The 70,361-nt window shown below is 48.2% G+C and overlaps 2 protein-coding genes across 11 annotated transcripts; both read left to right on the forward strand.

The window, feature by feature from the left end:
* The first annotated feature begins 2,822 nt into the window (after positions 1-2,822).
* PML (PML nuclear body scaffold) lies at positions 2,823-48,228 on the forward strand. Of its 9 annotated transcripts, XR_013998883.1 has the most exons (10): positions 2,823-3,162; positions 4,784-5,250; positions 22,425-23,005; positions 24,506-24,576; positions 30,161-30,298; positions 30,655-30,913; positions 31,947-31,999; positions 40,036-40,189; positions 41,211-42,452; positions 43,975-48,228. XR_013998883.1 is itself a non-coding variant. In XM_081138444.1 (9 exons), the coding sequence occupies exons 1-9, from the start codon at positions 3,025-3,027 to the stop codon at positions 41,987-41,989; spliced, it is 2,640 nt and encodes an 879-aa protein (XP_080994570.1). In that variant the 5' UTR covers positions 2,823-3,024; the 3' UTR covers positions 41,990-43,211. The 9 variants fall into 9 exon arrangements, 8 of the variants coding, with proteins under 8 accessions (XP_080994570.1, XP_080994571.1, XP_080994575.1 ...); XM_081138444.1 differs by lacking the exon at positions 43,975-48,228 and having other exon boundaries at positions 41,211-43,211; XM_081138445.1 differs by lacking the exon at positions 43,975-48,228 and having other exon boundaries at positions 41,216-43,211.
* A 6,021-nt stretch (positions 48,229-54,249) lies between these two features.
* ISLR2 (immunoglobulin superfamily containing leucine rich repeat 2) lies at positions 54,250-62,300 on the forward strand. 2 transcript variants are annotated; one of them, XM_081124084.1, is made up of 4 exons: positions 54,250-54,322; positions 56,548-56,638; positions 57,180-57,290; positions 58,673-62,294. In XM_081124084.1, the coding sequence occupies exon 4, from the start codon at positions 58,681-58,683 to the stop codon at positions 60,901-60,903; it is 2,223 nt and encodes a 740-aa protein (XP_080980210.1). In that variant the 5' UTR covers positions 54,250-54,322; positions 56,548-56,638; positions 57,180-57,290; positions 58,673-58,680; the 3' UTR covers positions 60,904-62,294. The 2 variants fall into 2 exon arrangements, with proteins under 2 accessions (XP_080980210.1, XP_080980211.1); XM_081124085.1 differs by lacking the exon at positions 54,250-54,322 and having other exon boundaries at positions 56,413-56,638; positions 58,673-62,300.
* The last annotated feature ends 8,061 nt before the right edge of the window (positions 62,301-70,361 follow it).

Genomic DNA, 70,361 nt, shown 5'->3' on the forward strand with positions numbered 1-70,361 from the left:
GAGGGGGTCTGGAAAAAGGAAAATTACTTGGTTTTTACAAAGGCATGTTAATCAGGTATGTTACAGCAGATGCAAAAAGACAGACAGGCTTAGTTAAGGTGAAGATTAACCTTTGTTAGGAAAAAATATTGCTTTAGGGCATGACTACCCCCCACAGACTTCTAGTTTAAAAAGTTTTAATTTCAAACCATCCTTTGTGGTTACTTTAGGTCTCTGAGTTTGCAAGGCCTTCTCTAAGCTTATCAGGTTTAGTATGTGGCCCTGTTTTGTCCACACTTCTGAGAGGCAGAGAGTTCAGGCCTGGGGATGCCACAGAGTCCCCCCGGTTCCCTCCGCTGGGCGGCCACTCACCAGCCCGCCTCCCGCCCGCGGGGCCGCTCTGGGAACAGGAAGCCCCCTGTGCGAAGCCAGGAAGCTGCTGGCCTCGGGAAAGCAAAGTCCCCGAGGGGAGCGCCCTATACACACACCTGCATGACAAGGACGTAAACAGAAAGAGCCCGCGGTGCTCCGCCTGTGCGGGAACTGACCGCCGGCCTCTGCCCCGCCGCCCCCGCCCGCCCCGCCAGCCCGGCTTCCGGTTTCCCCAGAGCGCCCCGCGGCGGCCTGGGCTAGGGGCGGAGGTAGGCGCCGGGGATCCAGCAATCGGACACCGCCACCTGCGCTAGGAGGACTGAACTGCGGCCACGGAGCTGGGAGGGAGTGGGGTCCGCCTTCCTTGGAGTCCACGGGAGTCCTCGCCTCCTCCCGCGTGCTCCCTTTCCGCCTTAGAAAAGAATCAGAAGGGGAAGTTGGCTTTGAGAGGGATTTTTCAGGAACCAAATCTTACCCAGAGGCAAGGAAATTGTACCATTCCCTCTCCAAACTCAAATACTGGGGGTGTGTATGCCGGAAAGGGAGTGGAGGCTTATCTAGAATTACGGTTTCTCCAGGGCATGTTCAGCAAATTATTCCACTTTGTGTGCCCACAGCCCAGCAAGCAGGGCCTGGCACAGAGTGGATACTCCGTATTTATTTGTTGACTAGGTCACTATGGTCAAGGTGGGGCAGGAGGGCCTGAACTTTGGCACAAAACGAGAAAAATTTCATGTGCAGACCTCAGGGAGCACGGCAGAGTGAGGAATGAGGGGTTAGCACAGAGCTATCATGGGCAGACCCTCCAGAGCAGCCAGAGATGATATTCTCAGTCCTTAGGTCCAGAAACAGCACACCTCTTTTTTTTTTTTTTTAATCCTCACCCAAGGATATTTTTTCCATTGCTTTTCAGAAAGTGGAATGGAAGGGAGAGAGAGAAACATCATGTGAGAGAGACACAACTGATTGGTTGCCTCCCCCATGAGCCCCAACCAGGGCCTGGGATTGCGCCTGCAACCAAGGTAGGTGCCCTTGGCCCAAACTGAACCCGGGACCCTTTAGTTTGCAGGCCAGTGCTCTAACCACTGAGCCAAACTGGCTAGGGCCAGAAACAGCACACCTCTTTATCCAGTTACCCAGAGGTAACTTGTCTCTCCACGGCTTGAGAAAACCCAAATGCAAACAGGGAGCTTACTCTGAGAAGTTCCAATAGGGCACTGAGGCAAGCTGTCTTCCAAATGAGCAAAGAGATTAATAAATCTTTCCTTGTCACAGCCACAAGCCAGTCTGCCTTCTCAGGCCCCTCAGCCCCTAGCAATAGCCCTTCTGCAGATGGCTGCTCACCATCTTTGGCTTTTTCTAGTTTGATGGCCTAATTCTAAAGCTGTAGGGGTACTGATCAGGCTGGTAGGTAGAGCAGGCTCCTGAGGCCTCCCCCACTTCCTCTCCATACACACCCTCAGACTAAAAGCCTTTACAAGAGCAAAGCCCTGTAACCACCCCTTCTAGTCAGTTCCAAGCTGGAATAGCACAGAATGGGTACAGAGTGGTCAGCATAGTGGCTGGGATGGTTTGAAGTTTGAAACCAGGGGTGCTGGCACAGTGAAACCACCTGGAACTGTACTTTCTGCCCTCACCAACTAGGGGTCTGGCATGCTTCTCAGCTGGCCAAGAGGTAACTTGCTCTCTCTCCTCACACTTCATACCCTGTCACTAGCTCTCCCCCTTCCTCCTCCATCCCCCATTGCCTAAAATTCACCAGCCTTTCCAACTGTCACCCAAAGCATCATCCTGTTCTCCTCATCTGCACTCAGTCTTGTCCTATTGTCTAACTCGGGTCCTTCTTGCATTTCACAGCCACTGTCCTAGACCAGGCCACCTGCCTCTAGGTTGTCAGAGTGAGCTTCCTAACATTCACAGCAAATCACATTGTTCCTAGGTTCCAAACCGTCTCTATAGTCCACAAAACTGGTCCATCTCCTTAGTTAGGATCTTGCCCCAGTCCACTCATGGGCTGACATTGTTCATGGGTCCCCTCTTAAATCAGAAAATAACCAGAACTAGTTTCTAAACAAGCTCTCTTGTTTCAAACTCCATGCCTTTCTACGGACTATTCTCTCTGTTTAAAGTGTCTTCCCAATCTTTGAATCCCTGGTGAATTCCCACTGTTCCAAATCCTAGCGGAGGGACCTCCTTTCCAGCCAGTCTCAATGCTGTATGAAAATCTCTGTTTGGGGGCCTGTCCTTCCACTAGATCTGGGATTCTTCCAGAGCGAGGGCCATAAGTGGCTCATCTCTGTGCCCCCAGCTCCCAGCTTGGGGCTGGTACAAAGCTGCGCCACTGCGTGCCAATGAACAGCTCACAGCCCTTGGCGAGTGCGCCCTCCTTGGTGTCAGTTCTGACACTTTCCCATTACCCCAGGTCAGATGGGCGTCTACTGTTCTCCCTCCGCCTCCTCCCTGCCCTGGGCGTGTCTTCAAAATCCACAGTCCCCCTCTCCGCCCCTAGAACCGCCCCAGCGCCTGTTTCACTTCCTCTGGGAAGGCTGGCCCTGAGCTGGCACTCCCCTTTCCGACCGAGCTCCGGAAACTCTGCCGTCTGGCGCAGGGTTCCAGTTCAGCTCCTCCCGCCCCGCAAGATAAAAACTGAGAATCGAAACTGCGCTGGGGTCCATGCAGCAGGGGCCTGCACCCGCTCGGTCTTCGGGGGACTCTGCACTGCCCCACGTGCCCACCATGCCTCCCCCGGAGTCTCTCTCCGAAAGCCAGGAGCCCAGCCCGGACCACAGCCCGGACCACAGCCCGACAGAGGTACCACTGAGTTTGGGGAGATGGGGTTTAGGCTTTGTTAATTTGCTGCGATGGGAGGAGAGGTGAGAAAGGAGAGGGAACTTGGCCAAGCACACAAAGGGAAGACCAGACCCTAGGGTCCTGACCCTCTTGGCTCGAGTAGGAGTAGGGGAGAGTAGAAAAGATGAAAAAGATGACCAGGGTGAGTTAGGGGGAGACTTCCTGGGCTGCTGTTTCCCACGCAGCAGTGAACCGGACTCTCCAAACCGCTCCCTGGCGACATGCCTCTTTGCCCCTGCTCTGACGAAGACCCCAGAGTAGTAGCCCAGTTGCCCCTGCCTAGAGCACGACTTGCGGGGAGAGGCTCACGTTGGAAAAAACAAAACCCAAGTACCAGACCCGAATGGGAAACTGGCCCGGACGAGAGAGGTGAATCAGCAGCTCCTGTGGTTTCTTCTCCCGGAAGTCTTCCAGATACTTCTCCTGGGACACCCTGCCCGCCCAACCCCCATTCCCAAGGCGGGTTATTAGGTTTTCCACCGAGAAGCTTTGCCTCGGTCTTCTGAACAAATCCCTAACCTCCCACCCCCAAAAGGAGCTACTTAGATCACTTGCTCTATGTTCCTCGAGGCCCTTTTGAAAGCACAAGTAACACCAGTTGCAGTAATTTGTATTATTTGCATAATTACAACTAGGAATAATATTGCTTAACAGTAGTTAACATTTATGAGCACTTCTCATGTGCCATGTACTGTATTAAGCACTTTTTTGTATTTTTAAAAATTGTGGTAAAATATACACAAGATTTGCCATTATAGCCATTTCTAAGTGTACTATTTAGTGGCATTAAGTACATTCACAATGTTGTGTAACCCTCACCACCATCTAGTTCCAGAATTTTTTCATCACCTCAAAAAGAAACTCTGTACCTTTCAAGCAATAGCTCCTTCTTCCAACCCCTGGTAATCTCTTATCTATTTTGTCCCCGTGCATTTGCCTGCTGTAGATATTTCATATAAGTGGAATCATACATTTGACCTTTTATGTCTGGCTTAGTCCATTTAGCATAATGTCCTTCCACTTAAAGGCTGAACAATATTTCATTGTATATACCACATTTTGTTAATCCTTTAATGGTCACTTGGGCTGGTTCCACCTTTGGCTGTTGTGAATAGTGTACTGCTATGAATGTGGGTATATACTTATCTGTTTGGGTCAGTGGTTTCAGTTCTTTTGGATATTTATCTAGGAGTGGAATTGCCAGATCTTACGGTAGTTCTATGCTTACCTTTTTGAGAAACCACTAAACTTTATATAAGGTTGATACCTAATGTATCTCCTTTCTAAACTGGGTTCAGTGATAGTAGGGATGGATGTATCCTATATATCCTTGTATCTCAGGGCCCAGTACTGTGTCTAATGGGAGGTAGATGCTCAGTAAATTGTGGAGTTACAGTGGGAAGGCCTGAGAAAATGGGAAACTGGAATACTGATAAGCCTGGGTTTGCATCGTCCAGTGACTGCCTGGAATGTCCTATGAAGTTGCATTCCAGCCTCCAGCTATTGGGACAGGTGACCTATGGGGGTGGGCAGGGGTGACTCCTGGAACTTAAGGTCTCACTCCTCTCTTCTGGTCCCCCAGCAAGCCACAGAGGAGGAGTTCCAGTTCCTGCGCTGCCAGGGCTGCCAGGCAGAAGCCAAGTGCCCCAAGCTGCTGCTCTGCCTGCACACGCTGTGCTCAGGATGCCTGGAGGCCCCAGACATGCTGTGCCGCATCTGCCAGGCGCCCCTTTCCCCTGGCGTTAACGCTGGGGCCCTGGATAACATCTTCTTCGAGAGTCTGCAGCGGCGCCTGTCGGTGTACCGGCAGATCGTGGACTCGCAGGCCGCTTGCACCCGCTGCAAAGAGCCGGCAGACTTCTGGTGCTTCGAGTGCGAGCAGCTCCTCTGCGCCAAGTGCTTCGAGGCGCACCAGTGGTTCCTCAAGCACGAGGCCCGGCCCCTGGCAGAGCTCCGTAACCAGTCGATGTGTCAGTTCCTAGAGGGCACGCGCAAGACCAACAACATCTTCTGCTCCAACCCCAACCACCGCAACCCTACACTGACTAGGTGAGCCAGCGGGTGGGGTGGCGCATCCAAGAGCCAGGTAGGGGGTGACTGGGGAGCAGAGTCACAAAGCTGAGAAAGTGGACAGGGAGCTTCTAGGGTCTTGCAGCTCCAGGTGTGATCAGACAAGCAGCATCTGTAGCAGTGACCACAGTTTGTGCTGTGCCATGCTAGTGGACGGTAATAGTTTCCAGTTTCCCCCGTAGTAAATAATACTGCAGAATCGACTTTGCACCCTATAGCTGGTTCTAGGATGAGACAGATGCAGGCAGTTTCTGTATGAAAAGTCAAAACCTAACACTGCTATCTGGGAATGTATGTGTGGAAAAAACAATCAATTCCAGTTATCATTATTTTTATTAAACAGCACAAGATTTTAATTCTTTTTTTCTTCTTTTTATAAATAATACATTTATGATTCAAAAATTACAAACAAAACTTATAGAGAGAGGGCAAAGTCTCTGTTTCTCTTTATAATCTTCCTAATTCCCACCACTTCTTCCTCCCCCATCCAGGTAATCATTGTCACTAGTTTTAAATGTTTCCAGAGTTTCTTTGTGAATATATACATAGATAGGAGTATATAGTCTTTTGAGGTCTTATTTTTATCCCTTTTGGCCGAAAAGGTAGCATACCTGTGTGAATTTTGGGACACCCTCCCCCAGTAGATTGCTTGTGTATTGTGTGCTTGTCTTGGGGACATAATTTTAAAGTGAAGGATAGGGGACCCACTGAGAACTGCATTCCTGCTCAACTGAGTGTGGCTCACTTCCTGCTAGAAGGCTTACCACCTGCACTTCCCACTGCCTCCCTCCCTCACCCTGCTCCCCGGCCCTCAACAGTGGATATTATCATTTGAATTTGGATTTCTTTGCTTATTTTTAAGCAGCTTTTCATATGTTTACCATTTTTTCTTCATTTGTGAACTGCCTATTTGGGTCCTTTGCCTTTTTTTCCCCTTAGAGGAATTAATCTCTTTAATTGTAAGAGCCTGTTACAGTGCAAACACAGGACTTCATACAACATGAGGTATCGGTGTTTAAGTTTTTAGTTTTATGTAATCCAACCCATCAATCTCCCTCTATAGTTTCTGGCTTGACCACCCTAGGAAAGATTTTTTTTCCCATGCCAATGTTAAAAATATTTTCTTATATTCTATTTTAATAATTTCATGGTTTTGTTTATATAATTAAATCTTTAATTCAAATGGCATTTATTTTCGTGTGTGGTATATATAAGGTAGAAACCTTTCACTTTTTTCTCTCCATATGGAAAGCCAGTTCTCTTAACTTTCATTGAATGATTTTAATAGTCTACTCTTGCCCCAATCTGAAATGCCCTTTTTATCATGTACTAAATGCCTATGTAGTTATGGGTATGTTTGTAAATCTCTGTTCTGTGCCATAGATTTCACTATTCCTATGCTAATCCTTACTGCTATAAGCAGCTCTGAAGCTTTATGTTTTATAGGGAAAGTTCCCATATTTCAAAAATAATTTGCTTTCTTTTGCTCTTACACAGTTTCAGAACTTACATATTCATTGGGATTTTGATTGAAATTGCAGTAAATCTGGGGAGAATTGGCCTCCTCATCTCTGGTTATATCTTTTGGGTTTTATAGTTTTATTTACATATGTCTTGAACTTTTCAATTGTAGTTAAATTTAGAATATTTAATAATATTGAGAATGGAACTTTTTCCATTATAATTTCTAATTGGTTATCATTAGCATTCACTAATGCTCTTAATTTATGTGTATTAATTATGTCTAGCCAATTATATCGAACTCTTTTATTCTTATAAGTTTTTAAATTTATTCTTTTGGATTTTCTAGGTTAACAATCATATCTGCAAATAATAAAAACTTTTTTCTTTCAGTATTTACACACATTACTTTATGGCTTTGTTTCATTGGCCAGAACAGTACTGAATAATAGTAGTTAGAAAAAGCAACTCTGCCTTTTTCCTATCATTCATGAAAAGTTTTCTTTTTTAGTATTGACTTCCTTAGGTAGCTTTCCAAAACTCACGATGATAAAGTTGCTTTCCCATTTCTTGTTTACCAAGAATTTTGTTATCTTGTTTTATTTTTAACAAATAAAAATATTTGTTAAACACTCAGGACTGAGTGTTCTTTTGGACTCTATTAAACTTTCCTTTTACCTTTTAGTATGATAAATTATATTAATAGGTTTCTTAATGTTGAACCATTTTTTTAGTTCCCAGGAGGAAATCTCTATTTGGTCATGATATACTATTTTAATTCATAACTAGGTTCCATTTATAACATTTTATTTAGGCTATTACCTATACTTATAGATGTGATCAATTTTTATGAATATGTGTGATTTCTTTGTCAAGTTTTCTTACCTATTTTATATTAATCTCTTTCATTGAATTTGTAAGCTTTCCTCTTTTGAACGTGATAATGTATATAAATTACTTAGCATAATGCTTGGCACATGTTAACAATAAATGTTAAAACCTTACTATTTTTATCCTTTTCTGCTCTATAACAATTTAAAGGATATAAGCAATTGAGGCTTATAGAAGTTTCTTGAAAAACTGAGACTGGTGCCTTTTCTGAAGGGATTATTTCTCTATGATATTGATCTGCTTTGGATCTTGACAGATCTTCTGGAACATTTTCCAGTTCATACTGAGTTATCTTTCACAATTTGAAAATCTCTTCTATACCTTTAACTACATCTCCTTTCTTATTTCTAATATATATTTGTGATTACTTCAGTGATCTTTTCAAAGTACTAGCTTTTGGTCTTATATTCCATATTGATATTAATGTTTTCTTTTCAAGTGACTTGTAATGTTTGCTTTCTATCTTTGATGTTAATTTCTACAGTCCAATCACTTAATATCTGAGACTATAGGAGGTTTTCTTTGGGGCCTAGCATATTCCTTGAACTATTATATTCCTAGTACTTAAAAAATGTGTATCCTTTATACAGCACACACACATCTGTATATATACATATATTATATCTCATGCATATCTTTTTACTCATTTAAATTCTTAGCAAACATATTAGAACATGTTTGTGTGTGTGTCTGTACATTTTTCATGAGTAGATCATCACTATTCTTCCAGATTAAAGATAAAGCTTTTAGCATACTTTTTCTTCTCCCCTCTTTTTTTCTCTATACCCAGATTTAGTTGCAATAACATGAAATTTTAGTTCTAGATTATTACCAAAATTTTAATGCTTCTTTTCTAAGCATCTTTTCTTAACAGTTATTGTCATAATCACATTATACCGTGCTTGTTATCCATATCTTAGATTTCAATTGCTTTCATTGCTCGCAGTAATTTTTTCTACAGCATGTCTTTCCCTTTCTTGAATTACTTAATGTGATTAATTTCCCATTTGGCTGGACTACTTCAAGTAATTTTATGTTTGTTTGTTTTTCAAAAAATTTACTTTCTGAGGCCTTAAGGGTCTTAACTTGCATATTCTTTTGCTGTCACATAAAGGAAAGTTTAGCTGGTGTAAAACTCTGGGGTCACCATCACAGTCCCTTCATCTTGGAATATATAAACATCGCTTTTCTGGCTCCTAGTGTTGCAAATGAGAAATTCAGTTATTGCCTAATTATTTTTTCTTTGTGGTTAATCAATTTTTGTTTGCGAAGGATTTCACATAATTATTTTCTTTCTTAAAATGATTGATCAAGCTATATAAGATAGAGTTTTGTGTGTTTTTTTCAATGCTCCTCTATGACATTGTTCACCTGAAAATTCAAGTCTTTCTTCAGCTCAAAGATGTTGTCTTCTGCTTTTTTATATATTGATTTCCCTTCATTTGCTTATTTTTTTCTTTTTCAACTATGATACTGGAACTCCAAATCCATCTCTTACATCTTTTATCCTTTTTTTTCATTAATTGTGTTACTTTGCTTTTTTTCTTCCAGATTTTCAGAGAGTTCCTTGAATTGATTTTCTAATTTACCAACTGTTGTTGTTTTTTGGTTTTTTTTTAGGAGCCCACTTTCTACTATTTACTACCTATGATGAGTTTTGTTTTGTGTTTTTCTTAACAGTCATATTTTTTTTATTGCCAAAAAGGTTCATGTTCTCAGTATGCTTTTTCTTGTCAGCCTGTTCTATGCAGTATGTTCTTTAATCTCCCTGAAAAACAAACTTAGGCCCTGGCCAGTGTGGCGCAGTGGTTAGAGCGCTGGCCTGCAGACCCAGTGCAGGTTTGATTCCTGGTCAAGGGCATGTACTTGGATTGTCAAGGGCACATATCTGGATTGCAGGTTTGATCCCCTCCCCAATTGGGGCTTGGGCAGGAGGCAACCAATCCATGTGTCTCTCCACATCAATATGTTTCTCACCCTTTCTCCCTCCCCCATTTCCTCTAAAAATCAATGGAAAAAAATAGCCTCAGGGGAGGATTTAAAAAAAAGAAAAACTGTCCAGCCCGACATGGCTCAGCGGTTAACCTAGGATCCAGGAGATCAAGGTTCAATTCCTGGTCAGGGCACATGCCCGGGTTGTGGGCTTCATCCCCAGTCGGGGGTGTGCAGGAGGCAGCCGGTCAATGACTCTCATCATTGATGTTTCTATCTCTCTCTCTCTTCCTCTCTCTGATGTCAATAAAGATATATTTAAAAAAAACAAAAACAAAAAACCAATTTTTAGATGTTTTATGTTTCCTGTATTACCCTTTTTTTAAGTTTGGGCCAAGAATCAATTTGGTCCCCATTTTGGCTGCTGATTCTCTTCATCGGTTCTATGGTTCTGTGTCATCTGCTCACATGTAAATGTTGACATCTAGATTATGTAATTTTAGTAACTGATGTGGGCTGGCAACAGTTGTATAAACCACAGTTTCCACCTCCCACTCCTGCAGTGAGGATGGGGCCTCTCTCCTAAATGGAGGTAGCTTACAAGTGGCTCCAACTCTAGTGTGGGAGGCAGGGGTGGATTTCTCCCCAGGTACAATGGGTTAGGCTGGTTCAGCTAGCAAGAGGGCAGGATTCTGGACCCATGAGTATGACAGATGGCTTAAAAAATTTAACCCTATTGCTTAAAAATCATACATAGTTCAACTGTTTCACAATTTACCAGTGGTTACTGGAAAAACTCAGCTTCTTAACTTGTTTTTTCTGTACAAAGCCTCAGTTCTAGAAATAACCCACAACTTTTTCCAGTAATAAATCACTCTACCTTTGGACACTGAGCTGATTAGGATACACATTAGAGGGCAGCACCAGAGTTGGTCTTAAAGTGGGGCCATTGGCATTGATCACCATGTCTGTGGAATCCATTCTTTCAGCCCACCTTCCTACTGTGTGGCAGGCCCTCTGCTATATAATAGGGTATAAATATGAACAGATACAGCCCTCGTCCTCTGTGAGGTCACAGCCTGGTGAAGGAACCAGATCTGCTCTTAACAGTCAGGGCTGCAGAATGCCATGAGGAAACCGGCTCACTGTCATCAGTCACTTTGTGCTTTGATAGCTTCCCTTATCACACTGCCCTCTAGTTTACCTTATCCCTTGCCAGTATCTCTGTCCAGAGTTGTGCTTAGTCAATTTAGGGGCAAAAGGAAGAAGACAGGCACAAAGGTGAGTGATCTCAGAAAAGGCGACCTGCCCAGCCTGCATCTGCTGGGGAAGGCAGCTTCCAAAAGGGTGTCAGCATAGCCTGACATATAAGGAAGGAGAAGCGCATGGAGGCGGGAGGAGCAGGCAGAGGCAGTGTGGAGCCCACTGCATTTCAGAAACTGTAAGTAAAGGTGTGCACGGCGCAGTGTACAGATGTTTTATTGAGTTGTACGCTTGAAACCTGTATGGTTTTGTGAACCAATGTCACTCCAATAAATTCAATTAAAAAAAAAAAAGAAACAGAAAGTGAGAGGCTGCTGAATTTAGACCTTCATGAGAATCTAATTAACGAACACGTACTGTTACTTCCTTTTGCACATGCTCTTCATCCTTGAGTAAACCAGGTTATGAATTGGTACAGGCAAAGAGAAGTCTCCCATGAACTTTGTTTGAGACTCAAATTTACAAGGAGGAGGATGCAGAATATTAATAAAATACACAATGCTTATAATATAGATATGCAAATACAAAGAATTCTTTAGATAAGGGAAAGAAGGTGTGCATGAAAGCAGGGGTTGGGATCAGACAAGATGAGCTGGAGGAATTAGGGCTCTATCCTACAATTTCCAGGACATAAGAATGTTCTCAGCTTGCTCCTTTCTCGTGCAGTTTACTCTGGTTTTACCAGTGAATGTCCCATAGAACATAGTGTGCCTGGCCCCCTATGGGGCTCTGTTGGGAATCCACTGATGGGGGTGAAGGCAGAGAGTGGAAAGATCAGGTCCTCTCTGCACTGTGCTACTGTGACCGAAGTGGTGAGTTTGGGAGCAGGAAGACCAGTATTTGCTTCTTTGACTGCATGCTTATTTATATTTCACTTCATTCCATAAAGAATTTGAAGAGATTTACCACGATGCTGTTGGGTATGTGTGCCCAACAGAAACTGAAGCAAAAAGTCTGGACCAGGGAAAAGTGAGCCCCATTAGGAGACTGAGGCCATGGTGCAGGTGGGGGTGAGGCCTGCAAGAGTACAGAGATGAAGGGATTGGGAGGAGGCCAGGGCCTGTCTGACCTAGAGGTCAAGGTGACTGCCACCCCTTCCATCATGTGTGATGGGGATCCTGAGGAGTGCCTTCCCACCGAAGAGTAATATGGGTCTCGGATGCAGGTGGAGCTGAGATCCATGTCTGGGTGTCATATCCTGAAGCTTGACTAGATAGGGTGGGGGAATTAATCCAGGTCCTTCAAGCTTGTAGCCAGAAAAAACTTGGATTATAGTTGAGTGGAGAAAACAAAAGACTGATTAATAAAGTTTGGGAGGTGTGATGAGATCATAAACAGAAAAGAGTTCCCAAGACCAGAAGTTGGAATCATTGGCAGCAGGTTGGGGAGAGGCATGCTGGGCAGACCAGGGAAGGGTTCCAGGACAGAGGTGGATATCACGCAGTGGCAAAGCTTATGGCAAGGAAGAGGAGGGCTGCTGGTTGAAGAGGAAATAGAAAAGACAGACCTTGGTGGGCCCACTTAGGGCCGGGGCTTGGGGAGGAAAGCCAGGTGCCAAGGGTACAAACTCTAAGGAGCTCCCTTGCCCTCCTGAAAGACTGCACTCCAGATGTCTGGCTGGCTCCTCATCCCTTCCCTGCCTGGTACCCTCCTGGTGCCCTCTGTGAAGTTATCAGTAAATTTGCATCTTATTGGTGATTGGAGATCTTCCTGGGATTGAATGCTGGTCTACAAGGAGCATCACATGGGCAGAAGAAAGGCTGCTGCCGGGAGTTAGGGCACAAATGACCCACTTTCAAGTTTTCCTGTGAATTCATCCAGGAGACTTGGTTTCAAAGCCAGGAACAACTGCTTTTCCTTTCGTGAATAATATGAGTGAAAGGGATTTTTACCTCCTGGTGTCCTTTTATGTTTTGGAGAAAGAAGCAAGGAATTTACAGTAACTCAAGTCAAGATCAGGGTTAGGGTTAGTGTCCCTGTCTCAATTCTCCTGAAGCCCGATCTCTGCTGTAAAGAGGAGGCTTTGCTGCTCAGGGATGGAGGCCATAGACACTTTAGAGGAATTTTTAACAATAAGACAAAATTAACAGGCTTTTTTCATTGATTCCTAACTCATAAGATTAAACTATCTGGAATCACATCCATCCATCTGTCCAACCAACCACTGAAAAATCTTTTATTGAGCATTAATTTCGTGCCCCGCACTGTGGTAATTGTTCCTGGGAGAATAAGAATCCTTGTCTTTGAAGCCTGGATGTGTGGAGGGTTTCTGTCTCCAGTAAGTTGCAGGTACACACAGCCCTGTGCTCTGTGGCAGGGACCATCATGTATCAGAAGACACGGTCAGGTAAATTATGGACGCAGTTTTGAGGAGGGGAAAGTTGTGTTTAATTGGGAGGATCAGGGAAACCCAGATGAAAGAGTTGACATTTGAGCTGTACCTTGACCTTAGAGGTTTGTGTGTATTAGTTTCAACTAAAACAAATGTATAATTTAATGACAAAGTTTTAGTTAGTGGCTTAAGCGAAAAATGAGTGAATGACTTAAAGGAATAGGTGTGGAGCTGGCCTTTTGCCTAACCTTATTAGATATTAAAACTGTCACCAAGACCTATTTTCTTTGTATTTCTTGTGACCTGGATTTTCTCCAGCTCAGCTCCACTCATAGAAGGACTTCTCCTTCTTGGCTGCCAAGTGATTGCAGCAGCTCCAAAGGTTACACACCCTCATCCTCAAATCCACTGTCAGAGAATGAGAATGTTTTCTCTCCCAGGCTGAGAATGGGGAGTATGGAGCCCCCTAAAGAGGAAGTCCAGTTCTGCATGGTACAAAAAGAAGGAGGAGTGTGTCTTTCATGTGTCTTGGAAAAATGTCCAGCAACTACCACAAATTAAAGCAAAGAGGAAAGATTCCAGGTGTGTGGAATGCAGTGCAGCAGAAACCAAAGTGCAGGAACAGGTCTACCACCAGCCATTAGTGAAGCTCCCTGACCCTTTGGTGCCTGGTCAGCCCCTTTCCAATAGGAAGCTTCCCTTTTCCAGTGTGGTCAGAGAATGAGTTGTCTGGTTAGATTCAACCTCTTGTTAACACAATAGAGCGCTTTCCTGTCTTTTGAGATGTTTTTCCTGTGCTGTTACCTTAAGTTCCACACCCTCCTATAAGATTTTTGAGGAAGAGAGAACTGTTCTTGCAAAAATGAGGCTGTTCCCTTTGTATAAATGAGGGAAGAGGCCAGAGCATTCATGGGAGCTAACCCAAACAGGAGAGCTTGTACAAGTTGGGGCCACACAGAATGCTGAGTCACCTGATTGCAGGTGGTGCTCGTTTCCTGCTACTGCCGGCCTCTGCGTTCAGGTACTCTTCAACTAACACTGGGCTGAGTTGCAATAAAGGATATAAGTTACTTGTTTAGAACTCAGAATGTGCTTCCCTTAGAATTAGGTTGTTAAGAGGAAACATGCTAGTTAAGCAGTATTAAAATTTAATTTTCCTTTACTTTAATGGAAAGAAAAGGAACTGAAGTAAAATTGGACCTGCTAAGCTTCAAAGAAATATTTCTTCATCCTAAAATATTTTCCTAAAAGATCGAAGATTAAGCAAAACAATTACTAAGACACTGAGAAGTGGCAGTCATTATAGTTTGCTTTTAATGAAATGCTTCCATTTCAGACAGTAGTGACTGAGCCTCTGCTGTAAAAGGTCGAGATGATCACCTGCCATGTATCCAGTCTTGGTTCCATGTCACAGTGGCTCCAGTGGACAGCACTGGTGCTTTTACTTTGACATCACTTTTCATGGATTTTTTTATTTTAATTCAGCTCTTGGTTGGATGGATGTTGTCAATCAGCAGGTTTTTTTCCAGAAGGACATCTGTGTTCTGAATTCCTAGAGTCTTTTGGCATTGAGAATGTCTATTGGTTGCTCTTATACTTGAATGACATCTTGGATGAGTATAATGCTATCACTGGGTCATATTTTTTCTTTTAGAACTTTATAGACTTGCCTGCATTGTCTTCCAACATTAAAATGTTCATTAGGAGACGTCTGAGGCCCAATATATTTGCTTTTTCTATCTTGATGCCAAAAGATATTTTTCATTCTTGAAGCTGTCTTGGTGTCGAGCATTCTGTATCAAACTATTCTGGAATCTGGCATGCTCCTTCAATCTAAAAAAGCTGTTTGTTTCAGTGAAATTTTCTTACATTACTCCTCATTCCTCTTCCTCCTAATTTTCCTCTTCTTGCTCTATTACCATTAGTATTACAATTTTTAATTTATTATTTTTAGTTTTTTTCAGATAACTAACCTTAACAGTATTACTACAGTTGGGGGGAAATTATTTAATGACTATTGGATGAGTGATGAAGAGCAGAACCACAGTAAACATTCAAAGTTACATAAAACCATTGTATACACAGTTTTATAAAGGTATAGGAGAATAGCAAAGTTGTTTGTGTTATATAGGATTCACTGCCTGTTTCTGTGTCACCAGATTCCATTAACATTTAATTATTAACTTTAGTCATTTAATTTTCTAACAGATTCCTGCTTTGGCATATTTTATATTTGGATTTATCCTGCCAAAGCTGTTAGAATTGATGGGGTATTTTGAGATTGGCATGACTGAAGAGAACTGCCTGTTTATACCATGTTACTTAACTCATATAGTATGAAATTATTGTTACCTTAATTATCAAATATTTTTCCTATTCATGGCTTTAATTGATTGTTTTAGCTATTTTCTTGCCATTTCATTTCCTGAAATTAATTAGATCAGATTTAAATATCTTGATAATCACTGTACGTATCTATGTGATAAACTTTGTCTTACTGTCTTGTAACATTTACTGGCACATAAATTCATGTCGCATTAATGTTCACTAATATTCAATACTGTATAATTGTAGTGCATTATTATAAAACTCAATAAATTCTCCCAAGTGACCTAACTGTTCCAAAAATTGAATCTCTTTTATGAACATATAACTTACACGGTGCTTTAAAAATGTCTTGCATTTGAAACTCTTCCAACTGTACTTCTGAGGAGCATCATTGCAGTTTCCTCAGCATATGACAGTGATCGTATTTTAGAAATAGCATCTTGGTGGCACTGGGAAGGGTGGAGTGGAGAGACCAGAGACGGGGAGGGCTATTAGGGAACAGTGCCAAAGGAGATAGCCATGGCTGGGGCAACAGCAAAGGCTGTGGCAACGAGAACTGGTTTAGGAACCAGGATTCTTCCTCAGTCATCTTTATATCCTAGCCCCATGCCTGCACACAGTTGGTACTTAGTAATTTTTTTTAAGTAAATGAAGGTAGAATCAACAAGGCAATGATGAGTTATTGTCGAAGCAGCAGAGGACAGGGAGGAATCTGGAATTTCCCTTGATCTCTGGCTTGAGCGGCCTTGGAGTTGTAGATAGTGCCATTCACTGCTATAAAAAGGGCAGGAGGGGCAGGGGTCCCACCCAGCAGTGCACCTGCTACCTACTGAATGAATGATGTGGCCCCACAAAACATTGTAGACCGTGGATATACCAGCCCCACGTCTTGGGAGCAGGGGCCACATAGAAGAGTGGGGAAGAAAAAGCACCAACTTTCTCATTCCCATTCACAGGCGTGAGGCCAGCAGAAGACAAGAGTGTGAAGCAGACAAGGTTTCTTTCACTCACCTTTTCTTGCTGCTTCTCTTAACTAGTATGTTAACTAGTATCTCTAGTATCTTCCTCTCTGAGTCCTCAGGTTCTCCCATCTCAGCCACCTTCTTCTCAACCAATTAATAGCTGGAAGAGGGAGGGCCACAGGAATAATGCTTTCACTCCCTACAAGTATCCCAGGCTCTGTAATTACCCGTCTCTTCTCCTAGCTTCAGAAATCTTGTCTTCCCCACTGTGTCACCCAAGGCATAGCAGGAAACCAGTCTGAATAAATGCATTCCATACTACTGTGCAAATGACTGGTGGGTCCCTTTAAATGCCCTCTAGCTAATTATTTGAGTTTCCAAGGGAGACTGCTCCTTTCGCTACTCCACCAAAGTGAAAGCTACCAGTCCGCTCTTGTGAGGGTGGGGGTAGGGGTGGTGGAGTGGGGAGTTTTTCAGTTGCTGTGCAGGCAAGCCAGGCCCTGCCCTGGATTCCTGCTCTGGGGCTGGCTATCCTCCACTAATCCTGTTTTCATAGGATTTGTGCTTCCTGCATTTGAGACACCCTATTTCCTAGAACAACATTAGTATCATGCTGCTTTGGTCCCAGCAGGAGGTATGGCTGGACTGGGGTGGTTTGTCCATACTGGGAAGGGGACAGCCCAGAAACCACACTTATTGGTGACATTTCCTTACTGTCTGAGGTTGAGAGGTTTACCCACCACAGTGGGGCTACCCATGTGTAGTTAATGACCCCTCTTTTTTAATGGCTTCAGAATGTCCGATGTGTAACTGGCACTGTGCTGGTCATTTCACATACACCAGTCCATCTTTGTCCTCGCAACAGTCTGTGAGAAAGGCATCCTTATCCTCAATTTATAGATGGGCAAAGTAAGGCTCAGAGACAGACAGTAATTTATTCACAGCCTCATAGCTAGGAATCAGAAGAGTTCAGATTCAGGTCCGAGTCTGTCCTCCACCAGAACTCATACTCTTTCTGCTGTCAGGTGGCCTCTGGCATGACAGTTTAGGATGGGAAGATTGAGAACCCAGGAAACATGTTGGGGCTTGAAGTAAAATATTAACAACATAGTCAGTTCACTGTACAGTCATAAAGGGGTAGAGCTTTGTGATAATTCCTAGATTGGATGTTCTTCGAAGGTTCTCCATTGACTCCTATTTAAAATCCAGATTCCTTTGCTTGAAATGGATTATGGAAACTTGGAAAATCTAAATAGGTGAAAAGAGAAAGAGGTAACTCCTATCAACATAAACTTTTTCCTTTCCTTCCTGCTATCTCTATAATCATCTGAAACTAAATAGACAACACTTATGTCCCTTAACTTGCTTTTCTTATTATAGGATGTTGTGAATGTCTTTCCAAAAAATATACAGTTTTGAATAGTTCTTAGGTAGTTGCATCTGTTGATTGTGTGATTTCTTCCATTTCTTTTGTGGTTATAAGGTCTTTACCATTATGAGAGTAGATGGGGGTATTTTCGCATCTAACTCTGTGAGCCATCAGAAATGTATCTTAGAGTGTGTGTGAAGCAAAGCTCTAACTGGACCCCTCCCTCCCACGCCAGCCAGTTTCTCCAGATTCCAATTGTTGAAAATCCCTTTAATGTCCATTAGTTTGGGATGCTTTCTTTATTATATGAAATATACATTCTTGTAGATGCCAGGGCCTACTCCAGGACTGTCTGGTCTGTTCTGCTGATCTTTCTCTTGAGTTTTAGACTAGTTCCACACTTTTAATAATGGGGGTTCTATAATGTGTTATCTGGCAGAGAAAGTTCCCCTTCCTTACACAAGTATTTCAGAAATTTCTTAACCTGTTTGCTCTGTTTATTCCATCATGTGAAATTAAGAATCAGTTGATTAAGTTTCAAAATCTCATTTGTAATTTGAATAATTGCTTTAAACCTTTATATGAACTTGAGGAGAATTAATATTAAAATATTTAGTCTCTCCAATCGGGACCTTTCTGTTTTTTAGACTTTCTTTCTCAGTGGGTGTTTTTGTCCTTTACTCCATATAGTCCTTCATATTTCTTTTTTTAAAATTATTTTTATTTTGTGTAATTTAAATTTTTTCATATTTCTTAGAATTATATCTAGGGGTTTTTTTGTTTGTTGTGGTTTTTTTTTTAACATTTTAAAAATTGCTGTTGTGAATGGGAGCATGGAGTGTTTTTTTCCCCATATTTTCACTTGCTTTGCTGGGATAGAATTTAGCTATTTTCTTCTCTTAATTCTGGGATAATCTAGGCACTTTGCTGAGCAACTGCTTATTAACTCTGTGGTGTTTTAGTTCATTCTTTTGAGTATTTCAGAAACAAATGACTGTCATTGTGCTTTCCAGAGCTACTCTTCTTTGTCTGGTTAAGTCTGGGTTCCTGCCCTGGAGCTCCTTGTGGGCTGGTGTCTGTGTTACCTCTGGCTCCCCCCAAATGCTAAGAACACAGTAGGTGCTCAGTGAGTGTCCCGTGAATGAGGGTGAAGGAATCCTAGGCCAAGGAGGTTATTCCTAGTCCTGGGACAGCACCTCAATGGGTTATTCCTGTGCAGGGTCTACACCTCAGTCTTACCAGAAGGCTGGGGGCTTTTGTCCACTTCCATACAGAGGGGGAGCAGTGACCACTTTCCCCAAGGAAGCCCCATTCCGGGCAGAGGGGGGCTGGAAATAGAACCCAGTAGGGACTGTGGTTGACCCAGAAAGTCTTGCCTCCCTCCAGCCAGGCCACCTGAGGTGTGCCCCTTCCAGGCTTGGAACCCTCTTTCTGAGGAAGGGAAGCCAACTTCAGACTCAGCCCCCTTTTTATGGGTCCAAAGCAGGGAAAATTAAAACTGGCTCTAGTTCTTCTTCATTTCTATATCCTGTAAAGTTGCCCAAATTATTAGTATTCTGTTCTTTAATTTAAAAAATAGGTAATATACTCACAAGGTTCAAACATGAAAGCAATCTAAAAGGCATACACTGAAACATCTCCCTCCATGTCTACCCTGCCCCATCCATAATTACTTTTATTAATTATGTGTCTTTCAAAGATTTCTTCATTCAAATATAATCAAATATGAATATATGCTTATTTTTCTCCACTCCTAACACAAAAGGTAGCATCCTATACATACACATCTACACCTTGATTTTTTTACTTGAAATGTACATCACTTATTATATGCTAGTCGTTGTTCTCATTATTGAATGTGTGTTGAACACTCATATGCTAGTCACTGTTCTAACCTTTTATATATATTATCTCATTTAATCCTCCTAATACTCCTATTATTATCCTCATTTTGCCATGGAGATTTTTTCATATAAAGAGCTTCCTTAATTTTTTACAGCTTCCTAGTATTCCATTGTATGGGTGCATCATAATTGATGTAACTCATTACCTAGTGATAGACACTTAAGTTATGTGGGTTTTTTTGCCATTATGGGCTGTGTTGGATTGTACAGATGTCAGGTCCTACATGTGGAGATATAGCTGCAGAATAGATACCTAGAAGGGGGATTGCTGGGTCAAAGGATAAATACATTTGCGAATTTGATGAATATTGCCTAATTGCCCTCTGTTGTAGAGTTATTAGTTCTTTTCATAATTGCCTAGCATTTCTCATTAATAGTGACATTGGTGAACACTAATATTTAACTCAATTATAATAATCATTTTCTTTGTTAAGAACATTTATATAGGACTTATCTGATATGACCCTTTACAGCACTCCCATATGTGATGGGAATTATCCCAGTTTTACAGATAAGAAAACTGAGGTGCATAGAGGTTAAGTGACCTGCCAAAGGGCACAGCTGAGGTCAGATCCACACCTGCCAGGCTCTTTTCTCTGTTCCAGCTGCCACTTAACCTCAGTCACTGGCCCTGTTGCTAGGTGATGGGTCTCTTACTTAGATCAGGTGTCTCAAGGCTGGAGTAGCTGAATGTTCATGACCCACTGGCAACCCCCAGTCCCTTTTCCCACTCTCTGGACTCTCTAGGAAATCTCTGATAGCCTGGAAGAAGTCTCTCCTGTGTTTGATCAGGAGGATCAAGCCCTGAGACCTTACCTTCTTGGGTGACTTGGGAAGGTTGAGAGCCAGCAAAGCTGAGGACCAGTGCCTAGTGCCCTAATTTTGGATTCAGGTTGGCTACCAGGCTTTCTGTTGGCAGTTCCAGGACAAGTTAATCTCAGTAATTGAGGCCAAAATGGCCCCAGCTAAGAGCCTTTCTCCTGGCCTTAGGAGGACTGGTATGTTATCATTGCTGGTTAGAGTAACAGTATTTCTGGGAAAGTAACTAACAGTATTTTTCCTGGTAACATATAAAGCAACATTGCAATGGTTAAGAGTATGGACTTTGAGTCAGACTGTGTTTTTATATTAGTTTGCTGTTGCTGCTGTAACAAATTACCACAAATTTAGGGGGCTTAAAACAATACAAATTTATTATGTGTAGCTCTGGAGATCAGAAGTCTGAATTGGGTCTCATTGAGATAAGATCAAGATGTCAGCGAGGTTGTCTTCCTTCTAAAGGCTCTTGCAGAGATCTGTTTTCTTGCGTTTTCCAGCTTCTAGAGGCTGCCTGCATTCCTTGGTTCATGACCCCCTTCCATTTTCAAAACCAGCAGGATAATATCACTCTGACCCCTGCTTCCATGATCATGTCTCCCTTCTTTCACTCTCTTGCTTCCTCCCCTTTCCTTTATAAGGCCTCTGTGATCACATTGGGGCCATCCAGATAATCCAGGATGATCTCCCCATCTCAAGATCCTTAATGTAATCACTCCTGCAGAGCCCTTTATGTCATGTAAGTTACCATCGTCACAGGTTCTAGGAATTGGTACAGGAATGGGGGCCATTATTCTGCCTACTACAGATTGCATTAGACTCTTACCACTTACTAATTGTGTGACCTTGGACAAGTTGTTTTACCTCTTGTTCAGTTTCCCCATCCTTAAAATGGGCATAATAGTTCCTTCCCCATAGGATTTTGGGAGGATTAAATGAGTTAATATTTATCATGTTTATGATTGTTTCTGACATATAGTAAGTGCTATGGAATTATCTGCTAGCTGAAATCTATGAAATAAATAAAAATATACACATTCTTTGATCTAGCAGTACTTTTTTTTGCCATCTATTTCACAGAAGCAAAAGCATCCATGCATTAGGCTACATAAAGCATTGTCCATATTGGCCAAAAAGAAAAGAAAAAATGCATAAACAGGAAATCATTGTATGTCTATTAACAAGAGTGACTCAATCAGTTGCGGTACATCTGGAATATTAAAGAAAATACAATTAGATCTATACTTAAAAGACGGAGAATATCCTGAATGAAAGTTAAATTAGAGGAGGAAATTACAAAGTAATGATATAGCATGATCTCATTTTTAAAAGTACAATGTTCAACCCCCTTCCCCCCAATTGCTGTATTTACTTGAGCCAACTTTTAAACCTCTGAATGTCTCTGTTTCTTCATCTGTGAAATGAGGATAACAGTCATTCTCCCCTGGCCAAATCTAGCCAGGATGAAATGGGATGAAATGTATCAAGTCCTTAGAATCCTGCAGGCAGCTGCATAGTCTGGATATTTGTGTAAAGGGGTTTGAGTGGAGAGAGGTGTGGAAGGATGTACCCAGGATGGTCACCTGGTTACCTCGGATGTGGGGAAAGGAAATTCAAAAGTGGTGGGAAGAGATGATTGCTTTTAAAAAAATACGTCTTTGCATTGTTTCCTGGATGGAGCCTAGCCATTGTTACTTTAGTAACTTTTTCATATTCCAATGTTTTATTGGTAGTTTGGATACTATCACCATAACCACAAACACTGAATTGGGGAAAGCACAAACCTGGAAACATACTATGGTTCAAAGTTTTGTAATTTTTTAAGAATTTAATAAAAACTTAAAGGGAAAAAAAGCAGGAGAGCCCTAACTCAGGCCTCCCTTGTGTGTCCTCAGCATCTACTGCCGAGGCTGCTCCAAGCCTCTGTGCTGCACTTGCGCGCTCCTGGACAGCGGCCACACCGACCTCAAGTGCGACATCACGGCGGAGATCCAGCAGCGGCAGGAGGAGCTGGAGGCCATGACGCGGGCGCTGCGGGAGCAGGACTGCGCCTTCAGAGGCGCGCAGGCGCAGATGCAGTCGGCCGTCAGCCAGCTGGGGCGCATGCGCACCGGCACGGAGGAGCTGATCCGCTCAAGCGTGAGGCAGCTAGTAGCACACGTGCTGGCGCAGGAAAGCGAGCTGCTGGAGGCAGTGAACACACGGTACCAGTGCGAGTACAAGAAGATCGCCGGCCAGCTGGGCCACCTGGACGCTGTGCTGCAGCGCATCCACACGGGCAGCCTGCTGGTGCAGAGGATGAAGCGCTACGCCTCCGACCAGGAGGTGCTGGACATGCACGGCTTCCTGCGGGAGGCGCTCCTCCTTTTGAGGCAGGAGGAGCCCCAGAGCCTGCAAGCTGCTGTGCACACTGACAGCTTCGATGAATTCAAGGAGCGCCTGCAGGACCTCGTCTCTTGCATCACCCAGAGGACTGGTAAGCACGAGAGCCACCCTCGAGGCTGTCCTGTTTACCATTTAGTGGCTTGTGCCTTACTCTGCTCCCTGGGGAAGGTGGGGCAGAAAAGATCCTTTCCTTGTGACAGAAAAAGAAACTGGATTTTTTTTTTATTGTCTCTTGGGTTTGAGCACATCGTAGGTTCCAGGACTCAGGATAAAGGAGAAAGTAGCCCCTGACATGGGGCTGCAACCACCCAGAGGGGTCGTGTTTTACCCCTGTGGATTAGCTGTGATCTTGTGACCCTTGGGGAAGTTAAGAAACTACAAAGCTGAGAACTAGACCCAATATCATTGTATCCCCAGAGGGACCAACCACTCCAGGAGGTCCTCTTAAGCCACCTGTGTTCAGCAACATAGAAGTCAGCTGGAATATGAGGTTAAGGCAGAAGTGGGCTGAGAAACCCCCCTGGGGTAGCTGGGTGCTTACCCATAAGCACGCTATGACTCAGTGGAAAAGATCATTTGCCCCCAGAGTGGCCTGCCATCTCGACCAACTGCCACTTTGTGGGCCCTGCCTGGTATTGGGCATTTGGGAGGTCGGAAACATCAGATCAGTTCCTCACCTCAAGTTGTCCAGTCCAACTGGGAGAGCATATCACATGGCTAGAGAAAGAGACAGTGCTTGGCTCTGCAGTACAAATTCAGGAGCTGTAGTAGCTCCACAGAGCTGGATACTCCAGGGGGACTTTCAAGGGGTGGGGGTGTGCAAGACGGCTTCCAGGGTGAGGAGACTTTAATGGCTTTTTGACCAAATCTCTGGGGTGGAACCTGAGCTCTGGACAGCTTGTGTGAAAAAGTGGAGGGAGGCTAAGAATCCGAAGGCCCCAGGGGAGGTTCCAGTGATAGAGGGCTCACTCCCTTCTGGCCTTGGAGCTGATGGACATGGGCTCATAAAAGTAAAGTCCTAGAGTGGGCATGGACTTGTGCCTTCTCAGCCTAGGCAGTGAATGTTAACCCATATACAGGAAATGATCCCACAGACTTTTAAACAGCTTGCCCTGGGGGCTGTAACTGGGCAGTGACAAAGGAGTTACATATTATATTCTAAAGGATGAGAGATTTATATTAAATTTAATAAAAACCAGGCCGCAGATCAGAAGAGTATCATGGAGCTCTCCCTGTATGCAGAGAAGTCAGTGAGCAGTAGCACACCTTTAGCATCATTCACACTTTGCTTTGGTGTTGGCTCAGAGTTGGAGAGAGGTGCACTTGTTGTTTGGAGCCAAAGGCAAGTGCCCACTACTGCCACCCCTTTCTCCCTTCTGGCTGGATTCATTCCCACTGTGGTCAGTGAGCTTTCCTTCCAACTGTTAATCCCTCCACGAAGCTGCTGCAGTGTTGTGAGAGGCCCTGGAGAGTAGATCTTCAAGAAAAGCAATAAGCACATTCCCTCTTTCCCTCTGTCATTGTCCCAAGTCAGGATATCTCTCACCAGGGTTGTCTCTGACCTGCTTATGACCTTCTCTGTATTCTGCAGATGCAGCTCCACCCAGGAGAGCCAGCCCTGAGGCTACCAGCACTCCCAGGGAGCCTTCTGATATTGACCTGGTGAGATGGTTTTGAGGGCTGACAGGGGTACAGTCCAGCAGGTCAGGCAGGTTGAGAGTTCCCCTGTGTCAGAAAGGAAACTGAGTCTTACTGTCCCTGTGTCTGCAGGTAATAGAGTAGGGAGAGCGCCTGAAAAATGGAGCTGAACTGGAGCTTTCAGTGGGAGAGAGGAATGATGGGGGTGGCTTTCTCTGGGTTCCTAAATGCCACAGTAGCTCTTGATGGGATATGAGTTCTTGATGGATTCAGGAGCACTTAAACCTAGGTGGGGAGAGGAGGTAGTCACTGATAGGCGCCCCTGATGACCTCTCCCTTCCCTGCACACCACCCCAGATATTTGAGCCTTTTCCTGGGGTCAATGTGTGGACTTTTCCCTCTCTTCCCTCCTTTCCCAGCAGCCTAGGTTCTATCAGTGTGATTTCAGGGTTAGCATATATCCAAGAACCATAGTTTCTCAGGGTTGGAAGGTGCCCATACCCCCCCTAATGTTGGCATTCCCTCTGCAGTGCCCCTGACCTGCACCGTTCAGCTTTCATGCATACACTTTCAAGGACAGGAAGCTCGCTCATTCTTGAAGGCTGTCACTCCCGTCTCTGGACTGCTCTGACTTAAAGTGTTTCCCTGGGTAGAAATGTAATGGCACCCCTTTGACTTGCCCTCTTGGATGCTTGCATGCATGGCACTCTCCACTAGGACCAGCTTCCTCAGTTCCTTCCAGGACCAGGTATCTGGTCTCTTTCCCACCCTGTTCATTCAGGTTTGCATGTGCCTGCCTGTCCGGGATCTGATCAGTCATCCATGGAAAGCAGGTCTTCTGGTGGGGAGTAGTCAAGGTGGCAAGCCTTCCTAGCTTTGCTATGGCATGGCCCATAGGAGAGGGAGATTGCTGAAGGCTGAAGCAATCAGAAAAGGATTCCTGGAGGAGGCAGGACTTTTAGATCTGAGCATTTTAGAGCTAGGAGAGAACATGAAGTCTAACCCCCTCTTTTACAGAAGATAAAGCTAAGGTCCAGAGAGAGGGTGTGGCTTAATCTGAGTCTACATGGTGAGCTGGGGTGGGACTAGAAGCCAGCTCCTGCCTTGGTTATTGGATCCCCATATACATAGCTTCAAAAGTAAAAAAATGACATTGTAATTTTTTGGATAGGAATATAATCATATGGTCAGAAATAAAAATGTAGAGAGAAATGTCTCACTCCCCCCCCCATATGCTCATATAACTATCTTTATTAACATTACATATCCTTCCAGAATTCCTTTATGCAGTTATAAGTAAATACAATTATAGGTTGCTTTTTTTTTTTTTTTTTCCCCACATAGGTAGCATAGCACCATGTTTATATAGTATTGTGCCCCAGGCTTTTTCAGCCAATGAAGTATTCCTTCCTGGTGCCTTTTTGTATCTGTGTAGTGGTCCATTGAATATAGCATGCTTTATTTAGCTAAGTCTCAATCAATGCGTATTTAGGTTGTTTTGTATTACATACAGTGCTAGAATAATGTCCCCAAAGAAATCACTGAATAATAGCAGAAAGTGCCCAGAGTCCACAGATCTCAGCTGTCTTCCAGGTGCCAGTTGCTGGTTGATGAACAAACGGCAAGAGAGCCCATACTGTCGTGTAAGGCCTAGGCATTTTGCTGTGTCTTTTTCTTCAGGTGACTTCTCACTACCCACTACTAAGTAGTTTGAACTTGGAGCAGCAGAAGAATGCTCTTTTTGGAGAGCCTCTTGTGGCCTTTAAGTAATAGGCTGGAGGAGGGGGTGGGCAGGAGGATGGGCCTGGGGGAAAGGAAGTAACACTGTGAGTGCAAAAGACAGGTGAGGCCCCTCGAGTAAAGCAAGCAGGTCTGGCTGTCCCAGGAGAGTCAGGTCCATCAGCCAAGAGGAAGGCAACTCCTGGATCCACGTCCCTGCCTTAGCCTCTGGTGCCAGCACTCATCCCTCTTGAAACTGTTGGTTAGCTTTCAGTACAGCCTAGGCAGAGATGACAGAACGTGCCCACAGGCTTAACTAGGACTGTTGGGGGGGGGGGTGACTCGGGCATTTCCCTCCTTTGTTTCTCATAGGCTCTTTTTGCAATGATGTTACAATACTTTAATGAAAAAAAATAAAAAATTTTAAAGCTATAAAACAACTATAAATCAGTCATCATGATAATTTTTTTCCTTTACTGAGCCTTCATGTGTCCCCTGCTTCATTAACATTGTGGATGGGTGTCAGGGAGGGTAGAACAGAAGCAAAGAGGAACCAAGGCCTGCCTTTGGGGAGTTCATGGTCCACAGGGAAAGGTCTTTTACATACTAGCAGCCTGTAGAGCCAGACATGAAAGGATAGAGCAGGATCTTTTCAACTTAAAAACAAATTTTTTAATGGTAACAAAATACACATAACATAAAATTTACCTATAAGTGGAATTGCTAGATTGATTATATGGTAATTCTATTTTTAACTTGTTGAGGAACTGCCCTGCAATTTTCCATAGTGGCTTAACCATTCATTCTACATTTCTACCAAAAGTACACAGGGGTTCCAATTTTTCCACATTCTCACCCATATATATTTTTTAATGTCCTCATTGATTTTTTTTTAGAGAAAGAGGAAGGGAGAGAGGGGGAGAGAGAGAGAGAGAGAGAGAGAGAAATATCAATGGGAGAGAGAAACATTGATCAATTGCCTCCTGCACGCACCCTGACCAGCGATTGAGCCCTCAACCCGGGCATGGGCCCCAACTGGGAATCGAACTGGCAACCTTTTGGTGCACAGGACAGTGCTCAACTAACTGAGCCACATAGGCCAGGGGTACTTTTTTAAAAATATTTTTATAATAGATGGTTTAAACTTTTTTGACCGTCACTCAGTGTAAAAAATATATTTTACATCTAGCTTACACTTTATAGACATACACACATACGTCTAGCTAAAACAGAAGCTTTGCAAAACAAATTACACTTAATACACAGGATTGCTCTATTTCCTATTCTATTGTAATATAAAAAATGTGGGTCATGACCCGCTCAATTGCTTTCATGATCTACTAATGGGTCACAGTGTATGTAGTTTGAAAAACACTGGCGTAGAGCACTCACTGGAGACTGCACTTTTCTGGAGTCAGAGATTGTCTGTTTTCTCCCCTTCTCCCCTACAGGCTTCATTCTCTGATTCCCTTTTTGTAAAGATGTTGAGCAAAAGAAATGCAGGAATGAGGGAAAAAAGGAAGTCAGTCCATTATAGCAGACTGTGGAGGAGACCACAGCCCACATCCGAGCACTAATACCAAAAAGAACCCTGCCTGGCTACAGTCCCATACCCGGCACACGGCCCCATGTACTGGGCCTTCTCTGCCTCTCCCAGCCCAGGCTTGGCCAGGTCATCTCTGGTGTCCCCCTCTGAGAGTGGACCTGACCATGTCTTTCCCTACACAGAAGGGGCAGAGCTTGTCCCAATTAGGAAAGTGTATCCCTGGCCTTGTAATCTCACAGTCTGTCACCTGGCTTTTCCAGTGCAGCTCTACTTGATGAAGGGCCCCTCGGCTGTGTTGGAATGCCTTTCCTTCACTGGACAGACTGCAGGCTCCTGAGCGATTATCATCCGCTGAGCTCACACAGAATTTGAGGCACCAAGTGGTCAGATTAGGGACAGAAGTGTGGACCTTTCCTTTAAAAGCAGCGCTTCCCACATTACTCATTTTCAACAGTCTGTTCATTTTCACACAATAGGGAAGGATAGAGGGAGGGACGTGAAGGAGACAGTGACTGAAGAAAAGCAAGCTGTGCAGGCACCGGAAGGGAACTTTCATTTCAGAACACTGAGTTCAAACCCTAGTCCAGGCCCTTAGGTATGTGACCTTAGGAAATAACTTCCCCTCTCTTGTGCTTCAGTTTCCTTCTCTGTAGATTGGTGATAATCATAGGATGGTACCTACCTCTTTTTTTAAAACTATAATTTCTTTTTATTGTGGTAAAATTCACATAAGAAAACTATTTTTACCATTTTAAAGTGTAAAATTCAGTGACATTTAGCACACTCACAATCTTTTTGTTGTTGTTAATCCTTACCCAAGGATATTTTGTCCATTGATTTTTATTTTTTATTTATTTCATTTTTAAATTTTTAATTTTTAATCCTCACCCAAAGATATTTTTCCATTGCTTTTCAGAGAGAGTAGAAGGGAGAGACAGACAGATGTTGATGTGAGAGAGACACATCGATTGGTTGCTTCCTGCATGCAACTGAGGGACGTGCCCTTGGCCGAAATCTACCTTGGGACCTTTCAGTCCACAGGCCGACGATCTAACCACTGAGCCAGATTAGCTAGGGCTCCATTGAGTTTTATAGAGAGTGGGGGGAGGGAGGCAGGGGGGGAAGGAGGAGGAGGAGGAGGAGGAGGAGAGAGAAAGAGAGAGAGAAACATGGATATGAGAGAGACACATCAATTGGTTGCCTCCCGCTCCTGCCTGACTGGGGCTGGGGATTGACCTGCAACCCAGGTACATGCCCTGTCTAGTTCCAGAATATCTCCATTACCCCAAAAAGGAAACCTGGAAGCCATGAAGCAGTCACTCCCCATCGTGCCCGCCCCCACCTCCTGGCAACCACCAAGCTGTTTTCTGCCTCTGTGCATTTAGCTATTCTGGACATTTCACATAAATGGAAACATACAATATGTATCCTTTTGTGGCTGGCTTCATTTCACTCAGCGTAATGTGTTCAGGGTTCATTCATGTGTATGAATCAGAATGTTATTCCTTTTTATGGCTGAATAGTATTCTACTGTATGGGTGTGCTACATTTTGTTGATAGACATTTTTTGGCCATTGTGAATAGTGCTGCTGTGAACATTTATATGCAAGTTTTTATTTGAACATCTGTTTTCCGTTCCTTTGGATACATACTTTGGAGTAGAAGTGTTGAATCATGAAAATTCTATGTCTGACTTTTTGAGAAGCTCTACTCCATTTTGGGATGGGTACACTCAGCACTGAACCTGGCACACAGTAGTAATAAAAACACAGTCATCACCATCAGGTACTAAGTGCCAGGTACTCTTCCTAGCGTTTTACTTAGTAACTTACTTCATCCACATTACCCTGTGAGGTAGAAAGCACAATCATTCCCATTTACTGAGAGGGACTGAGGCCCCATAGTTTTAAGTGCTCTGTCTAAGGTGCTTGATGGCTGTTCTGATCCAGGCAGAGTTGGGGCTCCTCGGGCAGAGTGAAGGCCACAGGGAGGCCAGTTTCAGCTCAGTGGAAGGGTTTCCTTCCTATTACAACTTGGCTGCTGTAGAGGAGCTGCTTCCTGCAGCAGCGAGCACTTTGTCCCTAGAGCTGTGTAGGCTAGATGTGGAACAAGCCTTGAGGAGTTGTTGGGCAGTGATTCCTGGATGCCAGCACCTCAGGGTCACAAGGTGAAGCCATGGAGGGCGTGGGAAGACTCCTGTTCCCTAGGGTCTCTGGGTTTTGGACTGGGCAGCCTGTACCTGTGGCTGGGTGAGGCCTTGGGGATTGGGCTGACCCCAGGCCTGGGTTCCCAGCCCTTGTCCTGCTGCGAGTCATTTCTGATTCTCCTTTTCTGACTTTGCAGCCAGCGGGGGCACAGATAGCTCAGGCGCAGGCCCTGGGGCTGGCTGAGGCTCAGCCTGTGGCCATGGTACAGTCGGTGCCTGGGACACACCCTGTGCCCATGTACGCCTACTCCATCAAAGACCCCTCCTGCAGAGAGGTAAGTTCTTGACAGTCCACCATCCCTCCTGAGAGCCCAGATCCCAGCAAGCAGCAAGAATTGGAGCAGAGTCAGAATCAAGACCTTAGTCAGCACCTGCTCTATGCCCTTCCTTGCCCTTGGCTGCCCTGTCAGGAATTCCCCTCCACACTGAGCACATGAGTCACTCCCAGGGCAGGCCGAGGCTCGCGGTTAGCAGGCAGGGCCAGTATGCATGGCAACCTGGGAGGACTTTCTGTGTGGAGAGAGGCAGGCTCTGCCTGGTAGAGAGCAGAGGGGATGGCCACAGTCCCCTGCCACCCAGGTCTGGGTCTCTGGAGGCTCCTGACCTGGCACTATGACTCCCCGTTGCACAGGAGGTCTCCAACACAGCCATGCCACAGAAGAGGAAGTCCTGCCAGACCGAGTGCCCCAGGAAGGTTATCAAGATGGAGTCTGAGGAAGAGAAGGAGGCCAGGTTGTCCCTGAGTTCCTCTGAGCAGCCTAGGCCCAGCACCTCCAAGGCAGTCTCACTACCACCCCTGGAGGAGTCCCACAGCCCCAAGAGCCACACCATAGGAAATGAGGAATTACTGCTCAACAGCAACCAGGAGACTGGCGACTCTGGGGAGGCAGGTAGGGAGGTAAGGGGCAGCAGAGGCTGAGGCCTGCATGCTGTCCTCCAGGGCCTCGGTGGGGCCCTATTCTGTAACCTGATCCTCCCACCCAGGGAGCCCAAAGCCAACAGCATTCCCTGTGTCCTGCCCTCAACTGCCACCAAACAGGGCAAGTAGAGCCCACAGTTTGCCTGGGAGGTGAGAGTGCATGCCATTTATTTTACCATATGCTTTGCTAGGATTCCAGTGTGGGGAGCACGAGGGACTGAAACCCACAGTTCCTTATCTCCTTCACCCAACACACTCTTGCAGAACCAGCACCATGCCTCTGCACAGTGTGGGTCTCCCCATGAAATGTTTGTTTGGTGGGTGTCTAGTATGTTCCCAGAGAGGACTTAAACCAAGTCCACACCCATCAGTTCCCAAATTTTTCTGCAAAGCCTACCGCCTGAGGGCCTTCATTTGGCCTAGATATCTTTTATGGTCACTGCCAGATAGAGAGTCCTTGGGCAAGACTTGAGGTTGACTCATAGAATTCTGGAATGTTCAAGACAGTCCAGCTTTGTTCTCATTCTAGGTCCCAGTCTGAGCCCTGACTCTGCTCACACACCCAGCCCTAACTAATATTCCTTGCTCACAAATACTATTGGTAAATCAAAAGGTTTTAACTAGATATAGGGTATCTTTTCACTGAACATCTCAACTTATGGGTCTGAGAATTGGAATACAGCAATGGGCTTCTTTAGGATTGCAAAAGGTTCCAAACCAGTTGGTGCTTGTCAAGCCTCCACAAGGAGCAAATTCTGCTGTCAGGGCCAGCAGCTGGATTAGGTACTCACAGATAGGGCCCAACAGGCAGTCTTGGAAAGCCACTGTGAATAAACAGATCCACACAAGCACACACAGTGAATGTTGACATCCCCTCTTGCAGGCCACACATCACTCACCCAGTCCACTGGCCTGCAAGGGTTCCCGTGGGAGAACTGGGGGCTGAGGGAAAGGAGTAGGCATTCCCAGCAGGGCCTAATGCTGCCTCCCCTGCCTCATTTCAGAGGAGCCCATTGTGGTGATCAGCAGCTCAGAGGACTCAGATGCCGAAAACTCGGTGAGTGGCCCAGAAGTTTGGCCCGGGGTTCCTGCCTCCCCCATTCCAGGTCCCAGGGGACACAGCTCCAGCAGGTGACTCTCAGATCTACCTTGTCCCTGGGGCATTTTCCAGCAAGGCAGTAAGTCCTGAGCTGTCCTGAGGACAGTCTCCAAATGCCAGCTGTGGGCCTGGACCACCCCAGCCCTCCATCCAAATGAGGGGCCTTCAGTAACCATATGTTCTCTTCTGAACTGCTGATAGAGTGCTTCCTTCCAGAGCTGTCTCTTTTCTGGACTAGCCATTGCCTTTGTTGGGAGCTTCCTTATGTATTTCTGTCCCCTCCTCAACAAGGAGTGTAGACACCAGTGAGGGTGAATTTGAGGGGTTGTAAGAGCACGGGGCAGCACTACATAGGGGCCAAACAAGCAAGTTTCACTTTAGGTAAGAAAGAACTTCTTTAAAGCCATCTATAATGAAACAGTGACTTGTGGGTTGTGAGCCTTCTGCCCCTGAGGTTTTTCAATGGGGCTGGGCAGTCACCTGTCCAGGGGAAAAGAGGATCTAAGCAGAGTGAAAGGTTGGACTGGGTGGCCTCTAAGTCCCTTCCAGCCCTCAATCTGAGGTTCTGTATTGGAAAGTGCTTGGAGCCCATGGAGACCGTTGCAACGTACTGCAGACCAGCCCACCCCCTGCTGAGAGCACTAGGAACATCCCAGACCTGCCGGGCCTCTCGTCTGTCCCGTCTATCCCGAGGCATATCCCACTGCCTGGCTTGGCCTCCCTACAATCCCACCAAGCAAGCTGTCATCCCTGATGCAAAGTCTCCCAGCCAGCCTGCCGAGTACCAGGAGCACACTGCCATCCACCGTGGGATCAGCTGCCTGCCTCGCAGAATACAAAGAGCCACCCGCCTTCGCCACATCCACTTGCCATTCAAAGCGTATTGTACCCCCACATGGACTTGTCCTTCCCCCATGGTTCAAACCACCACCCTTGCCATTACAGGTCCTCCCAACCATCCTGCCACCCCCCAGGAGGGTCTTGCTTCCCTCCAAAAGGCGACCAGCCAACCCCGACCAGCTCAAAGGGCAGGGCGGTCTCTTGGCCACTCCCTCCGGGGGTCCCCCCAGGTAGCTCAGTGGCTCAACAATTTCTTTGCTCTTCCTCTCTCCTCTGTGGCTCCTCAGCTTGATGCCTCTCTCAAGGAGGGCAGGGCAGGGGGCCAGTCACCCCAGACTCTCAGGGCAGGACTCTCCCCCCAGGATTCTGACAGGACCCCTGTGGAGAATCCCCAAATCCAGGTCCCTCCAAATGCATCGCTACCACTCCCCTCCTCAGAGAGGCCCCATACCAGCCTGGGTGCCCCTCAGACAAACCTCTGAGAGCCCCAAGTGCCTCCCTCTACAGCTGCTGGTCACCATCCTCTTGTAACCTTGTGGCCAGCACCCACATCCTGCTCCATCCTGCTGCCCAGCCTAGCCCACACACCTAAAGGCCCTACACACAGTAGGCATTCATACATCTTGGTCAAGGAGTGAACCAAGGAAGGAATGGCTGCATGGACTCTGGGCACAGAGACTCTAGTCCTCTTTAGCCGAGAGGGCATGACAGATTCAGCCCACCACTCCTCACATGCCTGGGCCTCTGCTCAAGAAAAGGAAGCTTCTCTTGACCTTTGTACCTCCCACTGCCCCATCCCCCTACCCCATGCCTATCCACTGGGCTTCTGCCAGGAACTAAGCCCCTGAGGGCAGGGACTGTGTCGATCATAGGACCTGGCCGATGTGGCTGCTCAATAAATGTTTGTTGAAAGATCACCCTTGCAAACCCTTCCTCATGACCAACAGATTCCCTGCTGGACTTAGCTCTTCTCTACAGATGGCTTTTGTCACCTCCCTGCACTGAAATTTGGTTTCCTGTCGGGTTACTCTGTCCCTCTTTCTGCCATACTCTATGAGTGTCAGAGATAGGAGGTGGGGTCAAGGCCCTCTGTGCCTCCTGGGCTGTTTCAGTCCCACCATCTGATAAGACCACCTGTGCTTTTGAGGTTCCAGGTCTTGAGGTGAACCCCCCTTCCCCCACATAGGGAAGACTCTGGCACCTGCTTCCTAAGATTCTTCTCCCTTCTTCCTGGAGACTACAGCCTCCTCCACCCCGCCTCGGCTCCTTGACCTCTCAGGGGTCTTCACTGCAAGGCCACCCCTGGAACTTCACCATCACTGAACTGCCCATCTCTAAACTGACCCACTCAAGACTGACCACAGCCACCTGTCCCATCAGTAATTTCCAGGACCTCCACTCTCTCCCACCCAGCTCCTCCTGGCCTCCAGTTAGGCCTGCCCTCCAAAAACAACTCTGGAGAGATTCAGTAGCTTGCCTCTGCATTGCCACCTGGAGCCAAATCCTGTTGGAGAAAATCAACAGGAGGAAAACCACAAGTAATAGTCTAAGGCACTCTCCTGCCTTCCACCGCAGCTCACTGCACCCCAGCCTGAGCTCCTGCAGGTGACTGTACCCTCTGCCCTGGAAGACAACAGGAACTCTCAGGTGCCAAGGGAGCCGTGGACATCTTGCTATCCAATATCCAGTCACATTGACTCGGCCCCATCACATTCTCCCTGTCCTGTTAGGGTGGAGGGACATCGACCTCCCTATGGGACTCCTCTTTCCTGGCCCAGCACCCCTGCCTCCTTGAGAGCCTACCCCATCTCCCTGTTGTCATATGCATCTTCAAACACTTCCACTTCCTTCTGTGCTGTAACTAAGCATGCTGAAGGAATATTTCCCATCTCAGAACCTCTCTTTCCTTACCGCCTGTGTTTCCAGCCCCTGGGAACTCCTTGCTCACCTCCCTTCCATGCTCTCCCTCGTTGTACCAGTGGAGCCTTCCCACCAGCACCAGAGAAACCTCCCTGCCTCCAAGTCCAATGTTCACCTTTAGTCGTTACTCTTGACCAGCATTGGATCCTCCTGAGAGACTAATTCCCCTTGGTTCAGGAGGGCTCCCTCCTGCAGCCTGGCTGCCATTCCTCTCCTTCAAGGCCTCTGTTCCTTTAAATGTTCTAGCTTTGGTTCTGAGCCCTCTTCTCTTTTGGTCTGTATATTCTCCCATAATCTCAGCCAGGCCTGTGTCTTCACTTACAGCTCAGGGGTTGATACCAGACCAGTACAGCCAGAGGCCCTCCCACAGCTGCACTCGGATATCTCATAAAGACCTCAAACTCGTCTCTTGCTCTGCTTGGTGAATTGCACCATCTGCCCAGTTACACAAGCTGAGACCTTGGAGCTGCCCAGGACCTCCCCTTTCTATTCCTCACAGCCAATCCATTTTTGAGTCTTGTCTTTCCACGTTCTGAAATCTGGGCACTTTTTTCCATCTCATAACCTTGATAAATTTAAAACAAAATTGAGCCTGGGTGGAGGTGGAAGCCTAAGAAGGAAAGACACAGAAAGGGATTGGATGCCACTGGTCTCACCAGATTTCCTGAGAGTCAAGCAGAGGAACTGACACCAGCTATATTTGGGTGGTGGGGGTGTCAGGCTAATCCTCAGCCATCAGCAGGGAGCTAGGTGGTGCCTAAGGTTGATCAAGGAAGGAGGGAGAAGCACATTGCAGGTGATGAAGAATTAGCTTCTCACCTTTGAGACTAGCTTTGGAGACGTGGAGAGAGCCAGAGGACCACTGCTTTTGTGTAGGTATTCTTCAGACACAGTTTTTAAATTAACCATTACAGGAGTCCCAAACTTTTTGACAAAAATGTAAAAGAAAACAAATTAGGCCCCTCTGGTGCAATTCTTACCCACCTTTCATGCCCCTTCCAGACCCCTGGTGCTCCTAGAGTATTCGAAACAGCTTAGAGGGAGGGGGCAGGGTGACATTCCCTGGGTGCTCTGGGCTCCTGCATTCCCATGTCCTTCCCTCTCCGCGGCCTTTCTCCAACGTTCCAGTGGCAGTTGTAGAATACCAGCCTGCTAGCATGCCACATTTTCGAAGTGCAACGGCATGTAAACACCTCCGCCCCCCATTCGGGCTGTAGGCGTGTCAATTGCTGCAATGTACACGTGTCTGGAGGCTCTGGTGCAAGCCTGCTTGGCCGAGGAGAGACTGCGTGAGTGGGAGGGGCACTGTGAAAGAGACTTCACCCCTGTCGGATGAGGCAGTGGGGCCATAGTTGTAGTTGAGTGGAGGGGCAAGACCTAGGCCTGGTGGTAGACACCTGGGGTCAGCAGTACCTCTGCCATGGCCCCTGTGTTAGGACCCAAGGCAGAAAAAAATAGGTGTTCTCACCACTCTTGTGACAGATGATTGACCCCAGGGCCTGGCATTGGGAAGACCAAGTGGAAGTAGGAGGGAGCCTAGCCGAGGGGCTGTGTCAGATGTGGCAGTGGAAGGGAGGCCTGTGGGGAGCAGCTGCTCCAGGGGAGGAACAGTGATGCTGGTGAGTGTGTCAGAAAAGTAGGTGTCCCACTGGGAAGACAGGAGCCATGTCCCCTGAGGGGCAACAGCAGCCTGTAGAGGAGCTGGGGCAGTGGGCAAGGAGGCCACAGGCAAGCTAACGAGATGGGCCTGTTCCCAAATACAGGTGAGGTATCTCTGGGGCTTTCCAGATTTTGCAAGAAAGAGCTGGGGTTTTGTATCAGCAAAAACTAGCAATGCATGTGTCTTGTCAAACTGATCCCAGCTGTTGCTTAAGCTTGGATGCTGAGAAAGTCCCTTAGGAGTTGGGGACTCTTAGTAAGCAGTAATATCAGGTACTAACTAGGTAGATATCTTCTGGTGACTAGATGCTGAATCGCAAAAGGTTTTGCTTCTATCTGACTGGTTGATGACGAAACATGGACTAAATCAGTAATTAGGACAGTCCTCAAACCTGCCTGACACTGATCACTTGTGATTTTGCAAATGACAGCTTCCTAGGTCCCATCCACAGAGACCCTAACCAAATTGGTCTGGGGTGGAGGCAGGGCATCAAGAGTTTTTTAGCTGCTAATACATAGCCAGAAGAGAGAGCCCTGAAAGAACTGGGGCATTCCGTTGCACAGCCATGTTAAGAGGAGTGCTGCTAAGATGTGTATGTATCAGCCTTTAATGGAGGTGACACATACCTCCTGGGATATTACCCAGGAGGGGAGAAGAGAACTGGATCTTCCCAGATAAACCACCTAGACCTCTGGAAGGTGATTAAAAAGTCAACCCAGCTGCTTCCTATGAGCAAACTTTGGTATAACCATTAGACTTGCTGGGTTGAGTTGGAGTGTAGTTGACCTGCTAAGTTGACCTGTGATGAAAATAAGTGAACTATAACGCATGAACCAGACTGCATGTGTATCCTGAATAAAATCCTGGATCCCTTGTGGCTCAGTCTGAGAAACACATCAAAGAAACACAGTCCACTAGTCAAGTATAATAAAAAAATAAATTCCAATATTTACTTGCATCTTTCAAAGGGATCTAACTCATAACACACAGTAGCACTTTTAAAATTCCTCTTCCACTTTGAGCTACCATCACCTTCGCATTCCCTAGGTCCTCAAAGCGTTTCCCTATGGCTCACTTTCCAGTCCTCACACAGGGACTCTCATCTGTCCCCACTTCATTTCCAACCCCATCCCTTTCCCAGCCAAGCAAACTTCAGCTTTTTCCAAGGCAAGGCCCTTCCCTGGCTTCTTTGGTTCTGTTTTCTCTCACTGTCCCTTTCTCTATTGCACCTTCTACTCAACCATCCTGATAATGGAGTAAGTCGAGGTGTGAGGGGTGGAACATGAGGGTTTTCCTAGTGAGTTGGGCGGGGCGGGGGGGGGGGGCAGAAAGGTGTTTTGCGCCAGGGCCTCTACGTGCTGCTTGTCCTTTAGAAAAGTCTTTTCTAAATGTGCCAGTACTTCCCAGGGTGGGGAATTGTTTACAGATGGCTAGAGTTCAGTGGAAGGTGTTCCCGTGAATACCCGCCCCACAGAGAAGCCATACTTTATGGAAGTCCCCGAGGAATCTGGAAGCAAGAGGAATCTGGGCTGGGAGATCCAGCTTCCCGCCACTGACAAGCTCAGCAGAAAGGAAGTGGTGCCCTTTCATTAAGGGAGTGTTCAGGGTCTTCAGTAAATAGGACAGAGAACGTTTCCATGACTATAAAAGAAAATGACCTCAGGACAATGGCAGGCTCTAAAAAGGAAGTTCTGATGGCCATCATAAATGACCCCCCTATAAAGGTGGGGGAGTTGGCCCAAAGATACAGTTGTGCCGCTCTCCAGGGTGCTTAACTTGGAAGAGAATATCCTGAAAGAAGATTCTGGCTCTAAGGCCTGAAGGGAGGAGACGGGGAAAGCCCTCAGGGCCACTGCAAAGGCTTTTGCACTTACGTTTGGACCAAAAAGAAGAAGGAAGAATAGAAAGCCCAGTGTACTATATCAGTGGGTGGCAGGGAGGATTCAGCCAAGGGAATGAATCTTCAGCCACTGGTGAGAGAGAGCTGAGGCCCAGGCGAGGACATAGCAAGGGGAGTCCAGATCTCCACCAGCCCAAGTGAGAGAGCGCCGCTGCCTTGTGAATGAACAGACTCTGGAAGGCTGAAGAGAAAGGTACTGGGTTCCCCCATGGGGGCAGAAGGTGGAGTCTCTGGTGCACCAGTTATCAACTTCAAGGAAGATGCTGTAGAAGACTCCTTACAAGGGAGGGAAGGAAGCCAGGACCCTGAGACAGAGTCAGAGCCAGTTTTGCAAAATTAACCTTGGATGCATGGCCGATTCAAGGATACTGATACGCAAGGCATTTGACAAAGTCTCTTATTAGGGCCTTCTGTCTAAAGTCCCAGAAATCAGGCTTCTCTGATAAAACCAGCTTTGGATGGATTTCTAGTGAATGTTTCTATCAATGACTGGGAGGAAGTTGATGAGCCTGGGGTAGGGCCTGAAAAAACAAAGTAAAAAGCAGCCACTCCAAGGAATGTCCAGCACATGTTAGCTGTGGTTAGTAATGACTTAGCTCTTGGTTGAATTTTTGTTCATTAAATGTTTCACCTGGAGAGTAGAAGGGCCTAGGAGAATTAGCTAATTATCTCCTAGGCCAGGGACATTAATCAGAAGCTAGGGTTCATGGAGGCCTCAAATGATCCCAAAGTGAGGCCAACTCCATCAACCAGCCAGAGGCAGTCCATAGGTGGTAAGACCGAGCCCTGCTCTGAACTGTGTCCCAGCAGTTCCCCCAGCCAGCCCTGGGACTCTTGCCATGTCCCTCCCGGTCTCTGGCTAATGTCCACAGGTGGCATTCACAGGACATTTTGAGCAGGCCACCAAAGACAACATCTGGGTTTGGCAGCTGTGCAGATAATGAACTATTAAACTCTATAATATGAGAGGCTGCCTCTTCCTCTGTAGCCCCAGCCCCTTGGGAGCTGGAGTCCTTCCCCCACATCAGAGACCTTCCAAACTGTTCTTGCCTTGTGCTCAGCCCAGAGGAGCCTCAGGCTCCCTAAGCAGCTGGCTCCTGGTTGCTAATATCTGGGGTTCAAGATGAGGCTCTTTCCTCCTGTTCCCAGTTCATGTTTCTTGAGTGTGCTCAGAGATCAAGTGAGGAGCAGGCACCTCCAGCCCTCCCCACCATAGCACTGGCCCCTCCCTCAAGCCTCCACACCCAGCACTACTCACCCCTGCGCACACTCACTCATATGTTCACAATTTCACACACATTTGTCTCAACACAGGTTCACAAATTCACACCTCCTGTGCACAACCAGGTGCACACACTTGCCCATATGATTTCATCCTCAGTCCTCCTCACTAATGCATGTGCACTGGCTGAAACACGGCCGGGCAAATGCACGTGTGTCCCTGTCCTATCAGGCACACACATTCCCATGCACGAGCGCTAACCTAGACACACACCTTCCCTTCCCCAATAACATCCCCTTGGCCGTGTGCATGCAGATGCCCAGTCTATACCAACTTGTTCATATTCCCACACACAGGACTACACACACCTGCTTACTAGCACATCCTCGCACAACCAATATGCTCCCTCTCTCCCTCCGGACCCTTGACCTGTTGGTTTTTCTGTGTTGCAGTCCCGAGAGCTGGATGACAGCAGCAGCGAGTCCAGTGACCTTCAGCTGGAGGGCCCTAACTCCCTCAGGTTTGAGAGCCTGGATGAGAGCCTCACAGACCTCCAATCAGAAGTCAGGCCCCTGGTTTTCTTTGACCTCAAGCTTGACAATGAAAGTGGGTTCTCTGATGACCATCCCCACTCCTTTCTAACTTAGTCTCTAAGTCCCCAAGATAAGTACAGGCAGAGCCATGTGCAAGGTCCAGGAGAGCCCTGAGCTCTGGCCAGTGACCGGAGCCAGAGAGGGGAGAGGAAGCGCGCATTGCATCTCCCCTGAGACTCCCAGGTGTGCCACTTGGTTGTTTGAATAAGGACAACTGCCTTGACCAGTGCCTGAAAGCATGAGGCAAGTGCCTCCATGAGCATGGAGGAACACTCTGAGGAGTGCTTCTCTTACATGGAGAACCCTGGGAAGACACCTCTAAACAGAAACCAGGAAATCACTGCTATGAGAACAGCAACTCAAGCCAGGCACTGGGCTGTGTGATTGCACATTTCTGGGTACAAGACCTATTCCACAGGGGGCTGCACACGGAAGCCAACAGAGCTGAGGTCACAGAGAGATAAGACCCCTCTCCCAGAAGTCGCTCAACTCCCATAGTGTTTGCTAGGGCCCTGCCTTGTGGCATAGACTCAGCCTGGGGCTAGCCCAGCCAGCCAGAAGCAGCAGGTGTTCCTGAAGGACAGGGAAGCCACAGGCCTCACAGGAGGCTCTGGGCCACTCTTAGTGCAGTAGATTGCACAGGTGTGCTGTCTCTCCCAGGGCTCCAGCTGGCTGGGAGCCTTAGCTAAGTGACTGATGACTGGAGGCCAAGGGTAGGAAGTGGAGGGCTAGGTAGAAACTGTGAGGGGTCTGGAGGGTAGGTGGGTGAGGCTGACAGAAGAGAGACAGGAGGGACCTGGATCTAAAGGATTTGGTGAACTTGGAGGCAGGTGGCAGGGGAGGGGGAAGCTAGACTCCCAGCCAGTGAGCAAGGGGTGGTTGAGGGCAGCAGATGAAGGCTGACGTTTGGTTCCTGACAGCAGTCCCCAAGGTGGGGTCTCTGGATAGTGGGTCAGCAGCCCTGGAGGTCCCCCAATCCCGCCCAGTGCCTCCCATGTCCCTGAGGCCTCACCCTGCCCTTCTCTCCTGCCCAGCCCAGAAGATTAGGCAGCTGGCAGCAGTGAACCGGGAGAGCAAGTTCCGGGTGCTCATCCAGCCCGAGTCCTTCAGCACCTACTCCAAGGCGGTCTCCCTGGAGGTGGGGCTACAGCACTTCCTCCGCTTTCTGAGCTCCATGTGCCGTCCCACCCTGGCCTGCTATAAGCTGTGGGGGCCCAACCTCCCCAATTTCTTCCAGGCCCTGGAAGACATGAACAGGCTATGGGAGTTCCGGGAGGCCATCTCCGGCTTTCTGGCCACCCTACCCCTCATCCAGGAGCGTGTGCCCCAGGCCAGCAGCTTCAAACTCAAGAGTCTGGCTAAGACCTATCTGGCAAGAAACATGAGCGAACACAGTGCCCTGGCCACTGTGCTGACCATGCGTGACCTGTGCCGCCTCCTCGAGGTCTCCCCAGGCCCCCAGCTGACCCAGCACTTCTACTCCTTCAGCAGCTTGCAGTGCTTCGGGTCCCTGCAGCCCCTGGTGCAAGCAGCTGTCCTGTCCCGGGCCGAGGCCCGCCTCCTGGCCCTCCACAATGTGAGCTTCGTGGAGCTGCTGACGGCACACCGCCGAGACCCACAGGGGGGCTTAAAGAAGTACAGCCGCTATCTGCAGGCCACCTCATCGCCCCCTGCACAGCCTGCTCTCAACTTGCAAGCTATGAGCACCTACTTCAAAAGCCTGTCGGAGAGACCAGCTTTGGCAGTGGCAGAAGGCATCTCTACCCCTCTTGTTAGCCACAGCTTGGCCCAAAGGGCCTCCCAGCAGAGCTGAGATGAGGGGATGACTGGCTTGGAATCTCTGGGGACAGAGAGGGATGGTGTCCCTCAGCTAGGCCCTGCCCATCACAGCATTCCCAGATCCTGGTCCCCAATACTCAGCTGACATTTGGTCCAGAATTAGTTCTCGTTCTGTGGGATCAAATATTCCTTGTCTAAAAATCCCACAGAGAAGGTTCCAAGGCCAAGCATCCACCCCCTGGAGCCACCAGATCCCTGGTGCACCATTGAGTTAGCTCACTAGGCCCTCGGCGCCTCCCTTCCGGGAGCCAGAACAGGAGATCCTTGGTGAAGAAGGCCTGGCCTCTGGGCTCTCTAAGTTGCCCCCACCGTGCCCCAGCCACCCGGCCTGCCACTTCCATGGGTGTATTGCAGCTCCTTCCTTATCCCCGGCCACTGCCCAGGGGACCTGCTAGCAGCTCCCATGGATACCACCTGCAATATCAGTGGCCCCACAGGTACCCAAAGTGCCCTTCAAACTAACTGCCCCTCATTAGCTTGGGTTCTCCCAGCCTCTGCCTGCCTGGAGGCCAGCTCCCTGTTCACTTCCCTCATATCTGCAGACAAGCTGCTGTGCCATGCCTATCCTCATTTCCCCCCACATTTGCTTCCTTCCTCTTGGCCACAGGAACACCTCCCCTTAGTCAAGGCTTTGCTCTTTGGTCCTCAGGCCACTAACCCCTCTCAGCATGGCCCTTGGCTATGTCTGCCTGCCTGCCTCAGCCCTGCCAAGAAATGTCCTCTAACTCAGTGCGGCTGTCTGTGTGGCCCAGGGACCCACACCTTGGTTTCCCCCGATAGCCTCCTCCCCAGACCTCTGGAATTGGCCTGGAATCTAGGGTGGGACCCAGCTCGCTGCTTAGTTTAACAGGTTGTCCAGGTGTTGCTGATGCCCACTGAGTTCCAGAACCATTGCTGTGTAGACTGCTCCTCGAAGGAGAGGCAGTGTGCAGCAGCAGAGAAAGTCCTGGCCTGACCCCAACTGTGCATCAATGTGACCTAAGAAAAGGCCCCTTCCTGGGCTCCCTTGTCCCCCACCTGTGAAAAATGGCTGGTTGGCCAGGATGATCCCAGAGTCCTATTCAACTCTGCCATTCTGGGGTTTTAAGAATGGACAACAGGCCACTGAGGCAGTGGACAAATGGTTTAATTTTTTTTTTTTAACATATCTTTATTGATTTCAGAGAGAGGAAAGGAGGGAGAGAGGGAGAGAGAGATAGAGAGATAGAAACATCAATGATGAGTCATTGATCGGCTGCCTCCTGCACGCCCCTGACTGGGGATTGAGCCTGCAACCCAGGCATATGCCCTGACCAGGAATCGAACCCCAATCGCCTGGATCCTAGGTCAATGCTCAACCGCTGAGCCACACCTGGAAGGGCATGGTTTCATTCTTGAACCCTAGCCCCCAGCCCTAAGCTAAGTTCCCCAACCTGTGGTCATACCAGCGGTCAGCAGCAGAGCACTAGCAGGTCAGACCTGTCCCTTCTGACTGGCAGAACCACTGTTCCCTCCCCCTTCCCATCCCTGTTCCTTGGTTGTTGATATTGGGATGCAACCCAGACCCCCAGCCTCTATGGGCTCAGCTTTTACAAGGGTGAAGTCTGTGTGCCCACACCTCAACCTCCATCCATTGGGTGCCCTGAAAACCCACTAAGGAATGACATAGAATCTTGCTACCACAGCAAGGGCGCTGGCTCTAACAGTGAACTTGGATGCATTTAAAATAGGATTCCAATTTAAAGCAGGTGCTGCCTCTGAAGCTTGGCAGTAACAGGCTGATGCGGAGAGGGGAAGAGGGTCTGGGGCCCTGGCCTGGCTATGATGGCCATTGTCTTGGCAGCTGCAAGCCTGGCCTTAGATTAAGAGGTGCTCAACAATCCTAGCTCAAGCCTAGCCTCACAATGCCTTTTACCTTCAGATGTAGTTCATCACAGCTTTTATAACAAAGTCTGTTCTGCCCTCTCTTCACTTTCACAGCCTTTAATAAAGACGTGAATCTTCAAAGCCTGATGCTGCCCACCCTGGAGCCACTGAGCAGCCTCCTGCCTGGTGAGGGGGTACTTCCAGGCCTTGGAGAGCTGTTCTTTGTGGGGACCTTTCAGGACTTTGCAGATCAGAAAGCCCCTTGTTGCTCACTGCTGAAGGCCTCATGGATGTGAACCCCCTGTTCCATGTGGGAAAATGAGGGTGGGCCTGTCCAGGATTATCTCCAAAGGGGAGAGCCATGAGGAGGGAATGAAGCGCCAGCTTCAAGGATTACCCCTAGAGGAGGTCAGGAGCCAGATACCAAGGTCTGTTGGAACTTCACCTCTGATCCCTGCTGGGTAATCTTGTCCCTTGTCTGTGTCCCCAGAGCCGCAGGTGGTAAAACCCTTGGCAGGTAGGGGAGGCCCAGGATCTTAGTAATGTGTGACCAGTGTGTTGTTGTCTTGTATGTCACAGATGAAATTCACATTAGTACCTGCAGGGATTCCTGTGGCACAGGCAGTGTAGGTGGTAGCCTTCTCTTGGCCGGGGTGAGCAGCCAGGTAACAAGATTTGGTCACTGTCACCACCCTTAACCCCATCTTCTTGTCTCAGGTGCCCAGATTCCAGTCCTGAAGTTTAATCTCTAAAAGCAAGTCCAAATATGTCACCTGTGCCTCATCTTTGAATTCTGTGTTACATTTATCCATGTCAGCTACCCACGAGTCTGCTGGGCTAGAGGTTAGGACACTGAGTTTCAATCCTCACTAGCCTAGGACTGGTCTGGTACATCAGGCTCAGGCTCTGACTGTAAACCGAGGTGGGTGTCATTTTTACCTCATAGGATATTATGTGAATCAGTGAGAAAATGCTTGTGAAAATAGCACTTTAATATGTGAAGAACCACACAAATGTAAGATCTTATTTTACAGACAGATGACAGTGTTATTGCTTTATAAGTTATAGAAAAATAAAGATATTAGAGCTTAGCAATGAAAGTCCATGGGCTTGTCTTCAGGGGAATGAAGAACAATATCTGGGACAGAACAGTTATCTGTCAGACCCTGGGTCTGAGCGAGCCAGGAAGGAGAGCAGGGGAGTCCACCTCGGAGTGGCTAAAAAGTAGCTGGCCCTGTTTCCCCACTACACCCAGATGGGAGAATACAGCTAAAAGCAGATTTCCTGTGACAGCTCAGCCCTGCTCTAGTGCCTCCTCCTGAGGCCCAAGGGCTCACTCCCACCCCAGGAAGTTCACTTAAAAATCTGCTTTAATCCCAACCTTGGTCTCCAACCTGCATAACACCTATCTGCTACCTGGTGCCTGGCTGTGCTGTACTCCTGCCCTGCACCCTCCCCTCATCCAGCACTGGTCTGCCTTACTCCCATTCCTGTTCTTACCCTAGACTCACTCTGAGCCCTTGTCCCAACCTTGACAATACTTCATACCTCAGAGTTTATCCTGCACCCTAAACCTCCCAGCAGGCCCAGCCCCTGCCCTGCTCCTGTCTTCTCCTCTGACTTCAGACTTGTCTCTGCCACAACCCCTATGCCTAGAGTAAGGGGATCCTTTATCACCTTTCTTCACTCACAATTAAAGGAACCCCACAGCTAGTAATATCAAATGTCAAGTCAAAGAGTACATTCCGCCCAGAGGGAAGCAGAACTGAGCTAGAGCTGTTCCCAGACTCCGCCAGCAGAGGGCGCACAGCCCCATCTGGCCTGATGTGGAGGCCGCCGCTCTCGTGGGTGGGAATTAGTGGTGCCTGGGAGATAGAGTGCCACTCATACTTCTGGTGGTATGGGAGATACTATTAGGTAGATAGTGCGTGGAGAAACATTTTTAAAATATTAATAGTTTCTGGGATATACTTGCTCAGAATGCCTCTACAGTGGGGTTCTTTAAAAGTCTAACTTAAAGACAAATATTAAGTAGCTACAAGCTCAGAAAGAACAAAGGTATAGGAAAACTTGTGACTGTGGGAGTGAGTGACTTAATTTTGGAAAGCCCTGGGTTACTGTTGGAATTATAATGAGGTTTTTATGAATGAGGGTTAGAGCAAAGGTGAAAGCCCAGGTTAGAATTGGGGTAAGGATGGGGTGGGTTAGGAGTTGGGGTGAGGCCTAAAGTTAGGATTTGAGGTTATATCAAATTTAAGGTCATATTTGGTGATTAAGGTTAGGAATGAAGTTAGGAATTTAATTAGGAATGGAGTTAGAGTCACTTTGGGGGCCACAGGTATTTGTCACTTTAGCAACTGAAAAGTCCATGAAACTGTAGATAGATGGGGAGGAGCTTCTGAGGAAGATCCCCTAACTTGGCACCCCAAGGGCAGTGACCCCCTCTAGCATCCTCTACTAGAAGCACCCAGCAGGGGTTCTGCCTGAACTCACAGAATGGGGAAGGGGCAAAAGTCCAGGAGTGAGAGCCCTAGAGTCTAGGGCAGCCAGGTGACTAATGCTCCCAACTGACAAGACTAAAAGAGAATTAGGCACTAGACACTAGGTGTCTTCTTGTTTAGCACAAGTAACCTCATTTAGTCTCCCCAACAACCCTGTGCCATTACACCCTCACCCTCACATTACAGATGAACATAGGATGGAAGATTGAGTACCTTGCTCAAGGTCATTAAGCTTGTATGTGGCAGAGTTGGGATTTTCCCCACAGGGAACCTGTGTCTAGACTGGAGCCATCTGAGGCGCACACTGCCGGGTGTATTGCTGTGTGTTGGGGGAACCAATTTTCTGTTCTCTCCTTCCTGTGTCCTCCTGGTCTGCTGGTTTCATAAGACGCAAAATTCAGGCCCCAGAAAGCTCACACCCCATCCTTCCATTCCCAGCATGTAAACTTACCTTAATTCTAATTTTTTCTTTTAGAATACTGTTTCTCAAACCTTTTATTCCATTATTGCCCCCATAAGTAGACTTTTTAGACATTTTTTCCTAGTCATGACTCCCTGCAATGAAATTTTAATACCATAGATACACTATAGATTCTTTAGGATTTTCTACATACAAGATTATGTCACCTGCAAATAAAGAACATTTGCCTTCTTCCTTACACAAATGTACTGTATATCTGTCATGTACGCTGGTCCTTTGGAGAGTCAAAAACCACTGGGATTTCTGAGATTGTTAGTGGTCCTCCCCAACCAGTCTTTATTCTCTGTAACATTGCCCCTGTTGAGAATGCATGATTTTGGGGAAGGCCATATCCCCAGTCACGATGCAAGTCAGCAGTGTCAGGGTACCAACCTCTCCATTTGGATTAGCTCATAGGAGGAGAGAAGGTGGAACCAGGTTGCAGTGAGGTGGAAGGGAACATGGGCAAAGGTCTCTGAGGACACGCTTCCCTGGAGTGGAGCATGAGGCTGGGGGAGGGAGCAGGGCAGCATCATCATTTATTTTTGTGTCCGAATCCAGGTGTCAGCTCCAGACCCTTTGGATTTGAATAAAGGAGATGCTGTGGTAACTCTATTGAGAGAAGGGCCTAGAATTCTAACGGACTCCCTGCCTCAAAAAAAAATGAAACAAAACAAAAAGTTTGGAAGTCTCTACCCACCCTTACAAAATACATTTGCTGACAAATGAGGGGGAAATTCTTTCATTCTTGGCTCAAGGGACTTCCTTAAACTCAGCTCAGAGGAATTCTTTAAAGACTGGGCTATGCTAAAGCCAGTTTATAAATATAAATATCCCAAACTTGATAGCCAAGCAGATTGCAAAAGCTAACCACAGATATTTTCCTCAAAGCTAGCCAGCCAAACAAGTGTGATCGGGAGTATTGTGAAATTCAGTGTCGCTTGTCTGATTGTCTAAACTGTGTGTTTCCCAGGCTGAGTGCAGAGGGCCTGGGGGCAGAATTTACCCAAGGGCTGACTCTCTCCTGGAGTTCTACAGCCATAAAGCCTTGGCTGATACCAGGGTGGACCAATCCTCCTGGAAACCCGACCAACCAAGGAGGAAGTGCCCATGGTGATGCCCTTTTCATGTCTGCTTGGGAGCGGGGAAGGGTGCCATGTAGTATTTAGAACATGGGCTTTGCAGGGCACCTGGTTCTAATGCCAGCTCTGATATGTGGACTTGGAGAAAAAGCTTAGCCTCTTTGGTCTCATGCAAACTGGGGGTGATAATACAGGCTTGGAAAATTGTGAGGATTAAATGAAAAAACACATAAAGCACTAAGCTTTGTGAATTGGCAATGTTCAATAAAACATAACTACATCCATCACCCTAGAGGAGAAGCCATTGTGTGTTGGGGGAGCCTGTTTTCCCTCCCTTTCCCCTCCCCACCCCCCTCCCTTCCACTTCCTTCCTTTCCCTGTTCCTTCTTCCCTTCTCTCTCTCTCCTCTCCTTGTTCTGGTTGATTTAGAATCTGGGTGACTCTGTCCCCAACTACTTCTCCTGGTTCCTCTGTTCCCATCTCTCTAAGCTTCCTGCACTGTCTCCTCTACCCTGATGGGGTCACCCTGCAGGCTGGAAGGATTTACAGCCCCCACCTGGCTGTCAGCCATCTGCAGGAAGGTCACTGTCTTTCAGTACCACCAGAGATGTGGTTTGGACAGAGGACGTCCTGGCAGAAGCTAATAAATACATCAAGTTTCCAGCTGGGTCTGGAGATAAGGCCTCAGGGAGAGGAGACTGAAGCACTCACAGGCACTACATGGGTTCACCCTCCCTGACCTGTCCACACTGGCTTTCCCAGTAAAATCTATTTGGGTTCACTTCCAATAGGTTGCAGAGAGTTATGCCTGGGGGTTGTCCCTCTGGGAAGGTCCTGCATGTAGGGACCCTTCCTCATTTTAGATTGGGTAGGGACAGGTCTGAGGAGCTACTGTCCCAGCTGAGCAGGTGGGTGGGGAGGGACATTTAGCCCCACAGCACAGGAGAAACTGAGGCCAAGAAAGGAAAGAGACTTTTCCAAATTCTCACAGAAAGTCAATGGAAAAGCAGGTACAACCCCCTAACCACTGATTTCCTGCTCCTGGCTCCCTTACACCAAATTGTACCTGGTTGTCCCCAAGACTTGGCCATCAGAACTGGCCTTACCTGGGTGTAAAATTAGAGGCACCTCTGCAATGTGCCAGCTCAGGAAGGGCTCTCCTTCCTGCAGATCTTGGCTCCAACCAGCTGCCTGGCTGGAGGTACTCTCTCTGTGGGGCCTGGATGTGGGGCAGTGTGCTGTTACTAGAGATGCTCCAATCGAGGCACAACTCCAGTCTCTCTTAGGGGGCTGCTCCAATCGAGGCACAACCCCAGTCTCTCTTAGGGGGCTGCTCCAATAGAGGCACAACCCCAGTTTCTCCTGGGGGGGAAGAGGGGTATAGAGGGCTAACACAGACCTGAAGTGGACCACCTGTCCCATCCAGAAACAACCGTCAAAGAGGCCTCATCAGAGAGTCTCAAGGGCCTTCTAACCAAGGTCAGTGATGGCAACCAAGATTGGCCTGTTGTGGACCAGAGCAGCTGGGGGCATTTCACAGTCCCACCTACCCTGTGACCTCCCTCTTGACCTGTCTTCCCTCCAATAAAGTGAAGGAATAGGGATAGAGGACCTCCAGGCTTGAAGTTCTGCTGCTCTGTGACTCTGGACAGCTCCCTGTCCATTAAGGGTGATCTTTCCAGGTGATCTGTTGGAGCAGATGGAGCAGATGGAGATGCTAGACTTCCAGAAGCCCTAAGGTTCACACACAGGAGACCTGAAGGTGCTGAGAGGTGCAGGAGCCTGTAAGGTCTCTTAGGGCAGAGATGCTGTCTGCCTGGTTCACAACTGTACCCATGCCTGGGGAGGCTCAATTACTATTTGTGGAATGGATGACAAAGCAGAACCATTTCTGCATGCCCATCCCTTGGTTTCACATGCTTTGCTTCTGACGTCTCACACCTGCAACTTTCTTCCCAGGCCTGCCCTTGGGCTACTGGAGCTGATTGCCTATATGTACAGAGAGGGAGATGCCCAGAAGTTTCCGTCCACAGGGCAGCCCCTGGCCAGTGTCTGACTGCTGTGGGTTCATTGAAGCCACTTCCCTGCCTAAATCAGGATAAACTTTGAGGTATGATTTCTGCACAGGGCACCCTGGGACAAGATAGGCAGAGACTTCCTGAACTTGTACCCTGCCGTGGGTGAGTCTCAAAATCTGTCTTTATTGTGGCCCCTTTCCATGTCCTCTGATGGCACCAGGCAACAGAGAACTGAGGGTCATGGAGCAGAAAGCAGTGGCCAGAACTGTGAGTGTGTCTCCCTTCTGCATGCCCCCACCAGCCAGGGAGCTCCTGGCAGACTTGATCTTTCTTCCTGGGCCCATATACCTATTCAATGATCAGATTTTATCTCTAATGATGTCCCTCTTCTACCCCCTAAATCCAGCTATGTGAAGGACCTTCAGGAAGTGTTTTGTAGCAGAAGGACACCCCTGCCCCCAAAGCAATGAGCAGCAGTTTTAGGGGGAGGGTTAGCTCCTGGGCCCAGGTGTGCTGATGACCTCAAGAGATGAGGCAGATGCAGTGTGATGGGATGGAAAGCAAAGAAACTGCCCAGAGGCATGAGGAGGAGGGTCAGCAACAGTCCTCAGACTTTCTGAAGACATCCTCCTGCAGGAAGCCCACATGGAGGCCCCCTACTTGTCCTCAAACTGGCTTCTCCTAAAGCCACAGCACCCAAGGACCAGGGTCTCAGGGAACAGCAGCACTGGAAGGGCCTCAGAGCCCATCTAACTTATTCTTCTTAGAAGGAGATGCTGAAGATCACACAGTGAGTGTGTGAAGCTGGTAGCCTTGTGCTGACTCCCCATTCATCATAAGACCAGGGTAGAATTCTTCGTTCCGTTTTCCACCTGGACAGTAAAGTGCTTCTCTTCTCTGCCATAGGACCAAGTGACACGTTCAGGGTGTGAAGTCATGTAGGAGCATCTCTGAGTTCATAAATGTCTCCTGCTCATAAATACCCAACTACAGACTGAAGTTTCATTGCTCTGAATATAGCTTTGGTTCCCAACACGGGCATTTCTAACAACATATTTTTATCCTTTCAAGAATTCTCTGAAAGCAGAGAACCGTCTAGTTTGTATGTATTCCAGAGAGTTCTCTGACCCTGCTCACACACTAAGCCCTGACCCTGCTCACACACTGAGCCCTGACCCTGCTCACACACTGAGCCCTGACCCTGCCCACACACTGAGCCCTGACCCTGCTCACACACTGTGGACCCAGACTGGTCTAATCTCCAGGTAAGGAGATGTCTAATATGATTCATTATAATTATGGTCAGACTCATTCCAATTCATTTTGACACAATATTAGATTACTCTGATCATGCAATTTCCCAACACTTCTGTTTAAAGGGGATTTCTTTCTTGTAGTGAATCTTGGGATTGACTACTCAACATCCATTTCAGGACGAGGTGATCATTACTCTAAACCAATAAATTCCATCCTCTCTGCCAGTGATTGGCTCAGAGATGGGGAGTCATAAGTCAATATGTGTTGATAAGACCCAAGGAGAGGCTGTGCCTTCTGGAACAAATCTATTCTCTCTATCCACTAGTCTTACCAAGAAGCATGTGACACCAGCTGCTGCTGAGCCCTCCAATGGCACCAAAGAACACAAGTATCAGGCTGCAACCCTGTTAAGAGTGGCAGAGGAGAGAGACAGAGAGAACCTGGGCCTACCTATATCATTTAGTCAACCAGCCCTGAAGCCAGTCCTGCTTTTTGCTTGTGAAATTTACACCTAATCATTTAAAACACTTTGAGATGGGAATTTTGTTATATGCAGATGAAGCATCTGAAGTGATTCCCTGCCCTCCCTGCCCTGCTTCACCCTGCTGTGGGGCTGCCCAGGACTCCCCCCTGGGGAGAGCCAGTCTTGCCTGCAACCGGGTAGAACAGCTAAGTGTGTTGCCCCTCACAGGCAGGGGTACTGCCTTTTCCAGGCAGAGGTTCCCCATCTTTATTGAGACAAGCACAGACCCAGATAATTACACAAGATGCCACTGGAGGAGCTGTCGTCGTGATGGCAATAAAGGGCCTTGCCAGCATGTTAAGCTAATTTCATGAAAGCACCAGGAGGAAGGTCACAGACTGGATCCCAGATTATTAATAATGTCAGGCCTCATTTGAACCGTTCAGGAAATTTCTCTCAGTCGCCTCCAGCAAACTGCCACAGGTTGTTACTTTCCTCTGAATCAACAGTCTTCCCATATGCAAATGTGGGTATTTTTTTTTGTTTGTTTTTCCCTAGAAAATAATTAAAATCACAGAACCCAATAAATACTTAAACAGATTGTGGCTTTAATGAAAAACCTTCCACCAAGGCTGTAGCTTCAAGCCTCTCTTCACAAACAGGGGCACTGGAGACAGCCACAGCATCAGAATCTGGGTTGAAGTATCTCAGCCTAGAAAAATACTAATTGCAATTCCGATTGCTACCTGTACCATGGGGGGGGGGGGGGCGCTGAGAAGTGTGCCAAGGTCCTTACCCTGGGGGGGAGCCAGGATAGAAGAAGCACGTGGGGGCATGTGCAGCAGAACATCTCATTCTACCTGGACTCAACTCTGCAAGGCATTAATAATGGCTAATTTTAGCTATTGTTGAAAAAATAACAACTCATTTCTGAGCACTGTCTGAGTGCTAGGTACTAGGAGCTTTGCATGCACTGACTCATTTATTCCTCACAGCAACCCAATAAAATTGTTATTCTTATGTACACCCTTTTTTCTAAGGCACAGAGAGGTTAAGTAACTTGGTCAAGGTCACACAGCTAGTACATGGTGGCGTCTGATGCTAGAACTTTTCTTCATAACCACTATGTAGTGTGTATAAGGGGAAGGAGAGATGGAAGGCAGGAGGGGGTTTATAAACCGAGACTGGCTTCCCAGAAGAGTGGGCTTTCTGCTGAAGTTAGAAAAGGAAAGCAGCTTTTGAAAATGATGGGAACATTGTGTGGATGTGTGTGTATGGGGGGGGGGGGCAGAACTACAGAAGGTGGGAAGCACTGAGTGTTTAGGAGATTCTGGTTGTAGGGCAGCTGTGGGGAGGGTCTCCTGAGCAGGCTGCCATGCTGGGCATATTTGATGTCCTCTTGGGCCCTGGCTCTCCTACTTTTAGAGCCACTCCCCCATCCCCCCACCCCCGCCCATCTATTAAATCACCCACATGCCACGTTAAACACAAGGCATATACAACTCTGCATTCAATGGTTGCAGCTGAACCTTAATCAAACATCCATTACTTCCAACTGCAGTTTTCTTTTCCTCCCTTAGAGCCCAAAGACTTTCTTTTTCAGATCTCAGACATTTTATAGGTCCCTGACAAAGTCATGAGACTTAAGGACAGTCTTCTAGGGCTCCAAACAGGGCTCAAAGAGAAAGGGCTCACGCAAGGGGGAGGATGGGGAAGGTGTACAGGAAAGTTCTGTCCCAGGAGGACTACGCTCATTGGTTTGTGTCAGGGACTATTCCTTCATGGAGCATCTGGAAGGTGTCTATATTGTGTTCTGGGCTCTGGAAACACAATAGGGTGCACAGCAGGGGCTGTATCTGTGTTAGACAGGTAAGGATGTTACAGATTCCTAGGATGGAAGCTGGGTGGACATGGGAAGGAAAGCTTTCGTGCCTTGGTTAAGAGTCTCCCACCTCGGATCGTTGCCCCCCCGGTGGGGGGGGCGAGCGGGTTGGCGTAGGCCATGGCGCAGGGGTTCCAGCCAAAGCGCTCCTGGCCCAGTCCCCCCAGCATTGTCCCGGGCCTTGGCGCCCCGCAGGCAGTGTCCAGCAGGGGGCGGGCGCGAACCAGGCCTAGGCCAAACACCTTGGTTGGACAGACGGAGGGAAGCCAGTGCCGGGATATACTGGGTTTCGACCCGCCCCACCCTTGGGACCGTCAGGGTCGAAACGTGGAAGTTGGAGGTCGTTCTGCAAAAAGCTGCCCGGAGCTCCAACTCGGCCTCCGGGTCTGTCTAGGGTCCATACCCCATCCTGACCAAAAAGCCTGAACCCGGATTCTACAGATTCTGAATCTGGGGCCCCCGAGCTGACGGCTCGGAACCTTATCTCCTCCCCACACCAACTTCTACCCGCCTGACTGGGGGCCTGTTTCTTTAATGATCAAAGACGTGGGCGGGGGGGGGGGGTATCTTGGTTCCCGTTCCCCCAGTCCCTCAGTAACTGTACCATTATTAACATTATACTCAGCAGACTGCTCCTGCGCGCCTGGCGGCGCAAGACCACAAGCGCTCAATCTTCAGGCTGAGCTCGGAGGCTGAACCGGAGTCGTGGCTCCCACCCCAGTTCTCCGCGGACACTGCCAGGGGCAACTCGGGCTTCAGACTGCCGGGTCAGGCACTGGGCTCTCGGTGGAAGGCTGGGGTAAGGGCTGTCTACCCCGAAGGCACGCTCGGGGAACAAAAGCGCTCGCTGGAGAGTGGGCGGGAACCACCGGGCGGGCTGGAGCCCGCGCCCACTCCGGGTGGCCGCCGCGCCCTTAGCTGCGGTCCTGGCGCCTGGAGCCCTATCTCCCTGCTGAATTCCCCGGCTTCTGCAGCACCGGCAAGAAAGCAAGGGAAAAGGCTCTTTCCTTGGCCCGTGGGACCCGGAGGTTCCCGGGACACTGGCGGGATGGGCCACTGCGGTCCAGGGTAACACCCCGCGGAGAGTGAGCGAAACCATTTTCACTTCCACTCCCCAGCCTCTCTTACAGTCCCTCTACCCTTCCAAGATGTCCCCTGTTCGCCCGCTTCTCCGTCCGCCTCCTCGCAAAAGAACCAGAAGACAGGTGGAAACTGGGTGGAGGGTCCACAAGCGGTGCGTCTACGCGCCGGCGCCTCGGTCCCTACCTCGCGGCCAGGCGCCTGCCCCCGCACGGGAAAGGCTCCAGAACCCGCCATCTAGTGCCGCCCCTCCGTCTCCGATGCTGGGCCTCTGCCTCGCCCAGACCCCTCTTCCGCGGCCAAGGCTTTCTGAAGCGCCTCCTCAGGGTTCCCAGGGCGCAGACAACACTCCCAGGAAGACCTCCTTGCTCCGCAGACAAAGAGGCTTTGCCAGGTCCGCCGGCTGCGCCACTCCCCACCCCAGCCTGGCCCGAACCGCTGGGCCCCACTTCTGAACTCTGGACCCCTTCCCCAGTCCCACCACAGGGTCGGGGTGCTCTCACCCCTCCCTCTGGATCGGCTGTGGGGACTACAGTAGTAGATGGAATGAGGTTCTGGGTTCTGAATTCCGGGCTGAGCGAGAAGCGCTGGTCCCAGCCTGCTAGGCCTCCTGTAGCGGCTGTAGGAGGTGGAGAAAGGGAGGGACACGGAGCGTGTGCGCGCTAGTCTGTTCATATTTAATTTACAAAGGATCCTCGGAACCCGGGTCGGGTGATCTCTTTAGATGCAGCACTCGTCGCCCGTCTCTCTCCCCACCTCCCTACCTCATTAAAATGCTCCACATTTAAATCTGGAGATCGAGGTTTTCTGAGGGCCCTAACCTGCGCTAATGACCCACCGCAAGAGACCACCCCGTACACGCAGCCCGCGGTGAAGGCTGGGGAGCCTAGAGCTACCCGAAAGCTCAGTGTCTAAAAAAGGACTGGGGAACTTTGTGTGTGCCCGGGAGCCTGTACCCATTTCCTAATTCTGTCCAGCAACTGTGTCTCCAGGGCTGCAGTGGGCAGCGCAGGGGGAAAGGAATTGACTTTTAGCCAAATGCCTGACCTTCCCGCGCCTCTGCTTCCTGGTCGCTAAAAAAAATGTCGGGATTTCTCCAGAGACTAGGAATGAGAGTCCGGAACGAGTTTTGTAGTGTGTGGAGACTGGCTGTTGTGTGAACGCGTGAAACACTGGGAGAGTGGCGAGCGACACAGACTGTGGAAACCCTGTGTGGGGTTGGCGGTGTGTTTGCTTGTGAGTCTGTGAAGATATCTGTGTTTCCAGCCCACTGTGCTTAAGGGGAGCAGACGCTTTGTAACCATCCCTTTTGGGGCTGCCGTCTGCTGCAGCCCCGATTCCCCGTTCGCTTCTAGCTGTCAAGACCTGAGGGTGAGGCGTTGGGTGCGCTCAGGCAGGCTTCCTGGGAGCGGGATCTGACACCCACTCGCCCCGCCCGGCCCCTTCTTGGCGGTGCGCACGAGCTCTAGAGTTGAGCAGTGGGCTTCAGCGCTAGTTTAGCCACAAAAGACCAGACGTAACGAGTTGGGCTTAAAAGGCTGGGCAGGGTAGGCAGTGGGCTGGGGAGGGGGCGTTGCTTCCCGCATTGGTCCTGCTGGGCCCAGCGTTTGGGTCTTCCGGTTGGACAGGCGGGAGGGGGGCGGGGTTGGGGGGCGGGAGAGAGACCTGGGCTTGTATCTGCCCAGATCCAGGCAAAAATGGTAGGGAGGGTGAGTTGCTCTGCTAACACTATCAATTATGCATGGTGTTGAACGTGGCTTCGGGGAGGAGGCGGCTAGCGCGGGTGGTGGTGGCGGGGAGGTGGGGGTAGGGGAAGGAAGGGTACACTCGAGCCTGTCCCACTCGAGGTCTATCTGCCCCACTACCTGCATTTGCAATAAGAGTTTAAATGCAAAGCACAACCCCCTTTAGTTATGCTCCTTCTCTTCCCCCAAATTCCTCCAGGATGGTTTGTCTCACGAGTTGCGGGGTGTAAAAGCGGCTCGCATTCAATTAGCAGCGAAGCTCGCGGGTCCTGGCGGACCCGCTCGTAGGGGTGAGTACCCTGACTGAGTGTGCGTGAGGGAGGGGCAGGCTGGCGAGTGTCCTGGGTGAAGGTGTGTGCCTTTGAAAATATGTGAACGTAGTGAGAGCTCAACACATCGACGCAATTATTACATGGTGGATAATTCTAACATGTGAAGGGGTGAGGGTCTGTGCTAATGTGTTTGAACTTGGGGGGGGGGGCGATGTGATAAAGAATAGTGGTAATGTCTGCAGATGTGTAAATGTGGAGGGACATGGGTTATGGGGTGCGGTGAGCTGGAAAGAGCCTAGGCGAGGGCGGTGGGTGTGGGGGCCAAAAAGTGTCTCCGCCAGGGGTAGAGCCTTTATGGCATTAACGAATGTTGAGGATGCGGGAGGTGGGAGAGGCTGTGCGCGTCCCTGACCAGCCGGGAGCGCGCGTGGACTGTCTTCAATCTGCAGCCAGCTAGAGGTGGAGGGAACAGACACGAAAGGAAAAACTGAAGTGGGGACTCGGGGCCAGGAGAGAACCCAAATTTACCCGTCCCTTTCCCCTCCCACCTTCCCCACAGTCGCAGCAACAGATGTGGGAAGCGCCCTTGGGCTGTCGTCCTCTCTGAAACATCAAGTCTAGAGAAGGGGTTGAAGCCCAAGGCGGTGCTCCGAGAGTCCACAAAGAGCAGGTAAGCCTTCCACCTCCCCACAACCTAGATCCAGGTGGGGGTAGACCCAGCCTCAGGTGCTGGACCCCCCTCCCCCCCACAGGGAAGAGATGGGGAGGAGCCCTCCCCTGGGAGCAAAGGTGGAGTGAGAGACAAGGGTTCCCAAAGAGGGGTGTGGGAGTGCCTCTGCCAACCCTGCCTGGAGCCCTAGGCAGGAATGGGCAGTCCGTGTGTAAGTGTGTTTGTGTGGCTGGGGATGAGAAGGTTTTATTGGAGAGGGGGCTCTAGGGCATCGTAGAGCTGCAGAAAAGGAGCAGAATCTTCAACCCTTTCCCACTTAGCTAGTGACAGCCCCCATGGCCCATCAGCTAGGGACCCCTCTGCTCCCTTGAGAGGCACCTGGGCTCTGCTCTATGGGCACGGGGACCTTTAGTAACATTCCTACAATGCTCCTGGTCCATGCAGAGGACCTCCTTCCTCAGAGGGAAGGCTGACTGAGCACCCTGGGTTCTCCCCTGGAAGGAACTGCAACCCAGAGCAGCAGGAGGCTTAGGTCACAGTGGCTGAGGGGCCTGCGAACAGGCTTCCGTGGGTCCCAGGCTCTTGCCACTGGCGGCAAGTTCTCCGAATTGCTGATCCGCTGGAATTTTGGTCTCAGTGGAGGGCTGTGTGCACGCTCCAGTGCGCGCTTGTGTCCCAGTGTGTAGGTCCGTTCCTGTGAGGGCTTGTGTCCTTGTGTCTGTCAATTCCAGCAATGAATAGGAAAAGCGCGTTGCACCGTTATGGAGAACGCTGTACAAATGCTGGGTTCGGCTGTAAGAATGAGGCCTCCAGTGTATATTGTGTCTGTGTCTGGGTGCCTTTGTGTTTGTGTGTCTACAAAATGTGTTGTGAACCTCTAAATCCCTGTAGAAGTTAGCGGTTTGATGGCTGTGCCCGAGCGTGTTTGTATTGTTGATGTATGGGCGTGTGTGCGATTGCTGTAGATGGGACAAAGAGTTCGAGAGAGGGCACCGATCACGGACAAAAATACCCTTTCTGTGTATGCCTTTCACGGATTAAACAAAGGCTTAGAAATACAGACAGGGGTCAGTGCAGAGCCCAAGGCAGACCAGCGATCAGCCGAGCAAAGGGGCCAGCGAGGGGGGGAGGGGGGGAGGAGTAGATAGAGAAAAAAGAGCATGGTAGAAGGCCGCAGGGAAAGGAAGGGCTCCAAGAGGGAGCAAGCATTGAATCCCGAGGTGTTTACTGAGCTCCACACATGCCCAAGACAGGCTCCTGGGCATAAAGGGGGTTACCTGGGCCTACTCAAGACTGGGTCTTGGAGGCAGAGCTTGATAGGGGAAGGAAGGTGGGGCTCGGTGAGTCACATTCTCCCCCTCTCTCCCCACTTCCACGTGCAGGATCCGCAATGGTGCCCTTGCTAGCAGTGTGGCTAGCCTGGGCGCTGCTGGGAGTGGCAGGAGCTTGCCCAGAGCCGTGCGCTTGCGTAGACAAGTACGCGCACCAGTTCGCCGACTGCGCCTACAAGGACCTTCGCGAGGTGCCCGAAGGACTGCCGACCAACGTGACCACTCTTAGTCTGTCAGCCAACAAGATCACCGTGCTGCGGCGTGGGGCCTTCGCCAACGTCACGCAGGTCACGTCGCTGTGGCTGGCGCACAATGAGGTGCGCACTGTGGAGCGGGGCGCATTGGCGGTGCTGAGCCAGCTCAAGAACCTCGACTTGAGCCACAACCTTATATCCAGCTTTCCATGGAGCGACCTGCGTAACCTGAGCGCGCTGCAGCTTCTCAAAATGAACCATAACCGCTTGGGCTCGCTTCCCCGGGACGCGCTCCGTGCGCTGCCGGACTTGCGCTCCCTGCGCATCAACAACAACCGGCTGCGTACACTGGCTCCCGGCACCTTCGATGCGCTAAGTGCACTGTCACATCTGCAACTGTATCACAACCCCTTCCATTGCGGTTGCAGCCTAGTGTGGCTGCAGGCCTGGGCCGAGAGCACCCGAGTCTCCCTACCAGAGATCGACTCCATCGCGTGCGCGACGCCAACCGCGCTGCAGGGGGTTCCTGTGCGCCGCTTGCCGGTCCTGTCCTGTGCACCACCCAGTGTGCATCTGAGTGCCGAGCCGCCCATCGAGGCGCCCGGCAGCGCCCTGCGCGCTGGCATGGCGCTCAAGCTACACTGCGTCGCCGAAGGACACCCCACGCCCCGCCTACAGTGGCAACTTCAGATCCCGGGTGGCACCGTAGTCTTAGAACAGCGGGTTTCGAGTGAGGAGGACTACGGGGGCGGGATGGAAGACGGAGAGGAGGAAGTAGATGGGGATGGGCTGACGCGGACGGAGGCCCCAACCCCGTCTCCAGCACCGGCTTGGCCCGCGCCTCCAGCCACCCCACGCTTCCTGGCGCTCACAAACGGCTCCCTGTTGGTGCCCCTCCTGAGTGCCAAGGAGGCAGGCGTCTATACGTGCCATGCCCACAACGAGCTGGGAACCAACTCCACGTCAGTACGCGTGGTGGTGGCGGCTGCCGGGCCCCCAAAGCATGTTCCTGGCGCCGGGGGAGACCCGGATGTGCAGGCCCCGACCTCTGAGCGCAAGTCCACAGCTAAAGCTCGGGGCAACAGCGTCCTACCCTCCAAGCCTGAGGGCAAAATCAAAGGTCAGGGCCCAGCCCGGGGTAGCGTCTTTGGGGAGACGGAGGCGGGGCCGGAGGAGGAGGTCAGGGAGGGAGAGGAGGCGGAAGACCAGGTGGAGGAGCAGCGCTGTGGTCACGGGGACCCCTCGCGGTATGTGTCCAATCACGCGTTCAACCAGAGCGCCGACCTCAAGCCCCACGTCTTTGAGCTGGGCATTATCGCGCTCGACGTGGCGGAGCGAGAAGCGCGGGTGCAGCTGACGCCGCTGGCGGCGCGCTGGGGCCCAAGGCCTGGCGGGGCTGGGGAAGTTGGGTGGTCTGGGCAGCGGCCCCTGCGCCGGCTCTATCTGTGCCCGGCGGGGGGCGGTGCAGCAGTTCAGTGGTCGCGCGTGGAGGAGGGCATCAACGCCTACTGGTTCCGCGGCCTGCGGCCTGGCACCAACTACTCCGTGTGCCTGGCGCAGGCCGGCCAGGCCTGCCATGTGCAAGTGGTGTTCGCTACCAAGAAGGAGTTGCCCTCCCTGCTGGTTATCGTGGCGGTGAGCGTGTTCCTCTTGGTACTGGCCACCGTGCCCCTGCTGGGCGCTGCCTGCTGCCATCTGCTGGCCAAACACCCGGGGAAGCCCTACCGTCTGATCCTGCGGCCGCAGGTCCCCGACCCCATGGAGAAGCGCATCGCCGCCGACTTCGACCCGCGTGCCTCCTACCTCGAGTCGGAGAAAAGCTACGCAGCAGGCGGCGAAGCGGGCGGTGTAGAGCCGGAGGAGGCTCCCCGGGAGGGCCTTGATGAAGACGCGGAGCCGGGGGACTCAGGTGGGGGCTTGCAGAGGGAGGAGAGCCTGGCCGCCTGCTCGTTGGTGGAGTCCCAGTCCAAAGCCAACCAAGAGGAGTTCGAGGTGGGCTCTGAATACAGTGACCGGCTGCCGCTGGGTGCTGAGGCAGTCAGCATCGCCCAGGAAATTAACGGAAACTACAGGCAGACGGCGGGCTGAACCCCGGCCCGCGCTGCCCTCCCAGTCTCATCCCCCACCTTGGGTGCCTGGGAGCAGACACCTAGGGCTGGCAGTATTTATCGCCCCCCCCCCCCTTACTCCGCCCTTTACTCCCCTCCCCCAACCTTGACTCCTGGAGATTTCTAGTGGGGAGTGGGCCGATTTCACCAGTCCCCGGCCACACCCACAGCCATCATCGTCCTCGTGGGCTGAATCCCCCCTGGCAAGCACAGGTCCCTCCTAGCGTAAGGCCGCCGCTGACCGTGAGGCGAAATCCACACCTCTCCGCTCCCGCTCATTTATCTTTGAAATCAGCCCCGCAACCCGCCCCACCGTGAGCCGTGGAGCCAGAGTAAACGGGAGAAGACGTAGGAAAGATCTGGCGGCAACACTGTGGTGCGGGATTTGGCTCCGGACTCTCAACAGACGTCCCCAGCTAGTGTGAGCGCTGCGAGGTCCCTCCTCAACCCCTACTCTGCCCTTTCTGGGGTGCATGTCCTAGAAGCCAGGGTTCGGCGACAACTCCTTAGTTTTTAGTTTCAAAGTCCCTTTCCCGCTGGGAACCAGACCCTTCTGCTCCCCGCCCCTCACCCCGCCCCACTCGGCTGCCGACGAGCTGGGGCAGAGCCTGGTGCCCTGGGCGCCGTTCAGCTCCGCGCTCAGAATTTCACATTCTCGTTTTCAAAGACAGCGGGACTCTGGGTCTGGTGCTAACACTTTTCCACTTCTCCCAGCCTCTGAGAAAATTGTGTGTGTGCGTGTGTGTGTGTTGGGGGACGTGGGACCCTTTTCTCTCGCCCTCTCACTTAACTAAAAGCTCCTGGGAACCGCGCACCCTTTTTCCGCGGAGGGTGTGGTCTTGGTCCTGAGCCAGTTTCGTTGCGGGTGAGTTGGGTTTTCCGGAGATCAGTGCCCTCGACAGCTGCGCCTCCGCTGCCCGGACCTCAGCTCCTTCAGAAGCGGTGCCATGGGAAGCAACCCGCGTCGGCGCGGGTCCGGCTGAGGGCGTGCGTGGCCTCCGGCGGGATGCGGACGGGGAAGAGCCCCTTGGCCCTCCCCGCCCCGCCCCTCCTTCCACGACAATAGTATTTGCCTGGCGTGTAGTCCTAGATGAGCGTGCTCAGTAGGAGAAAAGTCTGTGTCGTGTACTGTGTGACCGCGTAGTATAGGGGGCGGGCGGGCGGGCGGGACAGAAGAGGAGCGCGGACGCGCGGCGGCGGCTCCGGCCGGGCTCCTTTTCTCGCTCCTGAAGGAAAGCGTCGGGATGGGGTGGGGGGTTAGGGCGTCAGGACTAGCCGAGTCCGAGAAACGCAGCACAAGTGCGGCCTGGGACCGCGCCCTTTTCTAAAGGCGTGTCTGTGTGTACACTGTCAATAAAACAATCGATTTGAACTGGGCTTGGTGACTCTTTGTCCGCAGACTGAGGGAGGAAGCCTGGGGGCAGGGGGCGGGAGGAAACCGCAGAAAGGAGCCCGGAGGCCCCTCCCGTTGGGATCGTTTGTGAGATCTCGTGTTTGTTTGACTGTCTCTGATTTTGCCAGGTGTTTACATCCCGCGCCTGCTCCCTGTGCCTCCAGCTCGGGGGTGAAGGGGCAAAACCACGTGTGTAGGGGGTAGGCTGGCAGGGAGCGGGGTGGGCTCGAAGGAGAGGGTGGGTCTCTGCAGATTGAAGACGAGGAACTCCAGGGTGTGTGCGTAGGTGTTGTATGTGTGCACAATTCTCCTTGGGCTGACCCTGTCTCTGTCATGGTGTGTGCCGTGTGTGTGTGTGTGTGTGTGTGTGTGTGTGTGTGTGTGTGTGTGTGTGGACTGCCTAGTTTCTGTGTCTCAACACTGGCCCCTTAAGTTCTCTGAGAAGCCAGTGGAGAGATTCACAGGGGCAAGACTGCTGTGGCTTACACAAAAGAAGTCACAAATAACTAACTACAGAGCAGGCAAATTATAGAGAGCAGAGACAGGAGAACCTAGCAAGCTGATTCCACAGAACAAGTTGGTACATTTAGCCTAGGAGCCTAGTATCTGTGCATAAGTATTGGGGGGGTTGCTCAGTGAATGCTGTATGGACAACTGTCAGGGTGTGTGAGGAAGCCAGGTGGGCTAAGGAGGAATCAGGTTGAAAGCACAGTGATTTAATAGTCTCAGAAATGGGGCTTCTTGAGTGGGGAACAGGAGAGGCCGAGGGGTCCACGGTGGATTTTGTTCTCTGGTCAGCCTAAAGTACTGTAGTTGGGCTGGCTGTGTGTTTCAGCTGAATCTCCCCTTTGAACCGGGAGTGGCCGGGAAGGGAGATGGAAGAGGAAAGGAATAGAAATGAGGGGAGCAAACGAAGATTCCATCACCCTGTGGGTGCTAGGTCTTCCTAATTGGACCAGTCCAGACAACCAGCATGTCCAAGCCTGTCTCCTGGCAGAGGTGGTGAATGTGACACTACTCAGGGCTGGAGCCCAGGTTCCAGCAAGGCTGTCTTAGGGGAAAATTCCCTTCTGAGAGCCACAGTCCTAGCCCTGCCACTGCAGCCTACCCCACTGTCAGGGACACAGCTCAGAAATATAATCTTTTAGGAAAAGGACTGCTTTTTTCTATCTGGAAATGCTGCCTTTGAGCAGGGGGCAGGGACTGGCCCAATTCCTATGATTGGTTTAGGAATCCATCCACATGATTATTTTTGGGCACAGGCCTGGCTGTGCGCCGCCCCCCCCCCCCCCCCCCCCCCGCTTATCATTTTGGCCCAACCCAATCCTCTGCTCAAGGGAATGGGGGGAAGGGAAAGAAGGGATCCTTCCTGCCCCCACTGTCCTAAGGATTGGGGACTCTCCTGGAGACCTCCCTTGCCCCCACCCAGGATCCTGAGTGCCCGCAAGGAAATGTGCTGAGTTGCTGAGAGTTCTGTCATTTTTTTTGGCCAAGCTTCCTAAGGATGAACACACACTACTCATCTAGGTCTCATGCTCCCTGAGCAAGGCCAGGCCCAAAGGCTCTGCTCAGAGGACAGAAATGGGTGGGTACTAGAGGTGAAAGACCAGGGTGCCATGACACTCCACTGACTGCCCATTGAGATACCAGCCCTCTTAGAACTCTCCCATTTCTCTCAGAACATTTGACACATGCACAGAATGGTCCCCAGCCTCTCGCCTTCCTTTTAAATTTTTTTCTTTCATTTCCTTCCCCTCTCTTCTCTCTCGTCTCCTTTTCTTTCTACCTCTCCTTTTGTTCCCCCTTGAGAATCTCATAAAATCCAAGGGTTGAAAGGGACCCTGAAGACTTGCTAATTCAATTACCCATTTGAGGTTTAATTCTTTTTCTACAATGTCCCCATTAGATGGTTGTACTTATATAGACACGGGAGCTCATCATTCATGCCTTCCCCTCAGGGAATCAGTTGTTGAGCAGTTTAAAGTGTGTCTCTCCCTCAAGTAACCCCTAAGCCTGACTCTGCCACTGGCATGTGCCCTGTGAGAACCTGCAGAAATTTGGAGGTGTAATCCCCACCTCTATCCCTCACTCCAGAGCTCCAAAGCTTTTCATTCACAGACATTTTTTGAGCATCTAGTGCTTCAGGTGCTGTGCTGGCTTAGCTCTTTCCAGTGTGTTTTGTCAGAAAACTAATTTGGATGCGACATGGGAAATGGAGTCTAACGGGTTGAGGAGTGTGTGTGTGTTTGTGTGTGTGCTTGGGGTGTGTGTGACTAGAAAATAGAGAATAATGCAATATGACAGCAGTAGCCTTGGTACTCAGAGCAGTTTATCAGGAGCAATAATTCTCTAAGTTATGGAAACCAGATGCCCTGCCTGGGAAGTGGCCTTGAATCATATTGGAAACCTGTCTGCAGAAAGGTGACTTGAAAGGAGTGCCCCCCACTCCAGTGTCTCCTAAAAGATCAGCAGGAATGAGGACCGTTGAAGGTCATGTGAGAATGTCCATTAATATAAAAGGACAAAGGGTGGTACCACTTCATTGAGGAAGAAGCAGCTATGTGGGGTCATCTGCTTCCTAATCCAGTGCCTGGAATGCAACCCTTCACCCAGGACATCTGAATAACACAACTAAAGCTAACATCTCTAAAGATTACTTGAATGAATAAATGTTTGGACTGATACTCCCTGGCCGTAAGGGAAATCTCAGTCTGAGGGCCTTGCATTTGGGTAGATAAAGGGAAGGAGGTGGCAAGCTATGACTGCCTTACCTCCAATTTAACACCCGAGCCTCAGTTACGAGACACTCCACAGGGAAAGGTGGGCCTGCTGTCTGCACAAGAGGCACCATCTGCAGAGAAAGAACCATGTCTGCATGAGCACTGAGCAAGTGAAACTGGAGGGCCTCGTCCTTTCAGGAATGAGGTGTGTTCTCAGCTGAAAAAGCCAAGCCCAGGTACAGGGATCTAAGAAAGGCCTCGTGTAGAGGCCATAAATTGCCAAGTCTGACCTAACAAATAGTACCTTTACCTTGTAAATCTCCAACATAAAGATGTTGACAAGAGCAATTCTGCTGGAAAATTGGGGATGGAGCAATCAGAGCCATTTCAGTTGTAGTGTGTCAATTAATTGCATTTGCAACACATCCACCCCCGTACAGGTGTTCAATGACAAGATTTTGCCTTAGGACTTAATAGAAATAACATTATATTGAAAATGAAAGCTTTGCTGTGACTGGCACATAAAAGAGATTGAATTATAAAATGTCTTGTGTTTAGTTCAAAATATGGCCAGTGTTCCTAAATGAGACTTGATATGGATTAAAAAAAAAAAAAAAAAAAAGTCATCCAAACACCCCATGATGGATAGAAAATAAAACTAATTTTGTTGGGTTAAATTAGTTGGAAAGACTTTGTATCATCCTTTGGCTGAATAAGTAATTTAGGTAATTTGAATTGTGCTAATTGTGTGTGCTTTGGACATGTAAATGTAAGCTTAATAATTAAGTTTATGTCCACATGGAATAAGGAGAATAAAAGTGTTTGTATATTTTTTTTATCAAGTTTACTGTTTAAATATGTCTCCTTGAATATTAGGAGTTAATTTGGTTTGGCAAATTAAATGCATTTTCTTTTAGCAACACTCTAACAAAATGGTCCTTAAATTGAGTATAAAAGCCATTTGAGGCATCCAACCATTTGAGAGGAAAACTGCACAATCATAGAGATCAGAGGAATTTCAATAGAACTGATCAGTGTTGAAATGGGGAATGGAGAATTAATTATCAATGCTTTTTAATAAAAGTGGCTTTTATTTAATAAAATACATTATTATTTTTTAAATATAACAAAATAAAAATTTAGATTAGCTAAAAATGCTAATGGTCACCATATATTAGTATAAATATTGACAATATTGATAGTAGCTAATATTTATTGAACTCTTACCATCTTCTGGGCATATACTATATAACATAAGCATTATTTTATTAATCCTTATAATAATCCTGTGAGGTGATAATATTATTATTCCCATTTATAGGTAAAGAAACCAAAAAGCAGAGAGGGCTAGTAATTGGCTAAGGTCATACAGCTGGTGATTTGCAGGAATGGGGTTTGTACTTGGTTGTCTAACTCCAACACCAAAGCTGCCAGCCACCAGGGCAAACCTCTCCCAATGACTCTATCAATCCGAGCAAAGGATAATATACTTTATATATTGTTAAATTTGATAATTATCAAGTTTGTCTAGAAAAAATTTTCTCTTTGTTGTCTCTCTTATTTCTCAAATTAACATTTCCCCCCTATTTTTAAAGTTATGCATGAGTAAAGGTAATTGGGTATAGCCACTTTGGAAACATCTTCAACACTATACTAAAATTTAAGGTATTAAAATTAAAATTGCTTGTGATTCAGCAATTTTACTCTTGGGCTTATACTCAATAGAAATCCAAGCTTATGACCCTCAAAAGACCAACAAGCCTTTTGGTGGACATAAGCGCAAAAATGTTCCTAGCGGCTTTATTTGTAATAGCCCCAAATTAGATATAATAACCCAAATATCCACCAAAAGTAGAATGGGGAAAAACACCATGGAACACCACCCAACAGACTCTGACTGCACACAATGGCGTGGATGGCATAATGTCGAGTGAAAGACGCAGACACAGAAGAACATGTAATGCATTATTTCATTTATATGATGTTCAAATCCAGGCAGAATTAATTTTTGGTGAAAGAAGTTAGAATATTGCTGGAAGGTACTGACTAGGATTGAGAGGGTGCTCAAAGGAGCCTTCCAAGGTGCTGGAAATAAGCTCTATTGCAATCTGGATGGTGGTTATGGGGGTGTCCACACAAAACACAAATTAATCAAACTGTATACTTAAGGCTTGTGCACTTTGTTGGATTTGCTACACCTCAATTTTTTAAATATATTTTTTACTTTTAAATTATAGTTGACATACAATATTATATTCGTTTCAGGTGTACAACCCCATAATTAGACATTTATATAATTTATGAAGTGGTCACCCCGATAAATCTAGTACCCATCTGACACCACATATAGTTGTTACAATATTACTATGTTCCCTATGCTGTACTTTACATCCTCATGACTATTCCATAACAACCAATTTGTACTTCTTAATCCCTTCACCTTTTTTACCCATCTTTTCAATCCCCCTCCCCTCTGGCAACTGTCAAAATGTTCTCTGTCTCTGAGTCTGTTTTTGTTCTGCTTGTTTATTTATTTTGTTTTTTAGAATCCACATATAAGTGAAATCATTTGGCATTTGTCTTTCTCTGTCTGACTTATTTCACTCAGCACAATACCCTCTAGGTCCATCCATGTTTTGCAGATGGCAAAAGTTCATTCTCTTTCTATGGCTGAATAATATTCCATTGTATATATGTACCACTTCTTCTTTATCCACCCATCTATTGATGGACACTTAGGTTGCTTCTATATCTTGGCTATAGTCAATAATGCTGCAATAAACATATGGATGCATATATCTTTTTGATTTAGTGTTTCAGGTTTCTTTGGATAAATAGCCAGAAGTGGAATTGCTGGGTCCTTCTTTGTCTCTTTTTATAGCCTTTGTTTTAAAGTCTATTTTGTCTTATATAAGTATTGCTACTCCAGCTGGGTTTTTGTTTGTTTGCGTGTTTTTTTCATTTTCATGAAATACCCCTTTCCATACCTTTCCTTTTAGTTGCATGTGTCTTTTGATCTGAAGTGAGTTTCTTGCAGACAGCATATGTAAGGGTTTTTTTTGTTATCCATTCAGCCACCAAATGTCTTTTGATTGGCATATTTAATTGCATTTAAAGTAATTGTTGGTAGATATGTATTTATTGCCATTTTATTATTCATATTTTTTATATTTTATTTTTTCTTCTTGTTCTTAAAGAAGACCCTTTAACATTTCTTGTAATACTGGTATGGTGGTGAACTCTTTTAGCTTTTTCTTGTCTGGGAAACTCTTTTTTTAAATTTTTTTTTTAATCCTCATCCGAGGATAATTTTTCTATTGCTGTTCAGAGAGAGTGAAAGGGAGAGAGAGAGGGAGAGAGAGAGGGAGAGAGAAACATCGATGTGAGAGAGACACATTGATTGGTTGCCTCCTGTGCTCGCCCCAACAGGGCCCAGGGATCGAGCCTACAACCAGGGTAGTGCCCTTGACCAGAACTGAACCTGAGACCCTTCAGTCCATGGTCAGAAGCTCTAACCACTGAGCCAAGCAGGCTAGTGCAATAAACTCTTTATATGTCCTTTGATTCTAAATGATAGCTTTTCTGGGTAAAGTTATCTTGGTTGTAGATCCTTGCTTTTCACCATTTTGAATATTTTTTACCACTCCCTTCTGGCCTGAAAAATTTCTGTTGAGAAATCAGCTGACAGTCGTATGGGAGCTCCCTTGCAGGTAACTAACTGTTTTTCTCTTGCTGCTTTTAAGGTTCTCTCTTTGTCTTTAACCTTTGGCATTTTAATTATGATGTTTCTTGGTGTGAGCCTCTTTGGGTTCATCTTGTTTGGGGCTTTCTACACTTTCTGGACTTGTGTGTCTATTACCTTCACCAGGTTAGGGGAGTTTTCCATCATTATTTTTCAAATAGATTTTAAAAATATTTTTAAAAAATTTATTGTTGAAAGTTTTGCAGATGCCCCCCCCCCATTTATCCCTCCACTCTCCTCTCACACACTCCCCCCCACCCCCGGGTTTTCACCATACTATCGTCTGTGTCTATGCATATATACATATAAGTTCTTTGGTTAAACTCCTCCTGCCCCTCCCCTTCCCTCTGCTATACATTAATCTGTTGCATGCTTCAATGTCTCTGGCTCTATTTTGTTGGTCAGTTTATTTTGTTCATTAGAGTCCACATAAAAGTGAGATGATGTGATATTTGTCTTTCTTTGCCTGCCCTATTTCACTTAGCATAATACTCTCCAGGTCCCTCTGTGCTGTCTCAAAGAGTAAGAGATCCTTCTTTTTGACAGCTGCATGGTATTCCATTGTATAAATGTCCTACAGTTTTTTTTTATCTACTCATCTACTGATGAGCATATGGGCTGTTTTCAGATCTTAGCTATTGTAAATTGTGCTGCTATGAACATAGGGGTGGATATATTCTTTCTGATTAGTGTTTCAGGATTCTTAGGATATATTCCTAGAAGTGGGATCACTGGTTCAAATGGCAGTTCCATTTCTAATTTTTTGAGGACACTCCACATTATTTTCCACAATGGCTGCATTCCCACCAATAGTGTACTAGGCTTCCTTTTCTTCCACATCCTCAACAGCACTTGTTGTTTGTCGATTTATTGATGGTAGCCATTCTGGCAGGTGTGAGGTGGTACCGCATTGTTGTTTTAATTTGCATCTCTCTGATGATTAGTGACGCTGAATATTTTTTCTTATGTCTCTTTGTCATTTGTATGTCCTCTTTGGAGAAGTGTCTGTTCAGGTCTTCTGCCCATTTTTAAATTGGATTTTTTGTCTTCCTTTTGTTGAGATGTATGAGTACTTTATATATTTTGGAAATTAATCCCTTAGCAGATGTATCATTGGAAAATATGTTCTTCCATACAGTGGGCTCCCTTTTCACTGTGATGCTAGTTTCCTTTGCTGTGCAGAAGTTTTTTAGTTTGATGTAGTCCCATTTGTTTCTTTTTTCCCTTGTTTCTCTTGTCCTAGATGATGCATCTGTGAATATTCTGCTATGTGATATTTTGTTGCCTATGTTTTCTCCTGGGATTTTTATGGTTTCACGACTCACATTTAAGTCTTTTATCCAGTTTATTCTTGTGTATGGTGTAAGTTGGTGGTCTAGTTTCATTTTTTTGCACCTACCTGTCCAATTTTTCCAACACCATTTATTAAAGACCTGTCTTTACTCCATTGTATGCTTTTGCCTCCATTGTCAAACATTAATTGAGCATAGTGGTTTTGGTCAATTTCTGGAGTCTTTGTTCTGTTCCATTGATCTATGTACCTGTTCTTGTGCCAGTACCAGGCTGTTTTGATTACAGTGGCT

Source organism: Miniopterus schreibersii (assembly GCF_964146895.1).
Source record: "Miniopterus schreibersii genome assembly, chromosome: 1".
Lineage (NCBI taxonomy): Eukaryota > Metazoa > Chordata > Mammalia > Chiroptera > Miniopteridae > Miniopterus > Miniopterus schreibersii.

Coding starts and splice junctions, on each gene's coding strand:
- PML (XM_081138444.1), top strand. CDS start 3,025: ATGCAGCAGGGGCCTGCACCCGCTCGGTCTTCGGGGGACTCTGCACTG. Junction 5,251..22,424: donor CGCAACCCTACACTGACTAG/GTGAGCCAGCGG, acceptor GTGTGTCCTCAG/CATCTACTGCCGAGGCTGCT. Junction 24,577..30,160: donor AGCCTTCTGATATTGACCTG/GTGAGATGGTTT, acceptor CTGACTTTGCAG/CCAGCGGGGGCACAGATAGC.
- ISLR2 (XM_081124084.1), top strand. CDS start 58,681: ATGGTGCCCTTGCTAGCAGTGTGGCTAGCCTGGGCGCTGCTGGGAGTG.